We start from the raw sequence: 72089 nt of genomic DNA, 5'->3' as shown, positions 1-72089 counted from the left end.
TAATTTTATTTCAAAAAACAAATGTAATATTTTTTCTAATTTATGTAATTTTATGTTCATTATATGTAATAAGTTACTATTCCTAAAGTTGTCAACTCAAAGAACTATGTGCCAACTTCATCCAAGCCAACTCAAATGTGAAGAATGCCAAAACTCCATGCATCATCAACCTGCAAAAAGAAAATCAGAGAGTAAAGGGAAATTAGCAAGCATTTCAAAAAAAAGAAATGAAACATTAGAAAGTGGGTTTTAAAGCTAAAATATCAAATTCATTTGAGTACAAAGGCCTCCCTAGCATCTAACTCAACTCCATTGCCTCTTGTCATTTCTTGAGCAAACCCCAAGAGACCTTTTTTCACAATTCTGGGCGAAAATCAGCAAAACAGAGCAGGCGTTGCGCACTTGCCACGGGCGCTGCGCGTTCCCTTCAGGCACTGCGCGCTTGCCAGAGGCGCTACGCACTTGCCACAGATGCTGCGCGTTTGTCCAAGAGAACTAAAATCGCCTCCTCAGCTCCACTAAAGTTGCATTCAACCTCCCACAAGTAAGTAAACGTTGAAGACTACATGTTTCTTCCTCCTAAAATCTTTCTCATGGTGTTTCAGAAGTTTGTTGAAGACTTGGTGTTATTTTCACATCTAAACCCTAGTATCTCCCAAAAAACTACCCTTGCACTCTCAATTCCTGAATTTTAACTCCCCTACACCTTCATTCCCTTTTCCTAAACCCTTTTATCCCAAATACTCTCTAAACCTTTGTATCTAAACCCTAAGTCCTAGGTGCTACAATTACATAGGCCCCAAACCACCTACATTGCAAACAATTTCCCCATCCCAAAAATCTATAATATTAATACCCCATATCCTCCTCCACTACACACATCCCTTCACCCATCTCCTTCACATTGCCCTTCCCCATTCCCTATTCCCAAAGAAAAACCACATTCCAACAACCTTATTCCCTAGGGTTTGATATTAAAACATTATGGCAGAAGAGGAATATAAACCATACACTGAGGAAGAAGAAACAAAGGGAGAAGAAAGAGAGGTCAAGAAAACACACAAAGGAGGCAAGATACTCATATTTGAGCCAACAGATCTCAGGGAACTCTTGGCATCTCCTATGGCTATGACATCCTTCAAATATCTAGGTTGTTATGATTTTTGTGAGCAAGTTCAGGCAGTCCAACACCATCCTATGTTGACTAGGCTCTTCATATCTAAATTCCAAGACAACCAAGTCACTTTAGCGAATGTCACTTTTACTTTATCTACTACCATTATATCAGCTGCCACCAGAATCCCAAATGTTGGGGAGAAATGGTTTAAACAAGGTGAGTTGGAGAGACATTATCATGAGCCTTTCATAAAACCAAGGTGCAGAAATGAAATAAAGGGATATTTTCCTTTTTCTCACCTACTAGACAGATATGCTCCCATGATGAAAATTATCATGAAATACTTTTCATGTGAAGGTATATTTTCTAGGCTTTGTTCCTATCACATCTGGCTTTTAATGCATTTTACTAGGGTAAAAATGCTCAATATACCCTACTATCTGTTTCAGAGCATTGATAAGATGGCCTATATTATCCAGAAAAGGGAGTATGAACATCAAATGAAGAGTCTCTTTCATCATTCCTGATGAGCCTAGGTATTGCAACAAGAATGCTGCAACTCCCAGGGCTACCAACTTTACTTATCAACCCGGGGTTCATACAAACTTGGAGGTGGCTGTGCTATATACACAAGTAGAAGTGAAGATACTACCTTTTGTCACTACTCAACTGGCAAGAGACCCGAGGAGTTCCAAGCCAAACTTCTATAGGGTCAGAAGAAGCTTGATTTTGATGGAAGGAGAGAAAACCTAGTCTAGGGGAGAGCTAATCTACTACAGAAATGAATAAAGCAACATGCAAACCTAAATCACCATAACCTAATTAATCATGAAAACATCTAGACTAAGCAGAATTACTAAGCAACACTAATATAATGCTAACTATCTAAGTTGTAGGAGTAAAGCAGCAAAACTAGACTAAGGGGTCAGAAATGGAACTAGGCTAAGTCTATGTATAAGCGGAAGAAGCGGTCAGAGGTCAAAATGGTGAAAAGAGGATGTAATGAGCAACAACGCATGAGGACCATTGGATTAGGCGGGTAAAGAGTAAATGAACGGTTGAGATTGGATAGTAGGAGGGTACGTAGGCAAATGGGCGGACATAGTGGACTAATATGATGGATAGTTGGGATTATATCGCGGAGGCGATCGACAGATGAACGAAGGAGATCGGCCAAGCCAATTGGAGATCGGGTGAAGCGATAGTCGTCGGATCAAGAAATAGATCGACCGTGGAGAGTTCAAGGCGATAAAGCAATTGGGTGATGCGACAGCCGTCAGACCTGGCAGGGAAGATCGATGGTGGAGATTAGAGCATGAAAAGAAATGTGCAGAAATGACGAGCGGGTTTGGAGGGCGGTAAGTTGTATCTCGCGTGCCCTCAAAACCATAAGTTCTATTTTGAAAATTCACGCGATTAGCCTCCCCGGCCGACATGTAGCACGGGGAAACTACCCATACAAAAATCCACGTGATATGGCGCGAAGGCCGTCGGATCTAGCAAAACAGATCTATGGCGGAGAGGTGACCGAGCAGGTTGGTGAGCGGGTGCATGATAACCATCGGATCTAACAAGGCAGATCGGTACGGTGGGGATTTAAAAGGCAGAAAGTCAAACGCGAAAAGTGGATTTGAGCAGTGATTGGACGATTTGGCTTGTGAAAGGCGTTTTACCGATAAAATTATATAACATGAATGATCAGCTCATGCGCAAGCATTTCGGGCCGAAGGAGAATGATAGTATGAGTGAGGTCTTAGGCAGAGGGTGAAGGGATAGATGACCAAGAAATGAGTGAATGATCATGAAATGAACCAAGCAACGATATGATGAACCTTGTGATTGCATTAAATGAAAAACCCTAAGAAAACCAAAACCCTGTGTTTTTGGGGTTGTTGTAGGGTTTCTTCCTCACATCATGGTCCCAGAGGTAGGAGGTGAGGCCGAGACACCTGTGAGCATCCTGATGGATCTTTTCTTTGCTAACCTACTGATTAAATGAAAGCATGAATGGAACAAACTGAAACCCAACTACTCTGTTCTACCCTATTGTAATGGACTACAACTATTCAAGCAAATGAATAGGAAATAGGAAACTACTTAAGTCAATGAGTAGGAAACCAGAAATCTGTGTTGAACCATTGTAATGAAAATGCATCTATTTAACCAAATGAACAATCAAACCATGCATCTATGCTACTGTTGTAATGGAAATGAGTTGCTTAAGTTAATGAATAAAAAGCAGGATTCTATGTTAGAATACAATACAAGAAAGAGGAGCTTTGGATGCTAGGGTTGGGCCCTAACCCAAGAGCTTCAGCGCTCTGAGTTGACTCAGTGCTGGCCCAAATCAAAACTCATCTTCATTATCAAAGAGCATTGTATTACATCAAACTGTTACAAGTCAAAAGGTCTGAATACTTACTAACTGACTGGTTGACTATTGGTTAACTGCCTAGCTGACTAACTAACTAAAAGAACTGAGGTCCTAGGCCTCTCTATTTATATATCTGAAGTCTCAACGACTTCCCTCAAAATTAGGGAGGTGCAACTCCCAACTTAATGGTAACTTGTCCTTTCACTTTCACTAGCTCGGCTGCCTTCTAGTAGGGAGGCTGCTTGTACTTCCACTTGCTTGGTTGTCTTTTAGTACTCCTGATTTGGCTGTGTGTACTTTTAGCTGATGGAGGGATATTCGAATGGATGGGCAGTAAATGAGGAGGATTTACCTCCTGTAATTCCTCTCCCTTGTCCCATTTGCGTTTTTACTAAGGTCTTTTACCATAGTTCCTTGCTTTTAGATTTTATCCCTGCATTTCCTTTGCTTTTATCCTTTATTTCTACATTACATGCACATTAGACCACAAAGCAAAATATCCAACTCTAACTCAACTCATAAGAAAAATATAATCAAAAGTATGCAATAAGTTGTGAGAATAGTTGGTTTGACTAAGCTAGGAGGTGAATTAAGGCTAATTAAGGCCCATATAATTACTCAATGATGAGACTCATCATCACCCCCCTACTGAAAGTGTTGCTCATCCTCTGAGCAACTTAGTGGCTCTGGTAGTCTCTCTGACATCTCATTCTTTTGTTGTGGTCTTTTCTTCTTGTTTATAGCAGCCTGCTTTCCTTTCTTCTTCTTCCCACTGATATTCTCTGATCTTCAAGCTATGTGGCAATGTTTCATCTCTTTTAGCATGCATGTATATGATCATTTCTTATCAGCTTAAACATATCCTCAAAATGTGTACTTGCTTGCCCTTGGACAACAGATATATAAGTGTTAGCTGAGGATTACTTGCAATTAGATGCTGATTAGGGCCATGGGGTTTGATTGTTCAGCTGCTTCTCTATCCCTGAGGCCACTTAGCTCTTTTGTTTCTTGCTGCTCTTTTTTTTTCAATGCCTTCTTTCTCTTCTATTTCAGCATCATGTTTCTTTATGTTCTCCTTCATCATGTCCCTGTGTATTAGTTTCTTTTGTATCCATCTCCTCCCCATCTAGCTCTGTATCTGCTTTTTCTTGTTTTGTCTCCTCCTTACTGACAGAAGGACTAACATCATAGATGAAGGTTTTGATGTCATCCTCTGCTGGCAAGTCATTGAAGACTGTCCATGTTATAGGGATCCTGAGGTTTTTGGGGGCATAGCCTTTTTAGAGGAAATTGGCCACCTTTTTACTCATAAACCAACTACCTCTTAACCTTTACAAATTTTGATCAAATGATGTAGATGAGTGAGTGAGTAAGATACTTACCTGTGGCCTTATTGCCACGTTGCAGGTGTCAAAGATCAGAGTTGCTGTTGATGGCCATTCTTCTTCCTCCTCTGCTGTCTGTTGTGTAGTCATCTTTCTTCCTCCTCTGTTGTCTGCTAATGGTGGCTGTGAGGATGCTGCAATGAATGGACAAAGGGAGTAGGAGTGTGTGTGGATGCAGGGATGATGGTCACAATCTTCACCTGAATTGAAGCGATGAGGTGAAAAACAATGGAACTGATGGAGGGGTACATGGTAAGGAGTGGAGGTGATGAGTAAATGTGAGGCAGGGTTCCCTTTTAATCTTCTCCTTGCTCCCTGATTCATCCACCTGCAAAACAATTACTTTTTTCTTTTTTCTTTTTTTTCTTTTATTATTATATTTTTTCAAAAACACCTAGGTTGCCTCAGAGAGGTTTTCACCCTAGGTATCTGCCCTGGGCACCTCAAAGAAGGTTTTTACCCAAGGATCTTCTTTTCTTTCCTTTTTTTTCTCATCCTTGGGCCGCCTCAAGGAAGGTTTTCAACCCAAAGATGGGACTCGGGCGCCTCATGGAGGTTTTCACCTGAATCTTTATTCTATTTTTTTCTTTCTTTTTCAGTGACCTGATGAGGGAGGAGATGAAACTTGCTCCACCATCATCACTGTCTTATTGATGTTGTCAATGAACTCTTGTTTAGATGAAGGCCTCTTGTATAATTTCAATATGTGTCCATTAACTAGAAATGGAATGGCTTCTTCATTTATAGTCCTGATTCACATTAAACCATTATCATGGCATCTTTCCACCACATATGGTCCAAGCCATCTTGTTCTTAGCTTTCCCTTGAAGTCTTTTTACCTTGAATCATATAATAATGCCCAGTCTCCTTCTTGAAATAACTTCTCCTTGATATGTTTGTCATGCTAGATCTTTCTCTAAAGCTTAATTATCTCTATATGGAGGAGGGCCTACATTCGGAATTCATCTGGGCCATTCAAATGGAACAACCTTTATTTTGTGCATGACTGAGATCTAAATCTAGTTGGGCTGCCATCCTCAATGTGTTATATTCAAATTCAATTGACAACAAAGCCTTTTTCCCATAGACCATCTCATAGGGTGTGAATCCAGTGGTGGTCTTCCATGTTGTATTATAGGCCCAGGTGGCCTCAACTAGTCTCTCAGCTCAGTGCTTTTTGTTGTTGTTCACTACCTTGGTTAGGATGTTCTCCAGTGCCCTGTTGGTCACCTCCACTTGCCCATTAGCTTGTGAATAGAAGTGGAGGTCCTATGTTTGATCTTGTGATGCTTGAGCAGTTCTTTGATCATGCTGGAGGTGAACTGGCTACCTTGATCTGTGACTAGTTCTCTAAGGTACCCAAATTTGTAGAATATGTTCTCCCTTAGGAACTCAGCCACCTTTTCTTCTGTTGCAGCCTTGATTGCTTTGGTTTTTGCCCACTTAGTCAGATAATCAGTGCACACAATGATGTTTTATTTTTGCTTTGAAGGAGGGTTGATAGGCCCAATGAAGTCAATGCCCCACTTGTCAAATGGCTCGAAAGTCACTTGAGGCTATAGGGGCATTTCATCCCTTGGATTCAACTTTCCCATCCTTTGGTAGTGATCACACTGACTAACATATTTCTTCACATCCTGATGAACAGTAAGCCAATAATAGCCCGCTTGCAACACCTTGAGCTGTCCTTTTTGCTGCAAAGTGACCTCCACAAGGCCCATCATGACAGGTCAGAAGGATGTCAAAGAGCTCCTCTTCCCTTACACATCTTCTCAAGATTTGATCTAGGCCAAGTTTGAACAGATTGCCCCCAATCCAGGTGAAGGGGCACTTTTCCTAATTATCTTTCTTTTTTCTCTAGAGGGCAGGTTTGGTGGGAACTGTGCTGACACCAGATAGTTTGCTATATCACAAAACCATGGGGAAAGCACTGAAATAGCAAACAAATGCTCATCTGGGAACTGATCATCCACCATTCCTTCTTCACCTGCAGGTAGATTCATTCTAGACAGAAAGTCAGCAACAACATTTTCTTTACCAGGCCTATCAACAATAGTTAAATCAAACTGCTACAATAAAAGTAACCATCTAATGGTTCTAGCATTTACATCTAGTTTGTTCATTAAATAGTTAATTGCAGCATGAATAGTATGCACAAATGTCTGATAGCCTGTAATGTAATGCCTAAACTTGTTCAATGAATGCACAACAGCCAGGAGTTCTTTTCCTATCACAGTATAGTTTAGTTCAGCCTTTGACAACTTTTTACTTGTAAAGTAGATGGCATAAGGCAATTTCTCTTCTACCTGTCCTAAGGCTGCTCCTATGGATCTATGTGAGGTTTCAACATGAATGTGAAAAGGGAGGGCCCAGTTTGGGCCTCTAAGGATTAGTGCAATGGTTACCTTATCCTTTAAAATGTCCAAGGCCTCTTGACAACTCTTTCACCATATAAATTCAGAATCTTTGGCCAATAATCCAAACAAAGGAGAGGCTAGCTTGCTGAAGTCTTTATGAATCTTCTGTAATATCCACCTAGCCCTAAGAAACTCCTAACATCTCTCTGCTTTTGTGGAGGAGGGACCTTTTGAATGGTTGCTACTTTGTTTGGGTCCACTTGCAGTCCTTGCTGAGATATTGAGTGACCTACCACAGTCCCTTCAGTCATTAGGAATTCACATTTTTCTAGACCCAGGGACAGGTTCATCTCAATGCATTTGTGTAATACTTTGCCCAGGTTAGTCAGGGCCTCTTGGAAAGCACAACCATAAGGTGTAAAATCATCCATGTAGATCTCCATAGCGTCATGAACTAATTCAACAAAAATACTTAGGACTGCTCTCTAGAAAGTGGTAGGAGCATTACACAAGCCAAAAGGAAGGACTCTATAGGCAAAAGTACCCCATGGACAGGTGAAAGTGGTCTTATCTTGGTCTTCTGGGCAGATTTGGATTTGGTTGTACCCATTGAATCCATCTAGGAAAGAAAATAACTTCTTCCTTGCTAGGCCATCTAACACTTGGTCAATGAAGGGTAAGGGAAAATGATCCTTCTTGGTGGCTTTGTTCAGCTCCCTATAATCGACAAAAATCCTCTACTTCCCATTTTTCTTGGGCACTAACACTAAAGGAGAGACCCACTCACTGTCAGAGATAGGGTAAATGAACCCTACATCTAATAGTTTCTGCAGTTCTTCTTTGACTATGTCTTTGAGGGTTGGATTCATTCTCCTTTGTGGTTGCCTGACTGGCTTGCAACCTTCCTTGATGTATATGTGGTGAGTACACACCGAGGGGTGTACTCCCTTCATTTCCTTGTAGTTCCAAGCAAAGTCTTCTAGGTTCTCCCTCAACAAGTTGCATAGCTATTCCTCCTCTGAAGTAGAGAGAGATGGATTAATCATCAAGGCTTTCTCTAGCCCAAATTCTATGGTTTTGACTCAAAGTGGGTTGGAATTGGCCAAGCATAAGTCAATTTGATGACTGTTCAATGTTTCTTTTACTTCTTCTTCTAGGGGTAATGAACTAGGAGTTGGAATCTGGAGCAAGTGTTCAATTAAATCGTCCTCATCTTGCTTTCCTCCTCCTATGATGGCTTCCAAAGTATACAGTTCGGCAGAATAAAGCTCATCTTCTTCCTCCCCCTCCAACCATAAAGGTAAGTCATGTTCCAGGGAGGGTTGAGCAGGAGGGTATAGGACTAATTGTTTGGACATATTCCCATTCTTGATGGTCATATTCCCAGCTCTACAGCTAATGTAGGAATCAGCTGTGACCAACCATGGCCTCCCAAGGATGAGAGGGTAACCAGTTAGCTTAGCCTTAGGCTGGAGAACTAGGAAATCTGTTGGGTACTCCCAGGAATCAATGGAGACCATCACATCCTCCACAATTCCCTCAGGGGTGACTATGGAATGGTCTGCAAGTTGCAGCACTGTTGTGGTCTTCCTTAATGACCCTTGGAGGTTAAGCTTGAGCATGGTGTCCTTGGTCATCACATTAATGGCAGCCCCAAGATCAATCAAAGTGTGTGGGACAATGGTGCCATTGATGTGGACATCGACTACAAGGCTTCCAGGTTTTAAGTATTTTGGACATATTGCCTGCCCTAGCATTAAGTTAGATAACTACCCAATGACATTAATGGTAGGGGCATCCCTTTTTCTTCTTCCTGGATGCTTAAAGCACTTCTCCTTAATCAATTTATTGTAAATAGGCACATCTTTGATTGCCTAGAGAAGGGGAATCTTTACACATAGGTTTTCCAATTCTCCCAAAAGTTTAGTTTCTTCTGGGGTAGGCTGGTGTGGTTGGGTTAATCTTTCAAGAAAGGGTGGATTTGCTTTAAGGTTGCTTTCCTCTCTTTTTTCCTCAACCTCCTTATGTGGAGAGGGAGGTTGGTTATCTGGGAGAATCCTCCCAGATCTCAGGTTGATCTCCTGAATTTCAACAGCATAAGCTGGGTATGATGTCTCTCCACTGTATGTTTGTTGGGCCTGCCTATTTTTTGGGTTTGGATTTGGCTGGGCAGGCATCTGGGGTTGCCTAGGTGGAGCAGAGTGTAGGAGTTGTGGTTGGGTAGGTGATGGAGGCAATAGAGCTGGAACATTGTTGAACTGGGGCCTCCACCCCTCGGGTGGGGGATTCCACTGATATTGTGGCTGACTGTAAGGTTGAAATGATTGGTTGGGTGGCTGGGAATGATATTGAGATGCATAGGACCAAGGAGGGGGTGTAGACTAGGAAGGATTGGCAAGGGGTCCCCAAGAAGGTGTAGCTGTGTTTTGGTTGGGTCTGTAATATGCATGAGATGATCCTTGCATACCCTGCTGGTATGGTCTAGGTCTAGGAGGTCTCCTTTGGTTAATGTAGCAAAGTTGCTCAGTGACCCCTTCAGCTCCTTGATATACAACTTTGAGTCCAGGCAAGGAAGGGCACTTGTCTGTGGAGTGGTTTTCTTCACAGACTGAGCAAATCTCAATACAGTTTAATGGGCATTCATTCCTAGGATGCCTTCTGGTGCACCTAGGACAGAAGATGGCCAGGGCTCTCTCTGCTTCCTCTTGCTTTCTTCTGATATTCATGGTATCCAATTGTAAGGCAAGGGTTTGCAACATCTCACTTTTGAAGTCCTCCAGCATATTTCCAATTTCACCCTTGATGGATGAGTTGGAGGACGATGTACTAGCCATAGGTTGACTACTTCTACCCTTGTTTCTAGCTGCCCTAGAATGGTTTCTAAAGACAGTCTTGATGTCCTCATAGGGTAGTTGGTAGATATCTCCTCCTGATAACATATGTAAGGTGTCTAGGATATCCTCCCTTACTCCTCTAAGTAGGACCAGCTTCAGTGACTCAGGGTCAAGTGTGCACCTGGCCCTTTTGTAGCTGAGCTGGAATATTTCTTTGTAGTCTTCTAGGGATTCATCATGGCCTATGGTCATCCTGAAAATTTCATCTTTAGTGTCCTTTGACCTACAGTAATCCCTATATTTGTTGTTAAAGGCCTGTTGCATCTAAGCCCAAGTTGTTATGCTATCTCCAGGTAAACCCATGAACCAACGCAATGTTGCCTCCTTAAGGGTAGATGGAAACAGTTTCAACTTCTGCTCATCATCTGTGTAGTCATAGGTTCGACAGAAAATAACAAACTCAAATAGGGAAGTGTCAGGGTTCTCCGTGGTCACGCCATGGAAATGAGGTAGAGCACAGGGACTTATGTTCTTCATTTTAGTGTCCCTATTGGTTTCTCTAATGGGGAAGGCACTCCCAATTCTCCCTCTATCTCCTCTATCATTTAAGTGTTCGACCATTGGTTCAATAGGAATGGGTTCTTCCTCTTCTTCTTCCCCTATAGGTTCTTCAAATATGTCAAGTTGCTCAGCCAAAGGGGCTTCCAATTCACCGTCAGTGAAGAAGAAAGGAGGTTGATTGTTGGATGAGGTGGGGGTGTTTGGCAAGAATTTTCCTGAAGTATCCCTAATCCTACGAGGCATGAAAGGAACTATTTTTGGGTTTTTGTGAGATTTTTCTTGAAAGTTGGGAAGTAATTGCAGAAAGGAAATTGTTGATTAAATGAAAAACAACTAACAGAATGGAAACTACTTGCAGAATGAAATTGTTTAATTGAGTAAAAATCCTAACAAAAGGAAACTACTTGCTCAATTGAAATTACTGGATGAAACTAGATTAACTTGCAGAATGGAAAGGAAAGCAGATAAATGACAAAATGAAAGAAAGAAACTAGATTATTTTGCAGAAATAAACTAATGGAAGAAAGTTTGAAACTAGAAAACATAATAAAAGAGCAGTAAGCACTACTACTCTGACACCTCCCTGGCAAAGGCACCAAAAAGTGATGGGCCTAGGTATTGCAGTAAGAATGAGACAACTCCCAGGGCTACCAACTTTACTTATCAACTCGGGGTTCGTACAAACTTGGAGGTGATTGTGCTATATACACAAGTAGAAGTGAAGGTACTACCTGTTGTCATTGCTCATTTGGCAAGAGACCCCGGGGGTTCCAAGCCAGACTTCTATAGGGTCAGAAGAAGCTTGATTTTGATGGAAGGAGAGCAAACCTAGTCTAGGGGAGAGCTAATTTACTGCAGAAATGAAGAAAACAACATGCAAACCTAAATCACCATAACCTAATTAATCATGAAAACAACTAGACTAAGCAGAATTGCTAAGAAACACTAATCTAATGCTAACTATCTAAGTTGCAAGAGTAAAGTAGCAAAACTAGACTAAAGGGTCAAAAATGGAACTAGGCTAAGTCTGTGTATAAGCGAAAGAAGCAGTCAGAGGTCAAAATGGTGAAAAGAGGACGTAATGAGCAACAGGGCACGAGGACCGTTGGATCAGGTGGGTTAAGGGTAAATGAAAAGTTGAGATAGGACAGTAGGAAGGTATGTAGGCAAATGGGCAGACATGGTGGACTAACAGGATGGACGGTTGGGATTATATTGCGGAGGTGATCAACAGATGAATGGTAGAGATTGGCCAAGCTAGTTGGCGGTCGGGTGAAGCAACAGCCGTCGGATCAAGAAACAGATCAACGGTGGAGAGTTCAAGGCGATAAAGCGATCGGGTGATGCGATAGTCGTCAGATCTGGCAGGGTAGATCGATGGTGGAGATTGGAGTGTGAAAAGAAACGTGCAGAAATGACGAGTGGGTTTGGAGGGCGGTAAGCTATATCTCGTGTGCCCTCAAAACCATAAGTTGTATTTTGAAAATTCACATGATTAGCCTCCCCAGCCGACACGTAACATGGGGAAACCGCCCATCTCACGTGCTCTCAGCCTGATAACGTTCGGACAGAAATCCATTTGATATGGCGCGAAGGCCGTCGGATCTAGCAAAGCAGATCTATGGTAGAGAGGTGATCGAGCAGGTTAGTGAGCGGGTGCGCGATAACTGTCAGATCTGACAAGGTAGATCAACGATGGGGATTTAAAAGGCAGAAAGTCAAATGTGAAAAGTGGATTTGAGTGGTGATTGGACGATTTGGCTTGTGAAAGGCATTTTATCGATAAAACCGTTTAAACATGAATGATCAGCTCCTGCGCAAGCGTTTCGGGCCGAAGGAGAATGACAATATGAGTGAGGTCTTAGGCAGAGGGTGAAGGGATAGATGACCAGGAAATGAGTGAATGATCATGAAACGAACCAAGCAATGATATGATGAACCCCGTGATTGCATTAAACGACAAACCCTATGAAAACCAAAACCCTGTGTTTTTGGGGTTGCTGCAGGGTTTCTTCCTCACATCATGGTACTAGAGGGAGGAGGTGAGGCCGAGACACCTGTGAGCATCCTGATGGATCTTTTCTTTGCCAACCTACTGATTAAATGAAAGCATGAATGGAACAAACTGAACACAACTACTATGTTCTACCCTGCTGTAATGGACTGCAACTATTCAAGCAAATGAACAGGAAATAGGAAACTACTTAAGTCAATCAGCAAGAAACCAGAAATTTGTGCTGAACCATTGTAATGAAAATGCATGTATTTAACCAAATGAACAATCAAACCATGCATCTATGCTACTGTTGTAATGGAAATGAGTTGCTTAAGTTAATGAACAGAAAGCAGGATTCTATGCTAGAATACAATACAAGAAATAGGAGCTTTGGCTGCTAGGGTTGGGCCCTAACCCAAGAGCTTCAGCCCTTTGAGTTAACTCAGTGCTGGCTCAAATCAAAACTCATCTTCATTATCAAAGAACAATGTATTACATCAAACTGTTACAAGTCAAAAGGTCTGAATACTTGCTAACTAACTAACTGACTATTGGTTAATTGCCTAGCTGACTAACTGACTAAAAAAACTGAGGTCCTAAGCCTCTCTATTTATACATCTGAAGTCTCAATGACTTCCCTCAAAATTAGGGAGGTATAGCTCCCAACTTAACGGTAACTTGTCCTTTCACTTTCACTAGCTCAGCTGCCTTCTAGTAGGGAGGCTGCTTGTACTTCCACTTGCTTGGCTGTCTTTTAGTACTCCTGATTTGGTTGTGTGTACTTTTAGTTGATGGAGGGATATTTGAATGGATGGGCAGTAAATGAGGAGGATTTACCTCCTGTAATTCCTCTCCCTTGTCCCATTTGAGGTTTTACCAAGGTCTTTTACCATAGTTCCTTACTTTTACCTTTTATCCCTGCATTTCCTTTGCTTTTATCCTTTATTCCTACATTACATGCACATTAGACCACAAAGAAAAATATCCAACTCTAACTCAACTCATAAGAAAAATATAATCAAAAGTATGCAATAAGTTGTGAGAATAGTTGGTTTGACTAAGCTAGGAGGTGAATTAAGGCCAATTAAGGCCCATATAATTACTCAATGATGAGACTCATCAATTCCCTCATTAAAATCATAGTCCTTTATCATCTCAAAGAGCTCAACATTGCATGGAGTACCTTCATAGCCAATCCCATATTTACTGATTCATCTACTCAGAATGTTCAAAGTATCCCTTCATCATCTCACCCTTCCGCCTCCATTCCTCCATCTCGGCCCATAGATCATTCATCCTCATCTGATCAGTCACCCTCACCATCACCTCCATCATCACCATTTCATGAGCATATCCATTCACCTAACAGAGATGAAATAAGAGAGCAGGAGCAAATTGGACAGGTTGAGGTCATCAAGCCTAAAGGGGCTCATTTGGGCACTTTAACACACATTTATCAAAGAAGCCATAGGCAGGTGTTTGCCCCACAAATTGTGGGAGGGACCTTGCCTTCTTCATCAGCAAAGCAGGTACAGAAGGGTAAGGAAAAGATGACAAAGACAGAGATTCAGTATGAGGAGGAGGACCTCCATGAGACAGAGCAATATTTTGACTTGGTTGACCTAGGTGAGCATGATGACAATGAGAGCACAAGCATTGTCATCAAAGAAAAAGATGCACTCTTCAGGGAGCTCCAAATCAACCTAGAGAGAGAAAAATACATCATCTCATATTATGAGCAGGAGAATAAGCAGCTTCAAGCCAAACATGATGTCATGGAGATTAAGCTCATCAAGGCAAAGAGGGAAGCAATGAAAACCAAGGCATTGCTAGATGAGGCCTATGACAGGTATGGTGAACGTGAAGAAGAGCAAGAACCTAAAAAAATACCTAGAACTAGAGGGCTGAAAAGAGCTCTAGAACCAGAGAAACAAAAGGAAGTTGAGCTTGCTAATGAGCTCACATGGAATGAGCAATTTGCCATCTTGGTCAATGAAAACCGGGAGCATTGGCTTGATAAGGTCAATCAACATCTAGAGAAGCTCCTAGACAAAGCTAACCAGCAAAGTGAAATTCAGAAGAAGATGGAAAAACACTATGCCAACAGAGAAAGGATTGCCAAGGCAAAACTCAAAGTTGCAAAGGAAAAAATTGAAGCCCTAACTCACCAAAAGGAGAAGGAGAAGCTTGACATACTTGCAGAGGCTTCACTCCAATCCTAGCTACAACAAACATCAATTTCTTGACCAATTTTGAAGTCTCTTAGCATATTTTGGCAAAAATATGTTTTCTGTGTTTTTTAGGTAGTTTAAATATCAGCTACATGGTCAAACACACTTTTTTGGGACACATTTTGGAGAAATGGAAGCCACCAATGGATGCAGAAGGACCAATACATCTAGGAAAACCATGTTTCCAACCCTGGTTTGCTAAACTGGCAGGTGAAAAGGGCAAAAAACTAGCAAAAAATCATGTTTCTACCCTCTTTTCCAGCTAGGCGATGTGCACTTGACCAGTCTTGGGAGAATGTATTTTTGGAGGGTCAGATCAAGCCCATTTTGAAAAAAAAAAGGCATTTTTGGAAACAAGACTGGATAAGCTTTCCAATGAGCTATCCTGGGCTCAATTTCAACACCGGAAAGGTAGGAAAAAGTGGGTCTGAAGATGGCGTTGTGCGCTTGCCACAGGCGCTGCACACTTGACAGTTGGCCTAGTTTTTCACTGTTCTTCTCCAGATTTGATTTTTACCTATGGGAAATCAACATTTTACTGATGTAATTGATATGATAAATGTAATTATGGTCTTTTACTATTACCTAGGGGTAAATACATTAGGTTAATAGTCTTCATCAAGTCAGATGAATCAGTTGTAATGTAATCAGGGATGAGCCACTTTGACCACCCTACACTCTAGCTATTAGTTTAGATTTTGGTGGAATTGCTCCTCTTCTCATGGAATAGATCCCTGAGGTTGGTAAGAGTTTGTTTTGAGGTCTATATCTTCCCTTTCTTCACTTTTTTGAGAGTTTGGACTCCATTGGATGTTGTACTATTGTTTCAGACTTTGGCATGGAATATATTGGATGAGTTGTAGCTATTTTAGTGGGATTCCTGTGGCATGGTATTTTGATATTGTTTCTTCTTCAGTTACATGTGTGTGAATGTTTTGTATCTTCCATGATCCATTTCACTTCTAAATATGTTTTATTTTCAAGGTTGATAAGCAGAATTCATCTTCTATGCTCTGTTTTGGGAAAATCATCATAATTTGTTTCATTTCTTTAGTTTAAAAAGAATACATGATTTCCATGCTCTTTTTAGCACCTCATCAGTCTAAACCATTTCATCAATATGCTACAAAGTGTTAAAGTAACTTGCCTACCTTTCCCCATCAGATTTATGCAATTCTGATTCTCTTTTGCCCTGACCTAGTTCACTCTCTGACCTAATTCACTCATCCAGTGACTACCCTAATCAAATCAAATCAAAACCCTGAGCTACTATATCTAGCCTAAAACCCTAATCCATCCAACCCTTTTGGGTTGTGATCCTTTGGAGAGAGCCCTCTTCGGCTTGGTAAGGCTAGCTACCAAGTCAAAAGATTGGTCTGTGGTTACCTCAGCTGGACTCTTCCTCAGCCTTGGAGATCTAGAGGAGTGATAATAGTTTGGAGACTAGCCCTGAAAAAGTGGCTTAAATATCGCAGTCTCTGGCACATAACTGGATGAAAATTACTGCAATCTCTCCCTTGCAGGAATTGTGGGAGCGACTGGAGGGTCCCAGTCGCATGCATGCCCATTTCATGGGAGCGACTAGGGGTTTAATTCATCGAAAGGTTAGGTTAACTCAGGGGTTGGGCACCAGGAGTGGTAGACTAGCTCCTGGGGCTCCTGTAGCACCTAAGGGAGGTCTATAAGGTGTTGGGTCATTGATTCCACTTCCTTAACTCCACTTAGGGAATTGAATCATATCATAGTAACTCTTCGTCACATGTTTACCCCCGTGGACCGGTTAGCTTGGTTAAATGTGGGAGGAGGGTGTTACATTGCTTAATGTGGGGCATACTTGAAAATGTGGAAGAAAGTCATCAACGAACTCCTCAATAAATGAGATGCTCTTAGGTTCATGATCACGCAGCCATGAGTTATGACCACCGAGAGATCCCATTAACAACAACATAAGGACATATTGGTGAACAACCTCCTCTCTTGAAGCATGTGCATTAAATCTTTCTACGTGGTCAATTACAGAGAGTGGATCACCATCAAACACGAGCACCCCACGTACCATCCTTCTAGTGACATGGTTAGGGTGCCCAGTGATGCTAGCAATGTCGAAAGTGGGAAATTTATCAAAGAAACACAACCTATTTGAGGTATACATGACAAATATGTAGGAGTTTCTAGGGTGAATTTAAAGATGCCTAGAAAAATGCTCGCTTCACCCTATAAGCATCGACCACAAAGTTCAATGAAGAAATAGGGCTTTGTTCTTCCAATGGAGTCGCAAATAATGTTATTTTAATATGTCGTATGGGGAACAAAACACACTTTTCGTGTCCCCGACAACAACGCCAAAATGTTACCACTCAAACTAGCAGGGGTCCTAAAAGGGGATCCTTGAATGGTTACTACTAGGCTAAGGGCAAGAATGGAGCGATAGCCCACTGTCACCTCGCCTAAGGCTCCCTACTCTTTACTGACTTTCAATGATGGGAGGAGACCCGTTATGATAAGGATCACGAAATGGATGGACCAATGATAAGGCGAGGGGTGATCCTGGAAGCCTATTCACAAGAGAGGCTAAAATATGTGGCTTGCTTGTCTTGGAAGACAAGATGGAAGGCTCTCTAGGAAGGGTTTGGGGAAAATTTATAGGGTTACGTTTTGAGTATGTGTCTTATAAAGGAGATCCATAAGCCCTATAATTCTTGTGGAAACTTGGGTTCTAAGTGATCTTTAAAGAATTAACTTTGATAGTGCATGGGACCACACGTGACCAAGTGGACCCGAGTTTTGGTCAAGGGGATAGGATTTATCAACCAATGATATGATTGAACTATATAGGGATGGGAACGGGATAAAGGAATGAATTTTCAATGAAAGGAAATGCAAGGATCCCAATGAGGTTTCTAGCCTAAGGGAAACCAAGGGCAAGAGTTGGCCTTCGAGCTAGGGCTTGCGATATCTCAAGATCCCACCGTTGGAATCTCATGAAATTTTGAGGGCTTCTCGAGGACACACCAACACAGTTGTGGACCCAAAATCGAAGTATTTGGATGGCAAGATTGTGCGATAATTGATGCCCTAGGTGACCTAGAGTACTAGACCTATAGAAGAGGAAAGGGGAGAAGGAAAATAGGTTTAAGGTGATCACCTTTGGGTGGACTAGTGCCTAATCCTTTGGGGATATTGGTGTCAGGTAGAATTATGGCTATTGACCTTTGAATTTTCTAGGTCAAGGAGGCCTTAAAGACAACTTCGCTTGGCAATAGGGCAACAACAAAAGCAACTTCAAAGACTTTATACTTCATTTTTCAAGATAAGTGGATTGTCAAGATGAATTTCAATAATGAAACATCCCTAGGAACATTCATTCATTATACATGGCCCATACATGAAGCATTGACTATCCAGAAACAAAAATTCCACAACTTCGCATAAGAGATCCAACAAATAGGCCCTAGTATAGTGAAATCCCAACAACAATGTATGTGACAAAATTAGAAAAGAAAGAATAGCATTAAGATGTACTTATATGTATAAGAATATATCTAACCATCCAAAAAAACTTGCCATCAAGAAGCTCCAAGACATATGAAAATTATCCAAACGTCAAGATTCATTCCATGCTCCAAAAATTCGTCCTCTAAGAAGGATAGCGAAAATCTCTAAAGAAATACTAGTTCTAAATCCAAGTGACGATGCTTAAATGAATTCTCATCACTTCTATTCATACACTATTATTGAGTTAGATTTAGCTACTTGGGCCTACATTAGCCCCTAAAATAAAATAATGTGCAAAACAACTAACTTTTGGTGACAAGCCCACCAAACTAGCGCATAAACAAAAGAATAAGCCTCTTAAGAGGTTGAATTATCAATAATACATGTCGTTGGGCCTTCTAAGAAGCCTGATGAAGTCCATAAGTGTCACAATGATGAATAGGACTCCCAAAAGTAGTGGACAAGGGGTTGCCCCCTTGGTCTCCAAATAATAAACTCGTGGTGCTCCTAATGGGTGTGAGGGCACACAAGTAACCCCATGGGCCTCCAAGTAGGTCGAAGATGCATGCATACCATCTATGAGGGCTCATATGATGGTGTAAGTGATGTCACATTTGCCCCCTTGGTCTCCAAATAATAAACTCGTGGTGCTCCTAATGGGTGTGAGGGCACACAGGTAACCTCATGGGCCTCCAAGTAGGTCGAAGATGCGTGCATACCATCTGTGAGGGCTCATATGATGGTGTAAGTGATGTCACATCAACATACAAGTCTTGGGTCATCTGCCAAGTGTATGGTACAACTGTGGGGTCGGTTGGGCATGGTGAGCTAGGTGCATCTTCCTCGTCTAGTAGGTGAATCTCGAGCAATATTTGAACATCTTTGGGGATCCTTGGAGTGTTGTCTACTGCTGTGGAGGTCCATGGCTCTCAACACACACCCTACATATGCCAATGTAGCCCTCTGGAGGGTTAGGATCTTGTATAGGAAGACCAAACCCAAAATGAAGACCATCTGCAATGCTGCATAAGATCCAATGCGTTCCCTAGCCTTCCAGTACAACAAGTCATCAAAGGAAATCGAGTTAAAGAGCTTACACACCATGGATAACAGGTGGTCAATTCATAATGGCACACCCTTCCATAGTGGGCTTTGGCATTTGCTAATGTCTCCAAGCTCCAAATGGGGTTAACCAAGTATTCTATTAGGTGGTTTCTACCTTTAAAGGGGATAGTATGTCCAAGGTACATCCTTCAAAGGGTGGTGGCATGTGATAAAGAGATGAATGGAGTAGGGAATGAAAAGGGGCAACCCTGGGCCACATGATGGGGTACTAGGGTAGCTAGCAAAAGGGTATCCCACACTTGGGTATACAATGTATAGGAGGGAGAAATCGTGGTACATGAGGTTCCTTGACCTTGATTTTTCCACCCTTGTTTATATGCCTTTTGCCTTTTATGATTTTTCTTTGGTTATCTACTCAAGGCTCAAGTGATAAGAGCATGATGTGTAAGGTATAACAGTGGATACCCCCTTTAGGGTAGGGTGGTTCATTGCCCACGAGGGGTTGGGACAATCATGGGTTCCTCAATGATAAAGGAGGCTCATCTAGGGCCTATAAGAACTAGGGTGATGGCCATGATAATGGGGTAGAGCTCGTGTATTGGATTTTTCCCCCATGCTAACTGTTTTTTTCCCAACCATATTTTGCATATTGTGGTACATTATCCTGTTGAATGTGCCCAATTATGCCTTTAATTTTCTTTTCAGCTGCATCAACCTTTGGGGCATCGTTCCAGGCTCGACCCAAGGTGTGGGCAAGGGGAAGGGGAAGGCTAACCCTATGTGGAATCAATGGAGGAATGTGGACCTAGGTGGGAGAATGATGAATGGGGTTATAATGAGTGGAAGGGGAGTGATATATGTGGATGTGGGAGCAGGACCACGTAACCAAAATCAAGGTTTCCTATGAAGTACCATCCATAAAGCCCAAAGGTTAGTTAAAGAGATCCCACGGGACTAGGGCCCATGGTTAACATCCAAAAGAGGTCTATGGGACAAGAGCACAAACCTATCCCACTCTTTCCATTGAATCCCCCTATTAATCCATGCTTAAAAGTTTCCATGATAAGTAAACTACAATACTCAATTACCAAATGACAAGGCATACCTTCAGGTTTGGGAGGCCCACCTTCAAACATACAACCATGATAGATGGGTGAGGGACACATGGCTGGCTCAGGTGGCAGAGAAGTGGCACAACGAGCTAGTTGGTGGTTGCAAGGGGCTTCTGGCTGCCGACTGAGGACCATGGAAGAAAAAATTCTAAGGATATCGCCCACAAAATGGTGGGTAAGAGGTTTTATAGTCATTTAAAAGTCACTCAACCTCATCATGAGAGAGGCAACGACATAATATGGTATCAATGGTTAGTTGGTAAAGGACATCATTAATGTGGATATATCTAGGAACCTAATGACATGTATGTCATCAATGGTAAAAAAAAAATGGGGACCAATCTTTTGGGTGTGCATATACACCAAAATGTTATTTTTCCAAGGGTCTTCAACTGGAATGGTAAAAATATGCTCATTTTGGAGCATGTCATTAGAAGAAGGGCCTACTTCACCCAATGGGTAGATTGGTGATGAAATCAACAAGGGCCAATGGTTCATTACACTTGGGAGTGGCAAAATCAAAATCATATTCCTAAAGGATTACATTCCACTAAATGAACTTACCATTAATAATGTGATGCCTAAAAATGCATTACATGGGATTTGAATTAGAAACAACCTTAGTTTTTTAGAGTAATGTATAGCGATAAAGTCTGTGAACCAAAAAGACTAACAATAAGCCTAAATTTTTATCATGATTATAGGTAAATGGTAGTCCTAAAAGGTTATTTCTAATGCTATGATGTGCTCACAACCATCCTCCCCTTCATGATTTAACCCACCAACCACAAATGATGCTGACATAGAGACATAAATGTTGTAATCCTTGTCAAGGTCAAGAAGGATAGTTAAAAGAGTCAATGTAAGTGCATTCTTTAATGCATCAATTGTTTTTTGAGTTTGGTCATTCCACACAAAGGGTATGTTGTAATGTAACAAATGCAAAAACCCATGAGCACACATAGCGCAATTAAGAATGAATTGATGAAGAAAAGTGGCCTTGCCTTGAACACTTTGCAATTAGTGCAAAGTTATTGGGAGAGAAAACTCAAAAATGGCTTGAACCTTCAACGAGTTTATAGTAATATCCTTTGTAGAGAATGAATCCTACACGGTTATCTATTGCAACACAAAAAAACACACTTAATTGTATTCAAGCAAATTATATATTTTTGACATTGAATGAAACAATGTGAAAATCTTCTAAGAGCGTTATACTTGTATTTGCCACCATATGCCTTGCATGATGTCATTAGATGTTATGAGGGTGAAATTACATAATTGAGTAAAAATCTCATAATTATTTCACATGGAAATAGTTATTTTGTCACAATTTTCAAAATTATGAAATAATAATTATTTCATAATTGAGAAAAAACTCATAATTGAGAAGAAAGTTCATAATGAGTTGGAAAAAGCCCATAATTGAGCATGGAACTTGAGCAAAAAGTTCATAATAGAGAAAAATTTCATAATGGGTTTGCAAAATCTCATAATTGATCATGGAACTTGTACATGACTTGTACTTGCTTAGTTCACATGCCATCAAGCCTATTTATGGATTGCAATTGCTTGGTCCACATGTCGTCAAGCCTATCTATGACTCGTATCCGCCTAATTCACATGTCATCAAGCATGTCTCCAAGTCCTTCTAGATTCTAATAAGAAGAGGCCAAATAGGGGGATAGGGAATATCTAAAGTTTGAGTCATTGTACTATTGAAACTAAGAGAGGGAAAATAAAGGTGTCAAGCAACTTGGAGCTTAAAGGTATTGCAACAATTATCAAGGTTTATATTTGTTGGTGTACTTTCTTTGATAATCAATAAAGATATATGCCATTTCCCCTCTAATGTGTTTTATATTGAGTTTTTTTATCTAATGCATTTTTAGATCAACTTTTACTTGAGCAAAGTAAATTAGATATTGTTCTAATATTCTTTAAGGCCAAATGAGTTTGAGAAAGGTATGTTTTGTTTTTTGTGTGCAGGTTATTGAATGTTGAGATAGGACTAGATTCTTGGAGTTGGATCAACTATGAACATGCAAGCACAACCACTGTAACCAGGTATGGTCCTTTCTCCTATCCTCATCACATCAATTGAATGAATAAATTATGTGTAGAGTGAAATGCGATTGTGTCTTATCCCCTATCTATTTGTAATCATAATTAGATGAGTGAGAGGGATAACCTATCCATAGGAGGGTTTCCTCTTCAAAGAAGCGTTGTGACCATTTCTTCAAATGAATAGTGATATTGTTGAGAAAAACAAGGATGATACCAACCAAGTCATGAAAAGCAATATGAAATGTACCATTAGAAAGTGGCTCCAACATTCTTCAATCTAAAAGCATAATGCAATGTCCCCCATGGTGCACTATTGATGGGATTTCTACCAACACCAAAAGCACATCCCTTGTGAGTGAGTTAGGTTCATTGATAAATATAGAGATATGATATTGTCTACCTTTTCCTAGGGTTCATATTCATAATGGAAATGAAAATAGGAAGATAGATATAAATACATAGTGATCATTTTTTTCCCTTGTCTCATGAATAACTTGGTTAGTCCAATTCCAAAGCTAGATTCCTCGACAAACCTACACAATTCAAATTAACAAAACCTTTCTCTTTTCCATTTAAACGTTTCAAATAGACAAAAAAAATTGCAAAATCATAAAACTGTAGTTGATACTAAGGAAAATCAAGTTCCTACTAATATTATTATCCATGCATGGAAAGATTTAATAAATACATGATAATGGGTGGGGGGAAGAAGATAGATCTATTATATCAATATAAAAAAGATGACAAAAAGTATACCCGAATCTTGTTGTAACATCTCCTTCAATAGATTTTGAGTCCTCTCATCCTTTGCCACATGCAATCAACTTTCCAACAATATGGTTGTAGTTTCACTTTGGCAGAGTAGCCAAGGAGAGACTAAACTAACTCTATAGAAAACTCAATCACATATTGAAGAACCAAGGGATAACATACTCAAATAGAGAGAAAACTACAAGCATATGGCAATTAACCACATGCCTGATTTTTCTCTAACGTAATGGTGTATTCTCTTGCCATGTCCTTCCCTTTACCTAAGAGCCCCTATTTATGTGAGTAGAGAGTCAATGCAATTGAGGAGTGAAGTGCATGCCATACAAATGTCAAGCATGCATGATATCCACTCTAGGCCTATGAATTATGTATAATTTGTACTTTTTAATGGCATTTGAGGGTGCTACATGTTTATCATTGAATATTAGTGACCTAGTTGTGACTTTTACTTGGGAAACCCATGAGCACATGGTAAATGACTTAAATTAACCTTGGATATGTTCTATCAGATTTGGCATAAGGTGTGTAAGTGGATTGACTCATCTAATTTGACCATAAGTGACCAAATAAAAGTATAACATATACCTTCTAATGTGTGAGGTTAGAAGGAGAGGACAATTGATGGTTAAAATACATTATAAAGTGGAGAGTTCTCACGTAAGTGAGCTAGGGAGTACAACAAAATAAAGATATTGGGAAGTACCTACAAGCGAAGACCCAAAATCAATTGAAAATATTCCCAAGGTGGGCATACATATACTTAGGTGGAAAAAGAGAATGACCACCTAGTCTAGTACATTATGGATCCATGAGTTGTGTAATATGCAAAATTGTGGCCATGAAATAATACATGGTGAATTTGGGTCAAAACAAGATCATGGTCATGAAATTCAAGTGGATCCACATATTAATGTATATTAGGAGAACAACCATAATTGTGTAAAATACAAATTGGTCTTGCAAGGTACCCATGATGTAGTGGTAATATATAATAAACTTAGGTTGTAGCACCAAAATAGGATGGAATCATAACCTAAGGTTTTTAATCCAAACCCATAATAAGTGTGGATCCACAACATATGATTAAATGATCTGAAGTCAAACATGGGAGAAGCCATTCATGTATATAATTAATAGATGCGAGGCCACCCACCAATGATGATAATGAGCACCAAGCTATTTAGGAAATTCTAATAAGTGTGAATATATGTGTTGTTGTCGAACATTTACAAAATCAATTGATTATGAGTCATTATGCATACCCACTATTGAATGTGAAGGAACCTACCATTGATGACTAGAAGCCCCAAATTACTACAAGGGTCTCTAAATCCACTTCTAAGAAAAATGAATTGGATTTGATAGGAAGTGATCCATCGAAAGGAGGGCATTAAGGTGTTCCTCATCCATTAACATAAGATAGTAACAATTTTGATTACTGGGACAACAACTTGAGAAATCATACAATTGAGTACAATTTAACAGTGGGAAGGTTGATATGGATAATCAAGGCATATGAGGATTTAAATGAGATAGGTTGAAGACATCCCTTAAAATTAGCATGACATAATGGTGACTTGGGTAGCAATTTACACCAAAAAGGACCAAAGTTATACATCATTAATGTAGAAGGTGTTAAGGCATTCTCCATAGAAATTGGAAGAGTAACCAATAGGAGGAGTAAAATTGAAAATCACAGTACAACTCCTAAGGTAACACTACAAACCCAATTGAAAATAACTAACTCAGAAAAAGGTTTCGCCCAAGGGTAACATAAACTGACGATTTCCATTTAAATGGATGAACCATAAAGATCTAATTTCTTCTCGCCTCTCTTTTTTATTTTTATTTTTATTTGTTTTTGTCATTTCCATGTTATAAAGGTTGAAATAGAATAACTATGATGTCATAATATAGTGGAGGAGATGAATGCCGCAAGGCATGCCTATTACATTCAGATGCATGGAACATACCAATGGAAAAGAAAGAAAAAAGGTGTTCAACAAGTTGTGTACACTCACAAGCTCATCTCCTCTAGGGATAGGTTTCAAAAGGCTAATTAATCGATGTAAATGGTGAGTAAACTAATGTGAATACATTGCAAGCATAAGGAAGCAAACACCAATGAAGAATTCGTCATAAGTGTGCAAGCAATGATAAGAAATACTAATACAAATCAAACATGAAATCATGGTGGGGCTAATGGGGCTCGTAGACCTATGCGAAAAACTCATCATAGATACCTATTGATGGAAACATAGGTGCTCATTCGAATGGCCCATGATAGGTAGGAACTATCAAACAAATTATTTCTTCATAATTGATGTAGATAGGTTAAGGCCACAACTTGATGGGTTTGACCCTAAGGCATAATATCTATAAAACAAAGGTTAATAGTGGAAAATGGAAGGTAAGAACCTATCATTATATGCAAGATTCACAACATTTAACTCAAAGGTCACATAAACTCACATTGAAAAATGCCAAAGAATGGTACCTACACTCCTTTAAACTATCAACATACCTTGAATAAGGGTTAGAAATAAAGGTAAATTGCATGAAATCCAAAAATAGTGAGAAATTGGGGGAAATTGGCTTTTGTTTTGCAAAATACAACTAAAATGTTTTAAATAAATGAAAATCACTTAATTTGTACCATTTTACTTGTCAAATTCATCATCATCGGAAAAACCAATTTACACCAAAAACTTCAATTGAGGATTCTAAGAGATTCCTCTGTCAAAATTTCAAGCTATGTGGACTAGGTAAGCCCTCATCTCATGCTCTTCATTTTGATTCACTTCAATTTTAAGAACTTTGGATTTTTACTGGGTGCAAAATCTTTTTTGGTGTGCGTATGTGTGCTCATGGTTCTTGCAATGAATAGTCATGAGCAAATAGAAATACTTGTGGGTTGTTAGAGTAAGACTAATGGGTGACCACAACTATCCATACATGGTGTTGCAAGCACACACATATTTTTGACAAAAACAAACACCCAAAAATGGAATTGATTTCTATTTTCCTTATGGATCATGCAAAGCCTTATGTAATGATCGAGTGGAGAGAGTGAGCACACGAATAATAGAGAATGATTCTTTAGGTGATTGGGCCACACGAGGCACACTTCGTGATTACGACATTTTCAAGTTCTTCAAGAGACCCAACCTGTCGAGACAAACAATGCTATTGGAGAGACTTGCTAGGTATTGGGATCCTAATGAGTAGGCATTTTGGATTGGTGAGGAGACACTTCATTTGGATGTTGAGTACATCTATTTCCTTATAGGGCTATCCCAACAAGGGATACTAGTAGCCTTGAAAGGAGGTGGTAGAGGCGGGGTCATTACAAGTGTGAAAAATTGCATACACACCTACTATGCACTAGGGACATGGAAGGTACCAATCAATCGTCAATTTAAGCTATATGTGATCTAAGACTCAAACCATTATGTTCATCATTTTATAGATAGTGGGATCCACGACACTACATCTACCTTTTGAGTATTGATGCAACATGACATAAAGTGACTAAGGCCTGTGATATTTGATTGGTGTTTAGGTCCGATAGCCTAAATGAATGACCCAATAATGATCAATATGTGAGACCAACTGAGTACTTGTAGGACAGGGAGATAGGGATTATTTGGTCATGAGAGCATGTTGTTCTCATTCTTTATAGAGAGATTTCTAACCATGTGCTCATACAATTTTGTTCCTTTAAATGGGTTGAGAGAGCCAAGATATAAAAAATTATGCGTTACCACTCACCACCCTCATGTTTTTAAGTATTGCCACACATGATTACATTATTTTAATCAAAGACATTGAGAATATTCTACATGATTTAAACATTGAGGAACGCCAACTCCGAGACGCCCATATGTACAATAATACATTTATTATCGATCGCTTTCATTCTTTCAATTTAAAAATATTAATAAAATGGTAACATACAATTTTCTTCTTCACACGTTGAGAAACATTGAAAAGCCCCGATTCCAAAATGCTAATATGTACAATTGTTACATTTGTTATCCATCACTTTCATTCTTTCTATTTACAAATATTAATAAAATAGTAACAATAAAATGGTAATCCTAATGTGTACCGTTGAGAACTTTGTTATCCATCGCTTTCATTCTTTTAATCTAAAAACATTAATAAAATAGTAAGAATCATTTTTATTAATTTGAAAATGTTTAAAAGAAAACTATAATGTAACCCCGATAAAGTTGATAGGGGGCGCGGGTAGTGGGCGCGTGCTGCTTGGGTTGTCGGTGTTTGAAAATACACCGACAGAGTGGGCTTGTAGTGGGTTAAAAAACAGAGCCAACGCTCCCAGTTCAGGGAAAGAGTTTATTCGGTAGAAAATGACATTTATTTTGTGTTGTTAGACAGCTAAATACATGCATGTGTAGCTTTGCTGTCTTAAGCACGGTTTGTACAGGATACATGATTTATATGACACAGGTGGCTAGATTAAAATCGGTAGACGGTTAAAATCGGCGTGTCCAAGAAAAAGCATAACAGCCCGGATGGACCATTTTCTTTCCCAATATGGCTGAATGGTTAAAGCAAGAAAAAGCATAACAGCCCGGATGGACCATTTTCTTTCCCAATATGGCTGAATGGTTAAAGCTCAAATTAGTAGGTTCGATTCCTGCTGATGCACTTGGAACGTTCAGTTCAATCGCTGCTCACGGAATTTATATAGCTCGCCCTTCTTGCTTGCTTTGTGGTGCCTACTAGTCGATCGGTCCTATCTCATCTGCTCTCATCCCCGCTGCTCAATTCAATCGATCTCAGGGTAGGGCCTTTTGTCTCTGGAAGGAGTACATAGACAGTGTATTGGGTATTTCTTTTTGCGTTGTGTTTTGGGATGAATGTTGAGTATGCCTGTTTTGTGATTTTGGTTGGTCATTGCAGGCTTTGTGAGAGTTTGGTTTCAGGTTGCAGAGGGGAAGAAAATTTTACAGCCTTATCAGCTGATAAATTGACTAAGAAAGGTAATAAGAGAGAATGATGAGAGCCATAATATACATTTTGGGCTATTGGAAAATGTGCTGAGGTCTTTACTCGATCGATGGGATAGCCCACCGATTTTGCTCTTGCCTGGTGATATGCGCTATCATACAGAGCTTCGAGCCTATAATAAGCCGAGGATGATAGCGGTCGGGCAAAAGCACACCGCTTACTGTAGAGTCAAGATGGCAACCTCTCTCGGAAAGCCAAAAGTGCGATGCTGCACAGGGCGAATTTTCTCCATATGTACCTGGTCCTGTACACCTTGACCTCCGATTACGTGTCCCAAGTATAAAATTTCTTCAGGTATAGTCAGACTTTATAAAATTTCTTCAGGTATAGTCAGACTTTTTCCACCGTTTAAAATGCATGCAACATTATTGCAATTCCTGGAACCTTTGATTTCAAAATCATTGTAGTTGTCATAAAATGTGTGCTTATTCATTTGGTTCTCCTAACGATGTGATATATCCTCTTACAGTTTCAAGACTTTCTAATCTATTTCACAAATTAAGAGAATGTGGTCATATGTGTTTCAAGACTTTCTAATCTATTTCACAAATTAAGAGAATGTGGTCATATGTTTTGTGATGTCATTACAGGTTTTGTGAGAGTTTGGTTTCAGGTTGCAGAAGGGAAGAAGATTTTACAGTCTTATCATATCAGTTATTAAATTGACTAACAAAGGTAATAGGAGAGAATGATTAGAACCATAATATACATTTTGGGCTATTTGGAGATGTGCTGAGGTCTTTGCTCGATGGATGAGGTAGCCCACCGATTTTACTCTTGCCTGGTAATATGCGCTCACTGTTCTTTGATTGTATTGATTGATTCGCCCATCATGCAGCTCACTGTTCTTTGATTGTATTGATTGATTCGACCATCATGCAGAGCTTCGATCCTATAATTAGCCGAGGATGATAGCGGTCGGGCAAAAGCACACCGCTTACCGTAGAGTCAAGATCGCAACCTCTCTCGCAAAGCCAAAAATGCGATGCTGCACAGGGCGAATTTTCTCCATATGTACCTGGTCCTGTACACCTTGACTCCCCATTACGTGTCCCAAGTACAAAATTTCCTCAGGTATAGTCAGACTTTTTCCACTGTTTAAAATGCATGCAACATTATTGCAATTCCTGGAACAGTTGATTTCAAAATCATTGTAGTGGTCATAAAATGTGTGCTTATTCATTTGGTTCTCGTGACAATGTGATATATCCTCTCATAGTTTTCAAGACTTTCTAATCTATTTCACAATTTAAGAGAATGTGGTCATATAGTTGGACTTCTTATTAGTTGTCAACGAGACGTAGATAATATGTTGGTTGAAATTGATGGTTGGGTGCTTTTCGACTTGTTTTCCATGATCTCCTGATTACCTTTAGCGGATTGTTGTTAAATAATCCTTGATGCAAATTCTCCCAATACTATTACGGCGGGGCAGAATTATAAGGCTTGCCTCGTTCACTGCCTTGCTCTACAATAGGAGATTCAAGATCAATTTACGTTTCCCCTCATAAAGTCTCAGGGATCATATTTTTTGACTTATTAGATCGATTTACATTTCTCCTTATAAACTCTCCCATATACTATTCCTTTACTTATAACAGAAATTGAGATTCCCCTAGCTTTGAGAGAATGTAAATTCCTCTCATAAAGGCTCCTAGTGTCCGTGATCCCATCAAGGCTCCGAGTATTCATGATCCCTTTCATGGGAGAATAACCACTGGGAAGGTCACTGTCCTAATCCTATTTCTTTACTTATAACAGAAATTGAGATTCCCCTAGCTCCGAGAGAATGTAAATTCATTTCTTACAAGCTCAAGTGTTCGTGATCCCCTCCATTGGAGAATAACTCGTGGCAATCCAATGGTGGCTTGTAAGGTAAGGTGATTGAAATGTTATTCCTTTAAATGTCCTTTTTTCTTGTCTCCCCATAAAATAAGAAAATCTCTTTAATCATTTCCTGATCCCCTAATTTATACTAGAATAAATAATAAAATACGTTAACAAGGCCACAACTCTTCCTCTTGGCTGGGAGCTTTTCTCCTTGGGATCTTCTATGAACTTGAATGGTGTGTTGGCTGCCTCCTCCTTGGGATCTTATGAACTTGAATGGTGTGTTGGCTGCCTCCTTGACATAACTGCTTTCTTGGAATCGTGGATCTCATATGTATTAGTGCAAAGATAGGTCAAGGGTTGTTAAAACAACATTATCAAACTAGGGCGCTTCCCCAAAAAGGCAACCTGATAACAAACTCTTAAGACATAGCTCAGGTGCATGAAATCAGGTGAGGTGCCCTTGTAATGTGTGGTAACAACAATAGCTACTTTCTAATTGCTCTGACAGAGTTAGTAGGCGCTTCTTCTATGTTGTGCGCTTCAATGGTCTTTGGAGAGTGGGTTGGCTGGTCGCTCCTCAAAATAACACCCTCCATTAATAATGGATCTGACTTTAAAGATGTGCAATGTAACAACCCCACAACCATACTCATAAAGGTGTGTTTCTCTTTTAAGGTGGTTTGACCATGTCAAGTGTATCTTTGGGCAATGTTTGCCCCCTTCTCTAAGAGTGTCACCATCCTTATCCATAAAAAAACTTCATGAAAGCGGTAAGCTGGGTTATCTTTAACTGTGTCAAGGGGTTCAAAGTAATGGGGCACCCTAAGAGAAAATGACTTGGCTTCTTCTTAAACCACCTTTTACCAACAATCGTAAAAAATTAGCATTAGAATGATCGGGTCCACTTGTGCCAACTGTCCTCAACAACCTTGAGTGATTTTGAAATCATCCCTTAAACATCTTCATTTATCCTTTATCATGCTGGGCGTTTATACATGTTCAAGTTCCTATATCATCTTTTTTGGAGCGCTCTTTTAGACTTGGCTTTAGTTTCTCCATCTACCAAGCATTTCAATCCTGTTGGAGATACCCCTCTATCATATCTACAAAGCTTGTCTGGTGCATGCTGCGATTTGAGAGTTTTATTGCTATGTGAGTGCATTTTTGGATTGTATATTAGCACCATAGCTGCTAGAGAATGCTCCCATTGTTGGGAATCGGAAACCAATCAGTGTAATCTGAGACCTTTCCATTATAATCAGAGATCAGGGAAAGCATATCTCTCTCAAAGGCTGCACCCCCATGTCAAAAACATTCTTTCCAGAAATAAGAAGAGCTCACTCTTTCAAATAATTACAATCTATTGCTTCCTTTAAGCTTGGAATATGTCTCCTCACTGAATTTTTGAATCAGTGTAATCTGAGACCTTTCCATTATAATCAGAGATCAGGGAAAGCATATCTCTCTCAAAGGCTGCACCTCCATGTCAAAAACATTCTTTCCAGAAATAAGAAGAGCTCACTCTTTCAAATAATTACAATCTATTACTTCCTTTAAGCTTGGAATATGTCTCCTCACTGAATTTTTGACCGTTAAAAACCTCCATGTCATGCTATACATGATACTCTCAAAGAACCATTTGTTTCCAATGTATCCCTTCCTTATCAAATCTAGAAATATACACTTTTATTGTTGTATGGTAATGAAACATTCTGAAGCAATTCATCTTCCTCCACCACAAGCATACATAGCGTGTGCCTGGCTGCAAATTGGAAGTGTATGCATTAATTTAAGCCAAACACCATCTTCTTAAAGGAGTTATCCTTTTCCATGGCTTTGTTTGGGCTAAACTTATTGACTGCTGAAATCCCTATATTTTTCCTTGTAGCTGAAACCTTCTCAAATATGAACTGGTGTTGACCACGGTTCCCCAAAACAAAGTTTACTGCTATTGGTAATTCTGTCTCAAGTCTATTGAGGAATTTATCTTATTGCTGCTGCAAGTACATCATGAAATAGGGTCAAACATAGTTTCCAAACTTTCTTTTTTCACATGATGCCTCATCAAGTCCAATAATAACTAAACAGGGGACACCCTTTCTACTGCTCAACAAGACTGAATATAAGTTTTTGGTGTGTGTCACCACCATTTTCTAGGAACATGATTCTACTTGAGCAAGGTGAGATTAGCAATATCAACAATAAAGGAAGTGGTTAGCATGCCAAGTGAAAATAATGCCTTAGTGCTGGGGATATGCTTCATTCTGATCTGATTTAAGCAACACATGCATTGATTTTGTTTCCTGAAAACAAAGCCATTCATTACTGATGCAAACAAAAATTGAGTGCTCTACTTATTTGGATAATCAACTAATACTTTTTGCCTTACCAATGTATTCACTAGACCACACATAGACTTGGTCAATTGATCCATTTCCTCGTACTTCACATATCTCTGTGGAGGTCAAATTAACCCTTGAAACTATATAGTGTTGATTTGACCTAAAAAATAGAAAACTAAAGCACATTACCTATGGTTGTGGGTTCTCCTACATCTATTGTTCATGAGAATGGCATGTTGTGCATCTCATCAATCATCTTTGCTTAGTTGCTAGAGCTTTCTCACACTGACCTTTTAATGATGACAGTTCTTTGCCCTTCTATTGTTGAGCAAGAAATCCTTCCTTCTTTGAATGAATCTTTTGAAATTTCTCTCAATAGGAATGACCAATTAGATCTGTAATACTACCTCCTAGGTTGAAATAAGAGCCATCCATAGAGATGAAACACCAAGATTAGAGGAATACACGTCTTCATCATTGTACTGCTGGCAGGAATGTCCAAATTGCACATGCAATTTTAGGGGTAAGTAGGTGTTAATTTTAGGTATGTTCTATGCTTAGAGCAATTTATTTCAATTTTCTCAGTTAGCTCAATATCTTTTCCAGATTAGCAATCACATTAGCATTAAAGTAAACCGCAGATAGAACATAAACATAAATCGCAGAAGACAAGCCAAGACAAGAGGACACAAGATGTGGCGCTAGCCAGGGACAAACCCCAATGTGGGGAAACCCTTGATCAATTCTTCTTATATGTTCTTCAATAGTTCAACTGAGAGAAAGAGATAGTATGTTTACAACAGAAGTCAACATTTTGACTTATCTAGATAAGAGCATAGATCATCTCTAAGAAGATGATACATGAGATCAGTTGAAGACATGCTGCTTTAACTGATTCTCCAAGGTGACTCCTTCACCTATTGTTGTGCTGCATTTCGTTATCATGCTGCACCTCACCGCGCTGCACCATGTTGCATCCATCATCACTATGCTGCATCCATCATCACTATGCTGCATCTCATCACGCTTCATTAATCATGACTGTACCCATCACTGTATTGCATTATGTGCCATTGCTGCACCATGTTGCCATACTGACCTATGTGTTGGTTGCATCTTGCTTGTTTGTTGTCCCTAGCATGCTTGTTGTCCTTAGCATGCTATTTGTCCCTTGCATGCTATCTGTCCCTTGCATGCTGCTCTCCTTCGGAGACAGATGCTCTAGCTGTTCTGGTAGTTCCTCGTAGTTCCGACAGTTCTAGTTGTTCCCAGTAGTTCCCGGCTTCTGCCCTCTGGATTAGGGCAGCGTTATCCCTTAGGATCTCGCCTCCTACTAAAACCAAAGACAAGTAGAGAGGAAGAGATCCCAAGTGTGTTGAAATGACTTGAAGGCCACCTCTATTTATACTAAAATGTTGAGCACAAGTGGGGTTTATTTGGTTGCTGGCTGACCTTGACGAATTGTCCCATAACACAAATAAATTCATATCTCCATGAATACTTATCAGAATCGGATGATCTTTAAATCAATCCTACACCTCTCGATGAGAGGGATCTAAGAAAAATATCAGCTTCCTTTAATAAGATGACCCACATGGAGTTTAGCCCTAGTTGCCAATTTTAACAGTAGGCAAGCCTAAAATAATACTGAGGTTATGCTTCTAAGAATACTAGGTCTAAAAATAAGGAAGGAATGTGGTTCAGGGATGTTTTGTATGAGCTTGGACTTGTTGAAAGGAAGGCTACAAAAATCAGTTGTGATCTAGCAAAGAATCATTTTTTTCCCTCTAAAGCTAGATGTTGACTAAATCAAAGATCTTGTGTTTGATGGCATTGTTGAGTTGGAGTTTTATATATGTGAATAAAATCTAGTATACATTTTCACCAAATGTTTTACAAAGACAAAGTTTGTGAAGTTGAGATCTATGCTTGGGATGAAGGAAGTTTACATAAAGTGAGGATTTGATGTGATGTTATGTCACCTTCTTCATCTTATTCTTGATACATATATATGTATTTTGCAAGGTGCTCCTAGTCAATATTGACGAGGGGATATTAGGATGTGTTATATTGCCTAATGGCAATTTATGTGGTGTAATTTTGGATCTAAGCTTTAATGGCACCTTTTGGGACTTGTTTAAGTAACTATTACCCCCATAGTGGTTGTATGTTAAGGAGTTAGATATGTTGGTCCAAGATATTTTATTATATTTCTAGGTGGGCCCATTAGTTTTATTGATATTTAGTGGATGCTTCTAGAAGGCTAGAAGGCTAGTTAGGCATAAAATTGAAATGAATGGCTCATATTTTGGATATATAGAGTGAGTGCACTTGGAGGTTATGACGTACCAACACAGTGTTGGAGTTTGATTCTAAATCTTGGAGCATAGGTTGCACTGTGAATCTCTTGTGTCAATTTTGCTTTGTAGCTTATAAGGTAAGGGGATTGAATTGTTATTCCCGATAAGGTTATGAATTGAACTTTTGTGTTAAAGCTAAGGTGGATGACATCACAATGGTGGAACGCCTCATGAGTTGTTGTGTGAAAGCTAAGGTAGATAATCATGGGCCAAGCATGAATAATGATTTCCATTTCAATTACCCTCATAAAGGCTACGACAAAAAGTAAATTCCCCTCATAAAGGATTCAATACTATTTCTTAGCAATTGCAATTACCCTAATAAAGGATCCTAGATACTATGAACATTGTGTCAAAATGAATACACTATCACTAACCAAATGCCTATAGAATACTCCAATCAAATTTTGAAATTAATTTAGTAGCATTTACTATAAAGGGACTGTTGTAGCAACTACAATAACGCCAAATTTTTGACATTTCTAAAATTTGGAGTTCCTCCTTACTTTTATTTTAAAGAAATGAGCACCCTTGTTTCTCTAAGTCAACAAAGTCAGATAGCTGCACTGGCACATTTTGTATAAAGAGCTCAGTGCCCCTCACCTCCTTAGCATGGTGCAACTCTTACTAATAGCCTAGTGCAATTTATTGTCTTAGCATTGTACAATGCTACTCGACAGCGCATCGCAATGCTATTCCTTAGCGCGGTGCATTACAAAGCAATTCTTTAGCGCACCGTCTTAAACCTTAGCGCACCTCCCTTACCTAATCAATCATGGAGTCAGGGGAAATATATTTGTTAAGGAGGATCTCCCATCACAAACTGGACTTGAAAATGAAATTTCAAAGAGATTGAGCTACAAGTGACTGTCCAAAAAGATGGGCATTTTTTAGGCCCCATCCTCCCCATTCTTTTGGAAGGCCAATCCTTTTCCAGTTGGCCAAATGCAACCTTCTATACTCCCCACTATTTCTCCAAATATAATTAAAACATAAATTATCTTTTCTAAGATACCTTTTGGTATGTACACTAGGAGGTGCTAATAATTTGGTAGAGATCCTAGAAATGATTTGACCAATACCAACCTACCTACTCTGGACAACCACCTATTGCACCGAAAATGAATCCTTTTACCAACTTGACCAACCAACTAGTGCTAATTAGCTTTCTTTTAGTTATTTGGTTGGATATTAAACCTAAGGTATCTTATGCCTTTGGGATTTCCTCGAGCATAGGGTAGTACAACCTCCAGCTAAGCCAAAAGATTGTCATCTGGAGAAAAAACATAAGAGATTGACTTATGTCTGTTCATCTCCATGCTAGTCTCAAACAATATAGGTTTAAATTATCCATCACTTTGACTTTCCGAAGGATTTCTAGAACAAAAAAGTAGAATATCATGGACAAATAATAGATGTGTTCTTAAAAGATGTCTGCCAACCGGTACACCCCTCACCATCTTTCTAGCCTTTGCATTTAGTAAGCATCTGCTCAACCCCTCGGAAAATAGTAGAAATAAGTATGGGGACTGTTACCGCTCAAACTAGCAGGGGTCCTAGGAGGGGATCCTATAGAGCAACTACTAGGTCAAGGGAAACAATGGAGCAATAGCCCAATGTCACCTCAGCTAAGGCTCCCTGCTCTTTACAGACTTTCACTGATGGGAGGAGACCCAGTATAAGAGGAATCACAATGATGAATGGATCAATGATTGGATAAGGAGTGATTCCTAAAGCCTATTCACAAAAGAGACTCAATTAAATAACTTGCTTGAGAAGCAAGGTGATGGGCTCTCTAAGAAGGGCTATGAGGATACCTTGGCATAGGGTTGGAGGATATGCCTTCACAAGGGGCTTCCTGGACTGAAGGATCCTTATGGAGAAATGGATTCTATGTAGTCCTTGTGGAATTTGAGTTATAAAGTTGCGGGACCATAGGGAACCAATGTGGGCCCAAACTAGGTCAAGGGTATGGATTTGATCGACCAAAGAGGGGTTTGACCTAATTAGGGAGGAGAAGAGGATCAAAGGACAAATTTTCTTTGAGATTTGAATTCAATGATCCTAATGAGGACACTAGCCAAGGGAAAACTAGGGCAAGAAATGGTCCTCGAGCTAGGGCTTGCTATATCTCGAGATCCCACCATTGGATTTGCTTCAAATTTGGAGGGCCTATAGAATAAATCTCAATGCAATTTTGGACCAAAAATCGAAGTGTTTGGATGGCTAGATTGTGAGATAATTGATGCCCTAGGTGACCTATGTAGGCTAGGCCTAGAAAAAGAGGGAGGTGAAAAAAATAAGCGTTGAAAATGATCACCAATGGAGGATTAGTGCCTTGTCCTTTGGGAGAGATGGAGTCAAGGAGAATTTATGGTTTGGGAAGAATTCACCTAATCAAGGAGGCCTTCAACAACTTCGCATGGCATTTAGAGCATGAGAACAGTTGCTGCAAGGACTTTATACTTCGGTTTGCAATAAATGATGACTTATCGAGATGTATTTAACATAAATTATCTCTAGGAACATTCACCCATTCATACATGGCCCATGACATGATGCAACACTATAAAGAACAAAAATTCCCACAATTTCATATAGAGCAGCAGTAAATTTCAGACTTGTATAGAGAAAATCCCAACAACATTCATGTGACAAAAGTAAATGACAAGAATAAGCATTAAAAGAGTGCTTACATGTATAAAAGAGTATATCCAATCACCAAATTATTCCAATAATGAAGCTCCAAGAAAAGAGAGAGATATCCAAACATCAAAATTCATCCATTACATCCAAAATCCTCCTCCAAAAGGAATAGCGAAAATCACAAGAGACAAGAACCCAATCCAAGTGATGATGATCAAAATGATTCATCTCACTTCTATTTATATACTCTAATGAATTCAATTTAGCTAAATTGGCCTAATTTAGCCCCTAAAATAAAATAATGTGCATAATAACAATACTTTTGGTGACAAGCCCACCAAATAGCTCAATAATGTAAATATAAGCCTCTCAAGAGGGTCGAATGATAAAAAAAATTGAGTCGTTAGGCTTTTGAGGTGGCCGAATGAAGTCCAAGGGGTGCCATGATGTAGAAATGGACTCCAAACATAGTGGACAAGGGGTTGGCCCCTTGTTTTCCAAGCAAGAACTTATGGTGCTCCAAGTGGGTGTGGGGGCACAAAGACATCCTCATGGGTCTCCAAGTGGATTGAAAATGCCTATAGACCAGCTGTAAGGGCTAGCATGGTGATGTAAGCCCTCCCTCTGTAGCGGGAGACATCCTCTAGACCCTGAAACATCTGCCAAGTGTATGGTGCAAGTGTGGAGCCGACTGGGCGTGGTGAACCAGGTTTAGTGCTGGGGATCCATGGAGGCCCATGGCTCTCAACGCTCACCCTACAAGTGCCAATGTGGGCCTCTAGAGGGCTAGGACCCTATATAGGGAGACCAAGCCCCAAATGAAGACCCACCTACAATCCTGCATAAGATCCAATGCGTCCCCTTGCCCTCTAATACAACAAGTCATTAGAATAATCAAGTAATAAAGCTTACAAGTCATGGGATCAGTGGGGCACTTCATGGTGGCATGCCCTTCCATAGTGGGCTCTGGCATATACAAGTGTCTCCAAGCTCAATAGGGGGTTAACCAAGGACCCTATTAGGTGGTTTCAACCTCTAGAGGGGGTGACATGTCCGTGGTACATCCCTCAAGCAGTAGGTGGCAAATGATATAATAATGGAATGGCGTAGTTCGTTCACACTCTCTATCATCCCCAGAATAGGATCAATTTCCAGAAACACGGGATTTCGGACAGCTTTTGAATTTCCCCAGAGAGTCGACCCCGAAAGTGGATCGATTTTCAGAATCCCCGTCTTTTGGACAGCAAATGCTTTTGTATTCGGAGTGAACCCCGAAATAGGAGCAATTTCCAGAAACCCCGTATTTCGTACAGCTTTTCTGTTTTCCCTAAAGAGTTGACCCAAAATAGGAGCAATTTCCAGAAACCCCGTATTTCGTACAGCTTTTCTGTTGAAAGGGAAGTCAAGGCCAAGCCAACCTCCCAAGGGAGGGGAATCATCTAGACTGCATGTCAAGGTGCAAGGGTAGCTATAATAAGGGAAGCCCACACTTGGTTATATGAGTGTAGGAGGGAGCAAATCATGGTACATGTGTTACCCCGACCTTTGTTTTTCCACCCTTCTTCATATGCATTTTGCCTTTGATCGATTTTTCTTTATAACTGCTCGGGGCTCCAGGGGATGGAGAGCATGATGTGTAATATGTAGCAGTGGATACCCCCTTGAGGTGGGGCAGTTCATCGCCCACTAGGGGTTGACAATCATGGGTTCCTTAATGATGAAGGGGGCTCATCTAGGGCCCATAGGAACCAGGGTGAGGCCATGGATAAGGGGTATAACTCATGTTTGGCTTTTGCCCACGTGCTAAATTTGTGTCGCGACCATCTTTTGCATTTTGTAGTACATTTCTTGTTGAGAGCGGCCAAATTATGCTTTTTATTTTATTTTTAGCTGCATCAACCTCTAGGGCATCGTTCTAGGCTCGACCCAAGGTGTGGACAAGGGGAGGGGGGGCTAACCCTATGTGGACCCAGCGGACACATGTGGACCCAGATGGGAAAAGAGATGAATGGGGCTAAAATGACTGGAAGGGGAGTAATGCAGGTGGTGTTGGGAAGCGGGACCATGCAACCAAAATCAGGATTTCTCATGTAGTGCTAGCCCTAAAGCTAATGGCTAGTAAAGGAGATCCCATGGGACTAGGATACAAGGGTAACCACAAAATCGCGCAATGGAGGCAAGAATACAGACCTAACCCACTATTTCCGCATCCCCCCACCAATTCATGCCTGAAAGTGCCCATGACAAGTAAGGAAAATTACTCAACTATACCAATAAAAAGCCATACCTTTGGGGTCGGGAGACCCACCTTCAAACATACATTCATAACAGATGGGCGAGGGACCACATGGCTAGCTCAGGCGGCAGAGAAAATGGCACATCGAGCTATCTGGGGGCTGCAAGGGGCTGCCGGTTGAGGACCATCCAGGAGAAATTTTTTCTCCTATGCATACTACCCACAAGTGGTGGGTAACAGGGACAAAGGATAAAAGAGGGTGCATGTTAATGGCTCTTTTAATCCTATGAGATGGTTATTGAAAATGTGACTTGTTGCTTGGATCTTCTCTTGGATATTTTGGATTTTATGTTGAGTAGCTAGCGTTGTTATTCTTGGAAATGATCTCTTTGAAGACAAGTCTTTACAAATGAGAAGAGACTAAGTGTGATGATATCTAAGTTGCACGGTACGGGGAAACGAGTACGAGTTTCAAAACGGGAACGGGTACCAAACGTGTCCCCCCAAATTTTGGAAACGAGGAAATGCAATATATATATATATATAGATATATATATGTTATGACATTTAAGAAATATGTGCAATCATAAAGCATACATGATACATTCTAATTTATTACATTATGATTAAATTGTCAATTGTCAATGCATAAACTATAAGTCTCTAAATTTACATCACATTTACTCATGAATGATCACATAATGAAAATAACAATATCCAAAATCAGCCATGAGAAATTTCTAATTTCTTGTCTCGTGCTTGATTGGGAGTCTCCTCCTACATAGTCGAACGACCTTAATGCTCTTGATTAAATACAAGTTCCATACCCTAGTACCCTAGGTGCTCTTGATTATTGGGAGTCTCCCTTGAATAGAGGGCTTGGTTCTCTTGATTAAATACAAGTTCCATACCCTAGTACATGAAAAAATCCAATGGAAACATTGCAATTCCCCCAATCCTGGAATCCCGAAAAACAGATAAGTCTGCTGTATTTTGAGTGAGATCTAAAATTCTAATTTCTCCATATGAAATCCAGTGAGGGCGAAACCACTCTCAAACATCCTGAGTCATTTCATGGTAATGTTAAAAATTTAAGTAAAGGAGAATGTCACTTTTACTTAAGAATTTAACATTACCATGAATTGCATATCAACACTAGGGCCATAGGCTTGAACATTAGGCTACCCCACTCAAAAAAATCATCTTTTTTTATAACTTCGCCTCCAGAAAATATTTTAGTCACCCAATAAAAAATTTAAGTAATGTTAAAAATTTAAGTAAAAGGATGAAAATGAAAGATAAAGGAGAATGTCACTTTTACTTTAAGAATTTAACATTACCATGAACTGCATATCAACACTAGGGCCATAGGCTTGAACATTAGGCTACCCCACTCAAAAAAATCATCTTTTTTTATAACTTGAGAGAGGCATCTAGAAGCATCCAAAAGATATTTTAGTCACCCAATAAAAAATTAGAAGCGAAAAAATAAAAAATAAAATAAAAGAAAATGTTAAGTGTTAACTGGAAACTCTACCATATGGCTTGGAAACTCGTTTCCGACCGTATTGGCCATGTTTCCCTAGCGTGAAATGAGCCAATATGACCGGAAACGAGTTTCCATGCCTTACAATACGAGTTTCCTCGTTTCCGGCCGGAAACGGACCCCTGGGCAACGTTTCCTGCAACTTAGGATGATATTGTCCCTCTTTAGCCCTTGCTGTAATGTTGATATTGGGGAAGCTTGGGGAAGATTTATGTTTTAATAAAAAATGGCACATGTTAATGGCACTTTTAATCGTATGAGATGATTATTGAAAATGTGACTTGTTGCTTGGGCTGTCCATTCATTTGAAGGTTGCCTTTCTTGGTCCTTTCCTTTGTCATCTCATGGTTCTTCCTTTACTATTTGGGTTGCAAGTTATTTTGACCTTAACATATTCATTGCAATGGTGCATCTATTGCTAGGGCACTCACTCACTCTCATATAACCTAAAATTCATTTGGACTTGTAACCCAACCACCCTTTGGCGACGTCACTCACACAAACCTTAGAATTTACCATTTCAATCAAAACCCTAGGTGAAATTAAACCAGGAATAGATACACAAATAGACTAGATTCATTTAACATATTACATTAATTTTAAGCATGTCACAAATACATACATAATTTAACCATAACATAAAATTGAGCTCAATCAACCACAACAATGCAAAACCATATGTATATATATATATATATAGAACGGAATAAACATCAACAAGTTTTCAAATACTTGTGATTTTTCTGTCTAGATTCGGACCTTTAACGTTCCTCCTAGCCACAGACCGTGTTGTTCATAAGCTCTCAACTGTGAGTCACCCCTGAGTTGGGGCCTCGACTCTATGGCCACCACAACCATAAACTAGAGCCACCAAGGCTCACACACTAGGATGCATCCTCTACGACATGATTAACTGAATAACCATGCCTCAATTAGTTACAGAGTCCAAACCCAAGACTCAATGATTGCTCAACCAATTCCAAAACTCAAGCACAGGGCTCACCAGCTGGTTGCTAAAAATCGAGTTCTCCAGAACTCTAGTCAGCTCCAAAGTTGAAGCCTAGGACTTGTTACCACATAATCTAGCAGGGCCCTAAGGAAGGGAAAACCTAAGGGACCACTACTAGATTAAGTGGCAACAATGGGACAATGACCCACTATCACCTAAATTAGAGTCCCCTTCTTTTTACGGACTTTCATCGATATGGAGTCCCGGTAGGAAGGGAATCACTTAGAATGGATAGATCAATGATTTAGGTATGTCGAGATTCCACAAATCCCATTCAAGGAGAGACACAACAATGGCTCAATGCTTCAAGGAAGTTAAACACTCTCCAAGAAAGTCCTAAGAGGAGATCAAGACTTAGGGTTTGAGATTTGAAATGATAACATGTATTCCTAAGATCAAGGCTCCAAGTGATAGGGCAGGACCTCTCAAGGAAACTTTATGTGATGCTTTGATATTTCTAAGAGGCTTCTTACTTCCTTTGAGAGACCTAGGAAAGGTTTGTGTTAGGCCTAGGGTTTTATGGATAATCGTGGGAAGAAATACTTCCAAAGTACTCACTATGTCAAGGCAAGGGAGGAGAAAGGGTTTCTTATGATTTGTTCCAACGAATACTATGCTCATACAACACTCAAGAAAGTCCCTTAGTCTAGGAGAAACAAGCAAGGGTTTCCCTTCTAGGGCATACCTAGGGCACAATATTTTATGGATGAGGAACTGTGAAAATTTTACCAAGCTTGGAGTTTCTGTAGGCAAGACCCTAAGGAAGAGTCTTGTCCTCACAGAATCTAAAATTTCCCTCTATAAAGGAATTTACTCGATGCCCTAGCCTAGCTGTCCTAGAAAAAGGAGATGAAAATCAAAGGAGGAGAAAATATGGAGAAGAGAGGAGTTGATCATAGAGTTTCTTGGACTAGTGCCTAGTCCTTTGGCGTATGGAGTCCTAATGCTTTTAAATTGGTCAAAATCGTCCTTAAGGAGGCTAAAGATTGGTGCTCTAGCAATCGACCCTTAACATTTATCCACCCAAGATTTATGGAGTTTTATGGAAGAAAGACAAAACTTCATCCTCTAGGAACATTCATCATTTTCCATACAATGGGTAACATATGCAATTAACAACCAAATAGCTTTCCAAAAACGATTTTCAATAATTAGGGCACAATAACATTAACCTTGCTGCACCAATTCCATACATTAGACATTATTTCAAGAAAATATTCAATAAGAAGAACTTACAAGATGACAATATGATATATCCATTTGCAAATCATGATATGGCTCCAAAGCAGATCGAAAATTTCAGCTCCAAATGTCAAAATGCATCAAAGAATCTCCAATAACTTTCAAAGAAAAAGTGCGAGTTCTTTTACAAGACAAGAATCCAAGTGATGATGATGATCTCTCACAAATGAGAGTGGGTTCTATTTATATGAACCTCACTAAGTCGAATTAGCCTAACTAGCCCCCAAAAGATTAAAATAATGGGCAAGAAGCAAGCCTTGGTCACAAGCCGACCAAGTAGCTTTCACAAATTATATATTAGCCATCCAAATGCTAGCTGAATTGATGATGTCATGCTGATGTAGGGCCGCTGGAGGGCCATGTGGAGTCCTCTTTGTGTCAAAGTGTGAGAGAGGGCTCTATAAATATTGAACAAGGGGATGGCCCCTTGGTCTCCATGCAAGACATCATGTGGGGCCCCAAATTGGTTTTGGGGCACAAGAACTAGTCTCATGGGTCTCCTGATGATAGAAAAGCCTATGCTGCTCCAACGATGAGGGCTTTGACGATGGTGCTTTCCCTCCCATGTCTCAAGGGTGAGACAAACCTCCGCTGGGCCTTGGATCAATTGCCATAATATGCTAAGTTGGCCAGGGCACATTGGTGCAAGTGCATCATCTTGTGAAAAATGTGGGGTAATGAAGAGACTGCTTAGGGTGCAATGAAGGTGCCCACGACATGAAATAATGCTTTAACACATGATGGCAACGCTTCCCCTTGGGGATGTCAATATGATCCTCTGGTGGGATTGGGCCCCAATTATAGCCCAACCCATGATGAAACCACTTGTCAATTACATATAAGATCCAATGCGCTTCCTCACCATTAGGTTCAATAATTCATTAGTCCATCTAAGTGAACCAAGCTTTTTAATCAATGGCACATTGAGATTTCATAGTGGGCTTCCCTTCCAAATTTGGGGCTTTAAGCTTGTAATAGTCTTATCTCCCTAGGTAGGAGTGACTAATAAACAACCCTATTAGGTGTTCCTAGCCCCTAAGGAGAAAGACATGTCCTTTGTACATCCTTCAATTGATAGGCGCCATGTGAATGATGATGAATGGATGGGGACACAGGGGTCTAAAGGCCAAATGGCATGGGTTCAAGGATGATAATGATGAGTTCATTAACCTTTTGCCTTTTCTTGATTTTTCTTTGTATTACTGCTTGAGATGGGAGCATGCTGTGTATGATGTAAGCAGTTATTACCCCCTTAAGGTGGGGCAGTTCATCGCCCACTAGGGGTTGGGACATGCATGTGTTTCTTAATGACGTGGGGGTACTCATGGGGCCCTAGGAACCAGGGTGATGGCCATAATGATAAGCGGTAGAGCTCGTGTTTGGCTTTTGCCCATTATTTTAATGTTCCGACCATCTTTTGCATTTTATAATATTCTTTTCTTTTGTTTCTTACTTATGGCCATGATATGCTTTTAATGTTCTTTTAGCTGCATCAACCTCTAGGGCAACATTTTCAGACCCGATCCAAACCTATGGATAAGGGGAGGGGGCTGTACCAATGCCTTGTGGACCCAAAGAGGGAAGATGATGAAATAGGGCTTGTAATGTGCAAAGGGGAGTGAAAATTATGGAATGGGAAAACGAGACCGTGCTACCAAAATCAGGGTTTCCCAAATAGAGCCCTTCCTAAAGCTATAGGCCAATAAGGGAGATCCCATAGGACTAGGATTGAGGATTAACCCCCCATTTAAGGTGATGGAACAAAACTGTGGTCAAAACCCTTTCTTCTTCCAAGTTACCCAATAATCCATGCCTAAGATGCCCAAGGAAAAACAAGCATAAGCACCCGATTGCATAATGAAAAACATGCCTTTAGGATTGGATTTCCCACCTTCAAGCATATGCTCTCGACAAATGGGCGAGGGAACATATGACTAGTTTAGGGAATGGAGATGAAATGGCACAATACATCGACTACATCGGTGGTTGTAAGGGCTCGCTGGTTGCCGACTAAAGAGACGTCTAAGAGAAAAATTCTCCTACGGGGTCACCCAATTTTGATGGGTAACATCTGGCTCTAACTGGGACATGAGCTCTGTGTAGAGTGCACGATCAATGTTCTTGAATGGGGAGGTCATGAGAACACCAACAATCCCTTGGGATTGCAGGCTTGTATTCTTCACATCACAAACAATGTTGGAAGCTTGTCTTGGGCGTACTTTTATCGCCCATGTTTTCATCAAATAATAAACCATATAGAAAACAAAATCTACGCTATGATGCAACTCTAATATAAATGCATCTATTCTAGCATGAGAACATGACATGATGATAGTAGCTATGCAAAATAAATATGCAATGCATCCTACTCTAATATACATAGTATACAATGTCAAGTATTCAAGAAAGGGGTGAGGTAACTGGCCTTGACGGGAAAACTAAACTAGTTTACTTTTCACCAAGATACAAAATTTCTTAACAACTTATAAGCAACAGAATAGATACATAGAGATAAAAACACAACACACAAATTTACACAATTATTTTTCTTAGGAAACCCAATAGGGAAAAACTTGTCTCCTTGATGTGGTCTTTTATTGATCTTGAGCCATTGAATCAAATATAAACCAATTTTTTCAACTGAGAACACACTTGTTCTTTGCTATACTAGCCTGAACCACCTTGTAATTACACTAACCCATATCCTACTTCCTTGCACTCTTCTTGGCCCTATTTTTGTCCGCACTAGGCCTCCTATTTCTTAGCACACAAGACCTCCTATTCTTTACGATGCAACTCCTAGATCCTAGTGCAATTCTGCTATAAGGAAGTCTGCTCACTACTGCGCACTAGCTCCTCCAAGATACACACTCCACAACCAAAGAGATCTCACACAAATTTGTGTACTCAATAATGATTAACCTTTGTGCCTTCGTCCTTCCTTTATAGAATGCTAAAATTGGCAAGTACAAAATTAGAACTCGTGTGGTTGACAAGTTACCTGAGTCCGAAGTAGTTCTCTCTTGAATCATAACTGGAGTCATAACTCGTCTTTACTTCAATCAATGACTGAATCTCTAACTCATTCTATTTGCTCTCATAACTTCCAGTCGATTCTGTAGTCAAACTAAAGAAGGATCCACTTAACTGATCCTCAAACACTATGCATGAACTTGTGAGTATCATTCCTGCAAACTGAAAATAAACTTAGCATGTCCATGAACTCGCTCCATGGTCAAGGAAAGACAAATCGTGGTATTTCTGGCTAAGGCATGAGCCAAAGAAGACCTTCCACTTGCTACACTTTTCAACAATCCCTCTTAGCGAGGAAGGGATTCTGTACAACTCCCAACTTGTCTCTGAAATAGATGAAATTTCTTCTTGCCAATGCCTTGGCCAAGATATCTGCTGTTTGCTCCTCTATTGGAATGTACGATAACTTTACTATCCCTTTTTGCACACAATCTCTGAGATGATGATACCTAATCTCAATATGCCTTGAGTGATCATGAAACACTAGATTCTTAGAGAGCTTAATGCAACTTTGATTGTCATAATGTATCACAATAGGTTCCATCCCCTTTCTGAAAAGGCCCACAAGCAACTTCCTCATCCAGATAGCTTCGAATGCTGCCAAACTGGCAGACATGTACTCGGCCTCTGCTGGACTAAGTGCAATTGATCTTTGCTTCCTGCTAAACCAGGAACAACTACTTACCCAATGTTGAAGACGCAACCTGAGGTACTCTTTTGATTTGTGGAGCACCCTACCCAATCTGCATCTATGAAGCCCTCAAGCCTCACTCCATCAACTTGTTTGTACAACAAGCCATAATCTGTTGTGCCTCTGAGATACCTTAAAACGTGCTTCGCAGCAACCCGATGAACTTTGGTCGGTTCCATAATGAATTGACTCAGCTAGTTTACTACAAAACAAATATCAGGTAGTGTGTTGACCAAATACATCAACGACCCGATGAGCTTCCTGTATAATGTAGCATCTACTCTCTCTGCTCTGCTAGCATCCACCTTCCTCTAGTTTGTGACTAGAGGCGTGGCCATGGGCCTGCAATCCTGCATACGAAACCTCTTGAGAATATCTTGCGTGTACTTGCCCTGTCACAAGAAGATCTCACCATCACTCTGCCAAACCTCCAATCCAAGGAAATAGTGCATAAGCCCTATATCCTTCATCTCAATTTCCCTTGCAAGGTCTGCTTTGCAATCCTAAATCAGGCTATTTGCTCCAATTAGTATAAGATTGCCAACATAGAGCGTTAGAATGAGTGGAAGCCCTCCAACCATGATGTCATATAGGCTGGGATCCGCCTCACTTTTAGTGAAGCCCAATCCTCGAAGGTAATTGTCAATATGAGTGTACCATACTCTTGGAGCCTACTTGAGCCCATAAAGAGCCCTCTTTAGCCTACAAACATGTGTGTCTTTGCTGAACTGCTCAAACCCCTTTGGTTGCTCCATATAAATCTCCTCCTCAATCACTTCATTGAGGAATGTTGTCTTCACGTCCATCTGGTGGATCTTCCACCCCATTCGTGCTGCAAGTGCCAAAATAGTCCTGATGGATGAATACCATGCTATTGGGGCAAACATCTCATCATAGTTTATGCCCTCAATTTGTGAGAAGCCCTTGGCCACAAACTTGTCCTTGTACTTCACACTCCCATTTGCTCCATGTTTCACCTTGTACACCCAATGCGAGCCTACTACTGATTTGCCCTCTGGTCGTGGCACAATCTCCCAAACATCGTTCTTCATGACAGAGGACTATTCCTCCATCATGGCATCTTGCCAAACCTGCTGAGAAGGATTTGTGTCCAACTCTGTCATCAGTGGCATATACGAGGTGTACCTCTGTGGCTGCTTGCTCTGCTTGAACATAGAGCTAGGAGCTTCAACACGCTCTCGGGCCTCCTGAATCAACATGTTAGCCCACTTGGCTCTCTTCCTTCCTGTGCCAAGAGTCTCTAACTGGGTACCTCTTTGCTCTCATCCTGGTCTCTCCTCCTCCTCATCCTGTTGTGTGACCCTCTTGCCACTTGGCTAAGACTCAATCTGTGATCCTGGCTAAGTCTCCTCTTTGGGAGCGAATAACTCCTCCTCAAGTACTCCAACTTGATCTCACTCTAAGGACTCCCTCAGAGCTCTGTCCTCCTCAATCCTCATGTCCCGCCTGATAACTGTCTTCTTAAGTGATGGAACATACACCTTGTATGCCAAAGATGTCTCATTGTAACCCATGAAAATGCCCTTTTTTGCTGTGGGCTCCAGCTTCTTCCTGCTATATTTGGACACATGGCAGTAAACTTTTGTGCCAAAGATGTTGGAAATACTGAGAGGGGGGTGAATCATTATTTCTTTTACAATTGTTATTTTTATGCCAGATAAGATCACTTAAAACATAACACAAAAAAATATTTATATCAAAATAATTATTAATAAAAACAATGAGGACTCCAATCCTCTTTTACAATCTTCAAATTTCAAACTGTACAATAATTCCATAGGGCTCCAACCCTCTGCTTCAAATCTTCATTGTGGGTTTATTGGTTCTTTAAGGCTTCCAATATCTTCTGCAACAAATCCTGAATGATCGTCTTTAAGAATGTTTCTGATCCAACAATGAAAACCCCTAGGTTTGCTTCAAAAGATTCTCCAAAATGCTTCAGGGGTAGGTTTGCTTCAACAAATTCTCCAAAATGTTCCCGGGGTAGGTTTGCTTCAACAAATTCTCCAAAATGTTCCCGGGGTAGGTTTGCTTCAACAAATTCTCCAAAATGTTCCCGGGGTAGGTTTGCTTCAACAAATTCTCCAAAATGTTCCCGGGGTAGGTTTGCTTCAACAAATTCTCCAAAATGCTCCTAGGGTTAGTCCATCAAGGTCATCCTCAACAATGCTCAGTTCTTCAAGGTGGCTAAAAGGTTGCTTCAAGTCTTCCAAGGGCTACTTCAACAAGACTTAAAAAATCTCCTCCAATAATACTCTACAATAATGCTTCTAGGATGTCTTCAATGCTACTTCTTCAAATGTCTGCTACACGAGTGCGTCAAAGGTCCACTTATAAAGTGTCTCCAAGACTCTTCATCTGCTTCAGATGTACTTCTGCAAAGTTACATCACTAGAGCTTCAACAATGCTGCTCCAAAATGTGACATCAAAGGTGCTGCAAGAGTGATCTCCAAAGTGTGCTCCAAACAAGTTTCAAAGTTCACAGCTGCTTCAAAAGTCTTTAGGACTGCTTCAAAGAACACCAAGAGCATGTGTAAAAGACTGCTTCAAATTCTCATCGGTTGACTTTTGGAAGTGCTTCAAACAGTCTTCAAGGGTGCCCCAAAAATACCTTCCAAGAAGCTGCTTTAAAATGCCTTCAAGAACTTATCACTGGTTAGCTTGAGATCTTCTCTGTCCACTTGTCTTCACGATTGCTTAAGGTAGGTCTGCACAAAAGGTCTTTAAGGCTGCTCTAGAAGATACTAGGACTGTGCACACAAGGACTGCTACATTGCTTATCCAGGGATGATTGTTACTAAGGCTCAACAATCTGCTCTCCAATAGTACTTCAGCTATTCCAATTGATATTGTTCTTAGGGTCTACAACTCTCCCTTCTTATCACTTATCTATTATACCCAAATCACTGAGCTAGGACACACAAATTTGCCCATTATTTGACCACTTGCTTCTTTAATGTGATAGAAGTTAGGGCAAATAAAAAAATGCCTTGCTTTACTCGGAAACTTCAGCACAACTCTAAAGGAATCATAGTTCTGGGCACAACTTGAATGGAGTTTCAGCCTAATTTACAGTCTTCTACGACTAGGGTTACCTCAGTCACATATCATACCTTTATATGTTGTGCTACCTTACTCACAGTCCTGAAAACTATTGCGCTATACCATAAGGAGACTCAACCCTCAATTGACCACGTCCTTCTCCACAAACAAGGTCTCGACCCTTTTTTAAAGCACACATCTGAGGTACGGCTGTCACAGAGATACCATAGGAAACATATCAAACAAAAACATCCCAATAATGTCCTACGTCCAGTCCTTGGACTTGTCCTTTCTTTTGAACGTTTGCAATTTTTATTTGTCCACAGATCCGAGTTTGTGTCTCTGTCCAAAGGGTTTGAATAGAACAAGATCTTTGTCCAAGTATTTCCTCACAGGACAGTAATGTAATTCTGAACTTAACCATAGAAAACAATCCTTCTATGTTCGTCCTTCTAATCTTCTATTCTTCCTTTCCTCATATACAAGTTGCTTAATTGAACTGATTTTGAAATGGACGAGTCTAACTAAGTACTTATAGTTGTTTGAACATGTTGAAAAGACATGTTTGTTGGTTAAGGAGAGCCGACATATCTATTTGGAGCCGACCTGTGCATAATTTTTGACATTTATTGAATAAACAACATTTTTCAAGGGTCCGATCTAATATGTTTTTGAGATGGTCTTGCCAAATTTTGTAGGTTCAACATCCAAAATATCTTTTGTAGTACTAACAATTGTATCTGAAAGGGTTTCAACCATCTCTTTCCAAGCATGCTCTAATGTACTAAGACAATATAGAACAGAAGGTTTGACTCTTGAAAAAGAACTACCAACTTTTCTGGAAATCACTGCCAGCATCTCACTCACAACAATCCACATAGTCAATTCCTGATCTTCATGTTGCCATCTAAAGTCTTCCTCAGGAAAATATCCTTCCTTGCAACATTTGTATCCATGAATGCCTCATGATCATCGATCCACACACAAGTAGTATAATAGCATATATTGTATTCATGGTGGATGATATTGTCTCTAATGATAGAATAGGACCCTTATGTGACAGTCTTTCTTGGAAGATCTCTCCTTCCAAATTCTGATCATGGCATATGCTTTAGTGCTTCCTCCTAGGGTTTGCTCCAACATCAACATGTCTTTATTCTTGAAGTGCCCCACTGACATATACTTCATGCTTAGGTCATCTTCCATACACCTAGGCTTGCTTCCATATAAATGTCAAGACATACTCTTCAACAATTTTAGGGCTTTCCAACCAACCTTCTAGGGTTTGCCATCAACACCTTTCCATCAATGTACTTTAGGGTTAGGGTTTGCTTTCAACACCCAGGGTTTGTTTGTAGGTTCAACTTCAACAATGCACACCTAGGGTTTGTTGTCATATTGACATTAGTGACAACTCTATCCAACAAAGGATACAAAAGTGTGAAACATCAGGCTTCTTCCCTAGGAAAGCCTCCTCTAGTGTAACTCGTCCAAGCACCCTGTGTGGACTCTTGTTTTGCAGAAATACTACAATGTTGCATGCCTCTGCCCATGGGAACATATGCAGTCCTTGATCATGCAACATCGCCTTGGCCGCTCCAACTATGCTGCGGTTCTTCCTCTTAGCCACCCTATTCTGCTGAGGGGTATGGGGTGTCATTAGCTCTCTCCTATTGCCCTCCTTGGCACACAAGACCTCAAATTCATTGGAGATATATTCCCCACCATTATCACTCCTCACTTGGAGGTTCAACTTCAACAATGCACCTAGGGTTTGTTGTCATACTGTCATTAGTGACAACTCTATCCAACAAAAGATACGAAAGTATGAAACATTAGGCTTCTTCCCTGTGAAAGCTTCCTCTAGTGTAACTTGTCCAAGCACCCTGTGTGGACTCTTGTTTTGCAGAAATACTATAGTGTTGCATGCCTTTGCCCATAGGAACATAGGCAGTCCCTGATCATGCAACATGGCGTTGGCCGCTCCAACTATGCTTTGGTTCTTCCTCTTAGCCACCCTATTCTGCTGAGGTGTATGGCGTGTTATCAACTCTCTCCTATTGCCCTCCTTGGCACACAAGTCCTCAAATTCATTGGAGATATATTCCCCACCATTGTCACTTCTCACTACTTTGATCTTCTTCCCAGTCTAGTTTTCTACCAAGGCCTTGAACTCCATGAACTTGGTTAAGACCTCATCCTTCTTCATAAAAAATATCCAAGTTTTCCGAGAATAATCATCTATGAAAATAACACCTGTGTCTCATAAGTGATGGAGAAGAGAAGGGCTTGCATACATCTGAATACAACAACTCCAAAATCCCTTTGGCTCTGTTGCCTCGGCCTTGGAAAGATAACTTGGCATACTTGCCAAGCGTGCATCCCTTGCACACTCCAATCTTGTCAAGGGATGCACGAGAGTGTGCAAGGGATGCATGCTTGGCAAGTATGATCTCCCTTGCACACTCCCTCTAAACAATGATCTGCCCTCAGTCCTTGAACCGACATCTTGCTTATCCCAAGAATTGCTTCTTCAAAACTTTGATCTGCGCTCTTCACTAATGATCAACTTGGTGCTGGTCTTTATATTGATATCTGCTCTGATACCATGTTAATTCTCCATGAAATTTTGCAACTACTTAGTTGATTTTCTAAAAGCTGAACTAGTTTACTTTTCTCCAAGATACATAATTTCTTAACAACTTATGAGCAACGAAATAGACACATAGATATAAAAATACAACACACAAATTTACACAATTACTTTCTCAGGAAACCCAATAGGGAAAAATACATAATTTCTTAACAACTTAAGAGCAGCGAAATAGACACAGATATAAAAATACAACACACAAATTTACACAATTACTTTTCTCAAGAAACCCAATAGGGAAAAACCTATCTCCTTGATGTGGTCTTTTATTGGTCTTGAGCAATCGAATCAAATACAGGGCAGTCTGTTCAACTGAGAACACTTCTGTTCTCTGCTATACTAGCCTGAACCACCCTGCAATTATGCTGACTCCTTGAAATCTGCCTGGCGCTATTTCTGTGTGTGTTAGGCCTCCTATTTCCTAGCGCACAATACCTCCTATTCTTTAGAATGCAACTCCTAAATCCTAACGTAATTCTCCTACAAGGAAGTCTCCTCAATATTGTGCACTAGCTCCTCGAAGATACACACTCCACAACCAAAGAGATCTCACACAAACTTGTGCACTCAATATGATTAACCTTTGTGCCTCTGTCCTTCTTTTATAGATTCGGTCCATGACTCCATGCTGAAATTGGCAAGGACAAAATCATAACTCATGTGGTTGACAAGTTAACTGAGATCCAATTGGTTCTCTCTCCAATCATAACTAGAGTCACAACTTGTCCTTACTTCAATCAATGACTGAAGCTCCAACTCATTCTATCTTCACTGATAATTGTGTTAATTTGATAGCTCAGGGACAAATTCCCACCTTTGTACAACCTTCCTAATCAAGAAAGACCCCTCCTATCCCTTGGAAGAATTCAATTTGGTTAAGGAAAATTACATTTTTAATATGGAAACCCACATGTGCACAAAAGTACAGGTCGACTTTAAAGAGAAATTAGACACCCTTGGAAGCCTACAAATACAAGTCAAGTGAACCTCATTTAGAGATCATCATTAAGCATCTTCTTCTTCTTTCTTCTTTGGTTTGGCTCGCACAAGTCTGAAGTTGGTTCGCGGAAATTGGTTCATACAGGTTCTAATTTGCAGGGTTTGAGCTCGCACGTGTGAGGAAGGGTTTTTGGTCTGTAACCGTAGGGTTGGAATAAGATAATCTCAGCTATAGCCGCACGCATGAAAGGGTACTCCCTGCGGCTGGAGCATTGCATCCGCACACATGATCACTAGCTCCGTGGCGGCTGGGATCTATGATTTTGATGATAGTTGACCACAAACTCTGATTGTTGGCTGCAGGCTTGGAATTTTGATTTCTAATCAGTGTTGTTGCTGGGATCATCTCTTGAATATTGTTTGGTTTGTTTTGCTGGATAGTTTTGTGATTAAATAATTGGAACATTGTACTCTCTCTTTGTTGAACATTTTATGACAATCTAATAAGAAGAAGAATTTGAAAGGGTTTTCCCCCTTGCGGGGTTTTGCAGATTTTCCACGAAATTCTGATCTGCTAGATGAACAATTTGAAAACAAGTTTTCTTTTCACATAGACACAAAATTTCTCTACCAAATAACAACGGAATAGAACATAAATAAGATGTACAATTTCACACAAAAACAACACAATTTTTCTAGGGAACCCAACAGGGAAAACCCTTGCTTTAGAATTTTATTGAGGAAAACTGAGCAATAGATCTCTCACAAATAACCTTGCTTCAATAGAGAATACAATTTGATCTCTCAGCCTTAGTCTAGGCTTGAAGCAACCTGCAATATGCTATTCTTCCTCCTCCTGCTATGCGCACTAGATGCTCCTATTTCCTAGTGCAAATCCTTAGGAAATAGGCCCCTTTTTCCTAGCGTTGGTTGAGCTCCTATTAAATAGGGATTTCCCCTATTTCTATGCGCACATCCAAGAAGAAATTCTCTCCACTATAACTCGCACAAGAAACTCTTGGCTCGTTCCTCCACAAGCTCTCTTGCTCACAAACTCATGCTCAAGAATGATGAATACAAAGTGTGCCTTCGATATCCGTATAAGCAAATCTGATTTGGCTATTGTTAGTGAGTTTCTAAATTAGGAGTTGAACTGGCAATTTTCTATTTAACAAAAGTCAACACACTTAGTTAACTGGATCCTCCTAAAATTTATGAGGCTAACTCCATTTGTTCTTTTAGTTCCCAATTTAACTCACTCTAGAGGACAGATAACTCGGTCCTCCACAAACTTGCACTAGTCAAACTGCTTTTTGAACTTGTCCTCATCACTGGAACTCATAATCTCTAAGATGGTGATACCGAATCTCGATATGCTTTGAGCGATCATGAAACATTGGGTTCTCAAAGAGCTTAATGCAACTCTGATTATCACAATGTATCATGGTAGGCTCCATCCTTTGTCTGAAAAGTCCCACAAGTAACTTCCTCATCCAAATAGCCTCGCAAGTTGCTTGACTAGCAACCATGTACTCAACCTCTGTTGAACTGAGTGCAACTGTTTTTTGTTTCCTGTTGTACTAAGAAACTGCTGCACTAAGAAACTGTTGCTGACCCAATGTTGAAGATGCCACCTGAAGTACTCTTCCTGTTTGTGGAGCTCCCTACCCAATCTGCATTTGTGAAGCCCTCAAGCCTCACTCCATCAACCTATCTGTACCACAATCCATAGTCTGATGTACCTCTGAGGTATCTGAACACAACTTTGCAACAACCCAATGCACTTTGGTCGGTTCCACCATGAACTCACTCAACTGGTTGTCTGTAAAACAAATATCAGATCATGTGTTGACCAAGTACATCAATGACCCAATGAGCTGCCTGTATACTGTAGGATCCACTCGTTCTCCTTTGCTAGCATCCACCTTCCTCTAGTTTGTGACTAGAGGTGTGTCCATAGGCCTGCAATCCTGCATATGAAATCTCTAGAGAATCCTTACTCTGTACTTGCCCTGTCCCACGTAGATCTCACCATCACCCTGCTAAACCTCCAAGCCAAGGAAATAGTGCATAAGCCCCATATCCTTTATCTCAAACTCCCTTGCAAGGTCCTCCTTACAATCCTGGATCAAGCTCTCATCCCCAGTTAGTATAAGGTCATCGACATAGAGAACTAGAATGAGCGGAAACCCTTCAACCATTATGTAGTATAGGTTGGCATCTGCCTCACTCTTAGTGAAGCCTAATCCTCGAAGTTAGCTATCAATTTGAGTGTACCATGCTCTCGGAGCCTGCTTGAACCCATAAAGAGCTCTCTTCAGCCTGCGCACATGTGTGTCTCTGCTGAACTGCTTGAACCCCTTTGGGTGCTCTATATAGATCTCTTCCTCAATAACTCCATTGAGGAAGATTGTCTTCACGTCCATCTAGTGGACCTTCCACCCCATCTGTGCTGCAAGTGGCATAATAGTCTTGATGAATGAATACTGTACTACTAGGGCAAAAGTCTCCTTATAGTCTATGCCCTCAATCTGTGAGAAGCCCTTGGCCACAAACCATGCCTTGAACATCTCCACACTCCCATCTGCTCCATGTTTCAACTTGTACACCCACTTGGATCCAACTACTGGTTTCCCCTCAGGTCGTGGAACAACCTCCCAGACATCATTCTTCATGATAGAGGAATACTCCTCCACCATGGCATCTTGCCAAACCTGTTGAGAAGCTGCCTCCTCATAAGAAGAAAACAAGTTGGAAAACATCCACTCCAAAACTATTGTCAGCATATCCTGCTATCATTGAGTTCCATGAGACCATGTCTAGTTCAGACATATTGCCAAACAGTGAGTTTGCATCTACCATGCGACCCAATTTTGCATACATGTCAACAAGAGCATTCCCCACAAAAAGATATGAATCAAAGCTAGTTTTGATTATCTATGCATGAACCTGCGTGCCTTGTTCTAAAGAATCTAGCACTAAACCCACACTAAGAATGTTGGAAAAAGTGAAGTAGTTTGGCTTCACTCTTGCAAGGAGTAATCCTTTAAATAATTTAAAGACCTCTTCCCCATATCCATGCTTAACATATTTTGAAATTATCGCAGTCCATGAAAACATGTTTTTTTTAGGTATTTTGTCAAACACTTGGCATGCATCTTCGCTGGCCCCAATTTAGCGTACATATCAACAAGGGCAGTCGCCACGATTACATATGACTGAAAGCCAATTTTTATTACATGGGCATGAACTAATTTACCAAATTACAACCTTGCTATTTTAGCACAAGCCCAAACCACGCTAACTACTGTGGACTGATTAAACAACATACCTTTGTCTTATTTCATTCAGGAAAAGAGTTTCAATGCTTCTTCACAATGTCCCTAGTGAACATATTCATTGATCATTAGCGTCCTAGAATAGACATTTCGCTCATGCATTTTATCAAACACTTTGCGTGCATTCTCAACACTGCCACCTTTGGCTTACTGGGATTGTTGATCTGAATATGAGGTAGAAATGAAATGAAATTTTATTAATGTCCCTGGGTGACCACAAAAGTAGGTCACTGGGACTAAAGGATATATCTAGTGTAAATACAGGACATGTGGGAGTGCAAATGCAACTCCATCGCTGTCTCCCAAGACATCACATCTCGTGCATACGTTTTGTCAAATTGTTTGCAATGTTTTACAACTCGGACTCGGATTCGGACTCGGCGAGGATCGACTCGGACTCGGACTCGGACTCGGTAATGACTCGGCCGGCTCGATTTCAATGACTCGGTCGTTGTAAAAAATACATTAAATATTTATTTTTTTATAAAAAAACATAATTTTAAATATTTTAAACATAATTTAAAGATTTTCATTCAAGTTTCCAAACACACAACATTATATATACATGGAAGACAACATATAATCAAAGTAGGCTCATGAACCAATCCATTATATCAAAATGGTACGGTGTACCCAATGGCAATAGTAAATACATAGTCAACTGTAGTCTGTCATACATGATCAAAGACTCATCTTTATGTTCCGCTTCATTATTTCTTGACCATCTTTATTGGATTCTCCTCGTCATTACGATTCTAAGGATATATAGCACGCTGCGAGACTCCTTACTGTTTGAAAGATATGTTTAACTTAAGTTGGTGCACCCACTATGTGGTCACAAGCCCCAAATAAGTTGATAATATGGAAGCATATTAAAAGGCTAAATAATTGTTGAAAATGCCAAATTGAACCTTCTAATATCTTGCTGGACCAAAAGGTTGTCAAAAGATTAAGGTTAACATTTGAAAATGTATTAAATATACGAGGAAATTTAATCATACTATGGTCCAAAATAGAGGACAAAATGGCCTCATTAAGCGTGGGATTCTTGGCTCCAAAACTTGTTTTAATTAAAAAAATTAAATTTTGGGCTTCCCTCCCAAATACTCAAGTAGACTGCCTGTCATGAAAGCCTATCCAAATCTATTTAAACGCACCCATCCTCTCTCCAAAAGAGATAAGATAATTCGGACATCCTTTGATCTGTAACAGCATTGAACTTGTATAAGGGTTTGTGGTTTATAGTTCTGGGATTCCCTGGGTTCGTTCAACATATATTTTGCAGGTTTTAGTCATTTTGTTCTGAGGGCATAATCGTTGGTTTTCTGAAATTGTTTTGACAGTGGTTCACAACTCTATGATTATGACACGGTTCTGATCCTTTACTATTCGCCTCTAGAACAGAGGTATACATTAAAGAATATTCTGTTTAGTGCAAAAGCATTGCGTGGCAGCTAAATGTGATGTATCCGACCCTGTGAGGCACATTTCAAGCCTAAATACAACTCATTTTTGTGAGGTCGATACCTGGAAGTGTTTGAATATCTGCATATAATCTGAAGTAGATTGCCCTAAGAAGAATGCATCTGTGATTGAAACGGCCGAGTCATTACGGGACCCGGCCGGGTTGACCGGGTCAGCTATGACTCGGCCGAGTCATTGGCTGACTCGGCCGAGTCATAGCTGACTCGGCCACCGAACCGGGTCATGGGCGGGTCATAAAAATTGGCATTGAAACGTCAGAAACGGCCGTTTCCGTTTCGGTACGGCCGTTTCGTAAAACACTGATTGTTTGTAGTACCACTTTGCAATTTCACTTCTATGCTCACAATGGCTAGCCCATGTGGCCTTAGTGTTTAAACTGAGGCTTTGATACCACTTGTAATGTCACTGTGTTGAAATCGAGGCTCTGATACCACTTGTAATGCCCCGTGTTGAAACTGAGGCTCTGATACCACTTGTAATGCCACCATGTTGAAACTGAAGCTCTGATACCACTTGTAATGCCCTCGTGTTGAAACCGAGGCTCTGATACCACTTGTAATGTCCCCAACCACCCTTGGGTGACGTCACTCACATAAACCTTAGAATTTACTATTTCACTCAAAACCATAGGTCACTGAACACAGCTCCAATCTACCCTCTTGTTGATCATTAGTCCATCAACAACAAGACATAGGGTCTTCTATTGTGTTGTACGCAACTCCGTTTGTGAACAACTCTAGACTGCCCACTGCTGCTCCTCAGCTCCTTTGGGTCTACTTGCCCACTAGCTGCTCCTTAGTCCTTCAAGAACACAACTCTTAGGGACTTCTTCCCTCTATTGCCTACCTGTGCTGCTTCATCGAGGCAAACTTAGGGAATGGATGGCTCCCACCTATCACTATCAAAAGTCGTCCTTCAACAACAAATTTGGGCTAGTCAAACTGCTCCCGTGACCTCCCCCTTTTGTCCTTCAAAGATCAGTCCTAAGTATCTCTTCTTATGCCCTTCTAACAGTCCTCAAATTCCTTCTCAAGTGACTGTACTTAGGGTTGGGAGCAAGCCACTACATCCCTCCCAAAACTATTCTTTGGCTGCTCCAAACACTGTCCTAAACTAGGACACCAATTCTACACTTTTCCTACTTGTAGACATCCACTTCTGCCCTCCAAAACCCTTGGATTTGAGCGAGACTTTTTTTGAAGAACTCATCTCTAACTAGGGCAACCTGAAGTAGATCCAACCCAGTTGCAAACCACTCCGACAACCTCTGATTTCTTCTCTCCTACTGTAGATGAATGCGGCCTATCCTTGGCTACTAAGTAGGCTAGTTGATCCTCCAAGAATCATAATTTCATCCACGTTCAATACTTCAGAAATATCGCCCTGTTAGAGAGAGATTGCTTCCGTTTTCATGCTCATATTTCGTCCTCAAAAGTTGCGGCCTAGTCTCCTACTTGTTGCCTTTACCTGCATAACCACAACCCAAAACAATCCCAATACCAACCCTAACCAAACATGATCCTTTCTACTTCTTATTTGCAGACTCGACCTCCTCTTTCAGTCTTCACATGACAAATAAGTGACTTGATTGGGTGAGGAATGAGGCTCCTCCTCACTCCTATTTATATCATTCCTTAGGGTGACGTCTAACATTCTCAAATGGTCTCCTCAAGTCAAGGCCGACATGAAACTTAAGATAAATTCACCCACATAGTCACACAAAAATACTTTTCTCTCAACCCACAAGGTCTCTCTTAGTGCTACAAGTGCCCCTTGTTCCTTTAATGGTGCCCTAGAATCTCCAAGTGCCAAGTGTCCAAATCCATACACAATTTCACTCCCACAAGCTTTGGTGCAAATTCCACACCCTTGGGTTCTTAACCCACAAGTGACTTTGTGGTGCCAATTCCTCCACAACCCTATAGCCTAGGGTTTGGAGTACCTCCCAAGCTAATAATCTCAACACTCCCTCTTAGCGATGAATGTACTTCCAACACTAGGAAGTCTTCATCATCAGCACCTGCGACATTAGCCCATCTGGTGTCCGCCACTACAACTTACTTTATAGAATGAACCATGCTATCTCAGTAGTGCCTCTGCCTCATCTCATCTGAACCTAAATATCTCAACACTTCCATAGGGTTGCTCCCTTTGAAGCTAGATTCCCTCTGAGTTTGCACGGTCTCCATTGGCTCAACCTGTTACTGCTCTCGTGTCCTACAAGGTCATTCTGAGTTGTGGTCGAACACGACCATCATCACTGCAACTTAGTCCTTCAAGTACTCATCCTCCTCGTTCAAACACAACACATGCACATCCCTCCAATCTTGGATAATATTGTCGTTGTTATAATATTAGCCAAAGGAGGGTAGGTATGTGTATGGTTGATTCATCACTCTGTATATTTATCCTTTAAGTTCCCATGATTTATTCATGATCTCATATATAATATTATTTTATGCAACGAGTGACTACAATTGTAGTGTCTGGGAGGGTCGAGTGAGTCATGTTGTTTTCCAACAAAATATTGTTATTATTATTTGTTTACTAAACGTTTTCTCCTTCTAGCCTGGTTCTTGGGTAGTACCACTTAAATAGTGGTTTGAGATATACGTAAAATGGAATGTTTAAATTTATATGCTAATTTGCTCCACATCACATGCACACCCCCACACAACGTGCCCTAGAGAGGAGGATGGTAAGGTCGAGCAAGCAAGCATACTGAGCCTTCAACCAATCAACCATTGTGCTAGTAGACAACAATAGGATTTTGGGTGTTCTGTTGTTTTTCCACGGTACTAGAATCTAGGTTAGGGTCTTAGAAAAATTGACGCTACCAATCCAAATACCACAACAAACTACTTTGCACAATGAAATATAGACAACAGTAAGTCAATTAGTGCACAAATATAGACAAATTTTTACAATTTTTTTAGTAACCCAACTTCTTTATATTAACAAACTGTAATACAACTGTCTAGGGCTCCTGTACTAGGGATCGTCGCTATCATACAATAATTGATACAAGGAATAAAAACTAGGCTTTGATGTCAATAACTTTGACCACCAATCTACCCTGAACAAGATACACTGACCTACTAGCTGATCTAGTGCACTTCCTTCTTTATATTAACAAACTGTAATACAACTGTCTAGGGCTCTTGTACTAGGGATCGTCGCTATCATACAATAATTGATACAAGGAATAAAAACTAGGCTTTGATGTCAATAACTTTGACCACCAATCTACCCTGAACAAGATACACTGACCTACTAGCTGATCTAGTGCACTTCACAGCTCCACTGGTCGTATCCTGAACACACATGCCCGATCCATTGGCTCCCGGTCTGCAACAACACCAATCTGCCTCTATCAGTGATCTTGCTCCTTTAGGTCACTGAACTTGACTCCAATCTTCCCTCTAGCTGATCATTAATCCATCAACAACCAAGAAATAGGGTCTTCTATTGAGTTGTACACAATTCAGTTTCAATGAGGCAAACATAGGGAATGGATGGCTGCCACCTATCACTATCAAAAGTCCTTCAACAACAAACTTGGGCTAGTCAAATTGCTCCCATGTTCTCCTCCTTTTGTCCTTCAAAGATCAGTCCTAAGCATTCCTTCTTATGCACTTCTAACAGTCCTCAAATTCCTTCTCAAGTGACTATACTTAGGGCTTGGAGCAAGCCACTACATCCCTCCAAAACTGTTCGTATGGCTTCTCCAAATACTGTCCTAAACTAGGACACCAATCTTGCACTTTTCCTCCTTGTAGACATTCACTTCTGCTCTCCAAAACCCTTGGATTTGGGCAAGACTTTTTTTGAAGAAGTCATCCCTAACTAGGGCAACTTGAAGTAGATCCAACCCACTTGCAAACCACTCCAACAACCTTTGATTTCTTCTCTCCTACTGTAAATGAATGTGGCCTATCCTTGGCTGCTAAGTACGCTACTTGGCCCTCTAGGAATCATAATTTCGTCCACCTGCAATACTTCAAAAATCTCGGCTGTTAGAGGGAGATTGCTTCTATTTTCATGCTCATATTTCATCCTAAAAGGTTGCGGCCTAATCTTCTTCTACTCGTTTCCTTTACTTGCATAACCACAACCCAAAACAGTCCCAAAACCAACCCTAACCAGTCTTGATCCATTCTCCTTCTTGGTTGCGGACTCGGCCTCCTATTTCATTCTTCACATGAGAAATAAGTGACTTGATTGGGTGAGGAATGAGGCTCCTCCTCAGTCCTATTTATATCATTCCTTAGAGTGACGTCTAACATTCTCAAATGGTCTCCTCAAGTCAAGGCCGACTTGAAACTTAAGACAAATTCACCCACATAATCACATAAAAATTCTTTTCTCTCAATCCACAAGGCCTCTCTTGGTCCTTCAAATGGCCCCTTGTTCCTTTAAGGGTGCCCTACAATCTCCAAGTGCCTAAGTGTCCAAATCCATACAATATTTCACACCCACAAGTTTGGGTGCAAAGCCCACATCCTTGGGTTCTTAGCCCACAACTGACTTTGTGGTGCCAATTCCTCCACAACCCCATAGCCTAGGGTTTGGAGTACCTCCCAAGCTACCAATCTCAACACTCCCTCTTAGCGAGGGAGGTACTTCCAACACTAGGAAGTCTCCATCACCATCACCAGCGACACTAGCCCTTCTAACGTCCGCCACTAGCCCCTTTGGCTCTCGATCTGCAACAACACCAATCTGCCTCTATCAATGATACTGCTCCTTTAGGTGATTGAACACGGCTCCAATTTGCCCTCCAGTTGATCATTATTGTTTCAACAACCAAGACATGATCATTATTCTTTGAACAACCAAGACATAGGGTCTTCTATTGAGTTGTTCACAACTCAGTTTGTGAACAACTCTAGATTGCCCACTGCTGCTTCTTAGCTCCTTTGGGACTTCTTGCCCACTAGTTGCTCCTTTGTCCTTCAAGAACACAACTCTTAGGGACTTCTTTCCTCTGTTGCCTACTTGTGCTGCTTCAACGAGGCAAACTTATGGCATGGAGTGCTTCTACCTATCACTCTCAAAAGTCCTTCGTCAACAACAAACTTGGGCTAGTCAAACTACTCCATTGAACTCCTTTTCTTGAGCATCCCTTCTTTTCCCCTTCTAACAATCCTCAAATTCCTTCTCAAGTGACTTTACTTAGGGCATGGTTGTGGAACAAGCCACTAAATCCCTCCCAAAACTATTCTTTTGGCTCCTCCAAATACTATCATAAACTAGGACACCAATCCTGCACCTTTCCTCCATGTAGACGTCCACTTCTGCTCTCCAAAACCCTTGGATCTGAGCAAGACTTTTTTTGAAGAACCCAACCCTAACTAGTGCAACTTGAAGCAGATCCAACCTACCTACAAACCACTCCAACAACCTTTGATTTCTTTGCTGGTATTGTAGATGAATGCAACCTATCGTTGGCTACCAAGTAGGCTACTTGACCCTCCAATAATCATAATTTCGTCCACATGCAATACTTCAGAAATATCGGCTTGTTAGAGAGATCTTGCTTCTGTTTTCATGCTCAAGTTTTGTCCTCAAAAGTCTCGGCCTAGTCTCCTTCTACTTGTTGCCTTTACCTGCATAACCACAACCCAAAATAGTCCCAAAGCCAGCCCTAACCAGACTTGATACTTTCTCCTTCTTGGTTGCGGACTCGTCCTCCTATTTCAGTCTTCACATGAGGAATAAGTGTGTTGATTGGGTGAGGAATGAGGCTCCTCCTCACTCCTATTTATATCATTCCTTAGGGTGACGTCTAACCTTCTCAAAATGTCTACATGGCCTCTATTGGTGCTACAAGCATACCATTGTTCCTTTAAGGAACCCCTACAATCTCCAAGTGCTAAGTGTCCAAATCCATACACGGTTTCACACCCACAAGCTTGGGTGCAAAGCGCACACGCTTGGGTTCTTAGCCCACAAGTTACTTTGTGGTGCCAATCCCTCCACAACCCTGTAGCCTAGGGTTTGTAGTACCTCCCAAGTTGCCAATCTCAACATGTTCAATATTCCTCCCAAGTTACCAATCTCAACATGTTCAATATGTTTAAATATGCTTAGATCCCTCTTACAAAAAGTATTGTTTATCTTGCGATAACATTGATACAAAAATACAAAAATGGATGATCCCCCATTATATAAAAATGCTCAAAGTTAGTTATGTTTCAGATTATGATTGATTGTTGCATTCAACTCTCTAGTTTAACTTGTATAATGATTCTAATATCTTATTATGTATGTGTTGTAGATGGCTTGTTCTAGTGAGCATCAACGAGTGTAATACAAAATGGAATGTCTATCTTTATATAGCAAACTCTAGACAAGGTATGTTTGCAATTATGAATAATTATTTGTTTTGAATTATGCTTGCCATTACTATCTGTGTCTTTATTTTAACCTTATTCACACCACTTTTTTTCCTTTCAGCAGAGGAGAGGACACTACAATAGAGATAATGTGCAAAGGGGAAGTTTGCAATCTTTTGTTTGTTGTTGTCTACATGATTTGTTTTTGTTGAAGTTCATGCCTTCAAACTCTCTAGTTTGACTTTTATTAGAAATCTAATATTTTATTGTGTATCTATTGCAGATGGCATGTTCCAATGAGCATGAATACGTGAAATACAAAATGGATTCTCCCCTTTTATATAACAATCTCAAAGAAAGGTGTGTTTCTTATTATGATTAATTATTGCGTACTCTTTAGTTTAACTTATATAATGATTCTAATATCTTATTGTGTATCTTTTGTAGATGGTTGGTTTTGATGAGCACAAGCAAGTGGAATACAAAAGAGTGTCCATCGTTATAAAACAAACTCTACGGGAGGTGTGTTTCATATTATGAATAATTATTGGTTTTGAAATATGTTTAACATTACTAATTGTGTGTGTATTTTAACCTTATTCAACCCACTTTTTCCCCTTTCAGCGGAGGACAACACATTGCAGGAGAGATGATGTGCGAAGGGGATGTTTGCAATTTTTTCTTTGTTCTTGTCTACATGTTTTGTTTTGTTGAGTTTGAGCATGGCCATGCTGTGTTGTACTCGTTTTCGTTTGTTTTGTCTTTGTTTTCTTGTTTTTTGTAGTTTGGTCTTCATTTTGTTTGTTGGGTGTGTTGTACTTTGCTTTGTTTTGTTTCTTTAACGTTTCTTGCAGTTTGGTCTTGGTTTCGTTTGTTGGGTGTGGAAATGGAAATGAAGGAAGGAGACAAAGAAAATTGAGGTTATTGTTCATAAATGAAGGTGAGTCAACATATCTACATGCAATGCACTTCACTTAAAAGTATTTTTCGCTAATTTGTGGCTCCATTTTTTTGCTATTCAAATTATTATATGTTTTATCTATGCTCTGATAGTCAACTATATTGATCTTTTTTATGTAGTGAACAACTACAATTGTATGGTCTACAAAGGTCAAGTGGTGAAGATGCACTAGACATTCTACAAACATGACATAGAGGATGGGTGAGGCATACTTTTCTCCTACACAATACTATTGTCCTTTAATACATTGAAATATTTGTTAGTTGCACAATGATTTATCATTTTGTCATGGTTTCGAGGTAGTATGATCTTGTTCATGGGTGTGAGATTCAAGATTTTTCCTAGAACTTTGATATGAAAGAAATGGAAATGTTACATTAGGGTTCACATGTTCAAGGATTATTTTTCATGATTGTCGTTGTTATAATATTAGCCAAGGGAGGGTAGGTATGTATATATTGCTCTATATATTTATCCTTTAAGCTCCCATGATTTATTCATGATCTCATATATAATATTACTTTTTGCAACGAGTGACTACAATTGTAGTGTTTGGGAGGGTCGAGTGGAGAAGATATCTTAGGAAATGTAGATGCAACACAAAGGATGGGTGAGTCATGTTGTTTTCCAACAAAATATTGTTATTATTATTTGTTTGCTCGACGTTTTCTCCTTCTAGCATGGTTCTCGGGTAGTACCACTTAAATAGTGGTTTGAGATATACATAAAATGGTATGTTTAAATTTATATGTTAATTTGGTCCACATCACACTCACAACCCCACACAATGTGCCCTAGAGAGGAGGATGGTAAGGTTAAGCAAGCAAGAATACTGAGTCATCAACCAATCAACCATTGTGCTAGTAGACAACACTAGGATTTTGGGTGTTCTGTTGTTTTTGCATGGTACTAGAATATAGGTTAGGGTCATAGAATCACTTATACCACCAATCCAAATACCACAACAAACTACTTTGTACAACGAAATATAAACAATAGATAAATCAATTAGTGCACAAATATAGACAACTTTTTACAATTTTTTCAATAACCCAACTTCGTTATATTAACAAACTGTAATACAATTGTCTAAGACTCTCGTACTAGGGTTCATCGCTCTCATACAATCACTGATACAATGAATACAGACTAGTGTTTGATGTCAACAACTTTGACCACCAAACTACCCTGAAAAAGATACACTGACCTACTAGCTGATCTAGTGCACTTCATAGCTTCACTGGTTGTATCCTGAACACATTTGCCCGATCTGTTGGCTCCCGATCTACAACTACACCAATCTCCGTCTATCAAAGATCTTGCTCCTTTAGGTCACTGAACACGGCTCCAATCTGCCCTCTTGCTGATCATTAGTCCATCAACAACCAGGACATAGGGTCTTCTGTTGAGTTGTACACAACTCTGTTTGTGAAAAACTCTAGACTGACCATTGCTGCTCCTTTGGGACTTCTTGCTCTCTAGCTGCTCCATAGTCCTTCAAGAACACAACTCTTAGGGACTTCTTCCCTCTATAGCCTACTCGTGCTGCTTCAATGACGCAAACTTAGGGAGTGGATGGTTGCCACCTATCATTGTCAAAAGTCATTCAACAACAAACTTGGGCTAGTCAAATTGCTCCCTTGACCTTGTTCTTTTGTCCTTCAAAGATTAGTCCTAAGCATCCCTTCTTTTGCGCTTCTAATAGTCCTCAAATTCCTTCTCAAGTGATTGTACTTAGGGCTTGGAGCAAGCCACTACATCCCTCCCAAAACTGTTCTTTTGGTTACTCCAAATATTGTCCTAAACTAGGACACCAATCTTGCACTTTTCCTCCTTGAACACATCCACTTCTGCTCTCCAAAACCCTTGGATTTGAGCGAGACTTTTTCTGAAGAAATCATCCCTAACTAGGGCAACCTAAAGTAGATCCAACCCAACTCCAAACCACTCCAACAACCTCTGATTTCTTCTCTCCTATTGTAGATGAATGCGACCTATCCTTGGATGCTAAGTAGGCTACTTGGCCTTCTTAGAATCATAATTTTGTCCATCTGCAATACTTCAGAAATCTCGGCCTTTTAGAGAGGGATTGCTTTTGTTTTCATGCTCATATTTCATCCTAAAAAGTCGTGGCCTAGTGTCCTTCTACTTGTTTCCTTTACCTCCATAACCACAACCCAAAACAATCCCAAAACCAACCCTAATCAGACTTGATCCTTTCTCCTTCTTGGTTGCAGACTCGACCCCCTATTTCAGTGTTCACAAGAGAAATAAGTGACTTGATTGGGTGAGGAATGCGGCTCCTCCTCAGACCTATTTAGATCATTCCTCAGGGTGACGTCTAACATTCTCAAATGGTCTCCTCAAGTCAAGGCCACCTTGAAACTTAAGACAAATTCACCCACATAATCACATACAAATTATTTTCTCTTAACGCACAAGGCCTCTCTTGGTCCTTCAGACAACCCCTTGTTCCTTTAAGGGTGCCCTACAATCTCCAAGTGCCTAAGTGTCCAAAACCATAGACGAGTTCACACCCACAAGATTGGGTGCAAAGCCCACACCCTTTGGTTCTTAGCCCACACGTCACTTTGTGGTGCCAATTCCTCCACAACCCTATAGCCTAGGGTTTGGAGTACCTCCCAAGCTAATAATCTCAACACTCCCTCTTAGCGACGAATGTACTTCCAACACTAGGAAGTCTTCATCATCAGCACCTGCGACACTAGCCCATTCGGTGTCCGCCACTACAACTTACTTTATAGAATGAACCATGCTATCTCAGTAGTGCCTTTGCCTCATCTCATTTGAACCTAAAGATCTCAACACTTCCATAGGGTTGCTCTCTTTGAAGCTACACTCCCTATGAGTGTGCACGATCTCCAATGGCTCAACTTGTTACTGATCTCGTGTCCTACAAGGTTAGTTTGAGTTGTGTTCGAACATGACCATCATCACTGCTACTTTGTCCTGCAAGCACTCATCCTCCTCGGTCAAACACAACACATGCACATCCCTCCAATCTCAGATATGCAACATCACTTCCTAAAGAAGAAACTAGCCTGCCAACATGTTGTTCATCACATGAAGGAATCTTGATCATACCAATCTCGTCCATGCTAAAGCAATCCTAGAGTTGTCCCAATGATCTATGGCAAGTCATAGGAAGTCCATGATCAATAATCTGCCCTACAACAAATTGTTGTTCACCAGGTTCACCACCAATCCACCAGAACTCCCAACCAATCTCGTTGCCAAGCCAGTCAAGACCACATCTCCATGTCTTTAGCTGAAACATCTGCTCCATGATCTAGACAATCTGAACTCTCTTTGAGCTGCTTCGCTGTGCACACTCTGATTCACTGGCCCTTCAAAGTAGCTCTGATACCATGTTGTTTTTCCACGGTATTGGAATCTAGGTTAGGGTCTTAGAATCACTGGAACTACCAATACAAATACCACAACAAACTACTTTGCTCAACGGGATATAAACAACAGTAAATCAACTAGTGCACAAATATATACAACATTTTACAATTTTTTAATAACCCAACTTCGTTATATTAACAAACTAGAATACAACTGTTTAGTGTTAGTTTTTTGTAGCATCAGATGTGTTTTAGTCAAAAAATTTTGTGGAGAGGCTAGAATACAGGAGATCTCCAAAACCTAGAAATCATTTCTGGAAATTCCGCCTAAAAATGTCTTAATTAGATTATTAGCCAATTTTTAAATATTTCCTAAGTCTAAACTTGGGTAATATGGTTAATTAATCAGAATTAATTAAGTCAAGGCGTGAATCATCTATAAACTCACACAGATTGATCCAGAGATGATTTTAGCCATTGATTAAGTTTTAATCTTGGTCGTTGGTGCTCCAACAGAGGATTATAAGAGGAGGTTGATGTGGTGATGGAGAATACACTTGAGTAGTTCGATTTCTTGAGTAGCAGTGGTTAGTTGCCGGAGAGGGAGCCTGAGATCGAAACAATGAGAGAGGAGCAGAGACTGTGAAGCCGGAGGAAGGATTCCAAATCCGGTGAGTGCATTTGCAGAGGCAGAGGAGCCACAAAGAGGCTGACTACAAATTATTGTAGTAGCCTCTAGAGGCATTTTCGATTTTGCTGGGGAAAGACGAGTTTCAGTTCCAAAAGTTGGGCAGAGGTTCAGAAGGCCAGGAGAGACATTTTCCTAGACGAAAGCAGACCAGACAACTTGACGAGAAGCTGGTTCGAATTGAGTGCAGAAGTGACTGTGCTAGGGTGACGCAGTAGTTGCGCAGAGCCAGTTTGGACGACTCAATTTGCGCTGAGGTCAGAGCCTGTATTTGCCTGTGGAGTGAGGAAATATCCTCACTAGATTTTCTTGCCAGTATATTTCTCTGTAGGATTGCCATTTTAGGCATCCAGTTGTACTTAGGTTATTTCTCTGCTGCTTAATATTACAACCCTCAGCTGCTGCACTAGTTTTCCCAAGTTGGGTTTTTACAAGGACAATGGTCCAAAAATAATTGTGTTATTTTTATGTGTGTTCAACATTTCTTCCAGCGTTTATTCTTCCGCAGTTTATTTGTGTAGGTTGCAGTGTGATTTATTTAATATTTGTTGTAGCAAACAATAAATAAATTGTTAAATTAAATTAACAATTAGGAGAATATTTTCTAGTTGCTGCAATAGGATTCCAGTTGTGGAATTATCACATGGTATCAGAGCATAGTTGATCAGCCGGAGAGCTCAGTAGCAAAGACAGGAGTTTCATTGTTCAGTGTGGGCAGCAGATCGAAACCCCAGAGGCAACGCAATCACTTTGCCGAGAGGTCGAGTTTCTTGAGGAGATTCGATTTTTCTGAGTGAGGGACAGAAAAATTCGATCTCTCCAGATTGAGGGATTCCATAGGTAGAGGGAGCAACCCAATATTTTCGCAGAGCAGATCTCTAGCTAGACGCAGTAGTTTTGTAGTAGTTTGCTAAAGCAAAGCTAGCGTCGAGTGGTAGGAAGAAGAGCACATACTGAGGGAAAATTTTCCTCAGGGAACTTCTAGTCTCAAGAAGTTCGATTTCCCTTGCAGATCAGTGGTCGTTGTGAGCAGAGTTTCTCACTCCAGAAGGAATTGCGAATAACCTCGCAGTCGCTGAGTAGAAGGGAAGAGGAGATTTTCGACATTTTGTTGAGATGGCCACTGTTAGACTTTGAGATCATGATAGGTTGGATGGTGCTTCCAACTATGTCATCTGGAAGGCAAGGATATCCTTTCTTCTGGATGAATATGGCCTAAAGCCATATATTGATGCAGTGTCGACAGTTCCCCAGGATGCAGATCAGCTGAAGGAGTACAAAAAGTAGATGGCGCGGGTGAAGAGGTTGATCCTAGACGGAGTTCGAGATCACATTGTTTAACACATAGCTGGCCAAGGTACTGCCAGAGAGATGTGGGAGAAGTTGTGATGCATTAGGATGGAGAAGGGGGAAGGCATATACCCCTTCCTCACCAGGATTCAGGAGGTCCGAGATCAGTTGTCAGCTGTTGGGGCAGCGCCTCAACCCATAGAGCTAGTGTGATTGGCACTAAATAGTGTCTCCGAGGAGGGGCAGGTATTCATCCAAAGTATTTTGGGCAGAGATACCTTGCCAAGTTGGGACAAGATGTGGGTCGATCTCTAGGAGGAGGAGTTGAGGCGAGCTCTTTTAAAGAGCTCCATCAGTGGCAACATCAGCAGACAGAAATAGGTGAAGGAGGAGGAGAATGTGGCCCTCACATCAAAGGGTCCCACTCAGGGGTAGGGTGAGCAGAGGAAGAAGAAGAAGGGCCTGTCAAAGGTCAAGTGCTTCAGGTGTGGTGAGTTTGGCCACTGTAGTACCCAGTGTCCTCTTAGAAAGGACAAAGAGAAGAAGCAGGACCAGGCGACAACTCATGCCGAGATTGATACGCTGTCCTCCAGGGTTGTGGAAGACTTCGCTATGATCACCAACA

At 40.4% G+C, this 72089-nt stretch overlaps 1 long non-coding RNA gene across 1 annotated transcript; it reads left to right on the top strand.

Annotated features, from left to right (window-relative positions):
- The first annotated feature begins 27820 nt into the window (after nt 1–27820).
- Nucleotides 27821–65170, top strand: LOC149249550 (uncharacterized). The gene is made up of 5 exons (XR_016265871.1): nt 27821–28175; nt 28295–28696; nt 28993–29186; nt 29285–29476; nt 65100–65170. It is a non-coding gene; the product is annotated as an uncharacterized LOC149249550 (long non-coding RNA).
- Nucleotides 65171–72089: the final 6919 nt, after the last annotated feature.

Source organism: Pinus tabuliformis, chromosome 7, assembly GCF_031772625.1.
Source record: "Pinus tabuliformis cultivar Carrire ecotype Pingquan chromosome 7, CPIR1, whole genome shotgun sequence".
Taxonomy (NCBI): Eukaryota; Viridiplantae; Streptophyta; class Pinopsida; order Pinales; family Pinaceae; genus Pinus; species Pinus tabuliformis.
The sequence above is the reverse complement of the archived record's forward strand: the minus strand, read 5'-3'. Positions and strand labels throughout refer to the sequence as shown.